At 43.8% G+C, this 72,089-nt stretch overlaps 1 protein-coding gene across 1 annotated transcript; it reads left to right on the forward strand.

The window, feature by feature from the left end:
• Positions 1 to 24,962: 24,962 nt before the first annotated feature.
• Positions 24,963 to 26,519, forward strand: KCNA6 (potassium voltage-gated channel subfamily A member 6; the record flags this gene model as incomplete). The annotated part of the gene is made up of 1 exon (XM_082309695.1): positions 24,963 to 26,519. The coding sequence occupies one exon, from the start codon at positions 24,963 to 24,965 to the stop codon at positions 26,517 to 26,519; it is 1,557 nt and encodes a 518-aa protein (XP_082165821.1).
• Positions 26,520 to 72,089: the final 45,570 nt, after the last annotated feature.

Below are 72,089 nucleotides of genomic sequence, written 5' to 3' on the forward strand. Positions count from 1 at the left end.
AAGAGAGGTATCAGCCAACTGGATTGAGTCCAACAGAGAACAACTAAAATGGTCAGGGGCTGGAGCACATGATGTACCAGGAGAGAGTGAGGGTGCTGGGCTTGTTCAGTCTGAAGCAGAGAAGTTTTGGGGGAGATGTAATTGCAGTTCTCCTCTACCAAATGGAAAGGGAGGAGAGTTATAGCAAAGATGGAGCCAGGTTCTGCAAAGGTGCACAATGAAACAAAAAGAAGCAATGGACACAAGCTACATCAAAGGAAATTCTCACCAGACAGAAGGACCCTCCTTCCACCTATACCCCTACCCCAGGAGTAGTGCAGCACTGGAACAGGTGCCCAGAGATTCTGTGGGATCTCCATACTTGGAGATATTAAAAATTCAAGTGGACATGGGCCTGAGCAACCTGCTCTGGCTTTGATCCTGCTGTTAGCAGTGGCTTGGAAGAGAGACTTCTAGAGGTCCTTTCCAACCTAAATTTTTCTAGCATATCTGAGTACTTAGGGAGTTACTAAGACCTTGGAAGAGGATGGTGTCTTACAGAAACAGCTTGGAGTATTAACAGACATGGAATCACAACGTCCCAGCAGAGCTCTGGCAGAGGCTGCGACTCGGTCTCCTAGGGCATGAGCAAACAGTTGTTAGGACACTGCCATGCAGCAAAATATATTGCCCTTTGAGCTCGCCATAACAGCATACCATTACAAAATGACTGTGTGGTTCCTAATCGCTCACATTGCACGATTTGATCAGCCATGTGAAGTCCTATGTGTAAGGCAGGCTACCTTCTACAGGATGGACGATGGAGCAGACAGAACAGAAAATAGAAGATATTGAACTATAGATAGAAAACTAGAACCAGGAATGCTTTTGTAATTAATGAGGCATTATTCATGTGACTACATGAAGGGCAAGGATGTGTAGGTACGGATATGTGAGAATGGGACTTCATGCCCCCATTAGAAGTCACCAGTAAAATGCATCACATGAGATCTCCTGCAACTGTACAAGCCTATTCCCCTTTCCTATACAGTCTGTACCTGTCAGTGATCTCCAGGACTGTGACAATGTCAGCCAGACCATCTCTGGTTAGATACAATCATCACACTAAAAAAATATTGAGAAAGGGCAAAGGCATCCATGTGAGGAACAGGATATAAATGCAGATTTTTCTTTTGCAGTAATACTACTAAATCATGTCTTCCCAGCCTGAAAACTCAGTTGTTTGCACATGAAATTGGAGAGAAGAGGGTATTTACTCTACCTGATCCCTTTGGTTCCCTACTTAAAAAATGAAGAGCTTTGATCTGAAATTAATGAAAAAAAAGCGTAATCTGTTTTATACAGATGTACCCAAGAGACTTTTCAAATAGCACTTTTTTTTACTTGTATTTTTTTTTCATTGGAGGCAAGGAAACTTAGCAAAAAAGATATTTTTCAGGCTGATGTGCACAGCAATTTTTCCATCTAACTCTTAACAGACTACATGAGGAGATATCAGTCCCTTGGCTCCAGAGTTTACTCTTGTCCATGCAGATTTGATTCCCCATCTTACCGCTGGAAAATACATGTGTTGGAGAAAAGGACTTTTCTGATTAGCCTGGTAAGTGTTGCAGATTTTCAAAGGTCCATTTTCTGAATGCACTTCTATATGACCAGTGAGTTACAAGAGTTATGTTGAGGGGCTTTTGAAAAATCATACAAGTGATGGCTGGAGGGTGCCTCTGGAAATCTTTAGTCCGTCCTCCTGCAAGGGCAAACTGCCAGCCAACACCAGGTCACATCAGTCATGCCTTTGCCTGTCTGAATCTTGAAGACCCCCGAAGATGGAATTTCAGTGACACAGGAGCCCTTGAAAATGATACCCCGTTATCTGTGTTAACTCACTATCCCACAAGAGGTACCATGAAGCAGCTTTGCAGGAATCCATGACTAAAGAAGAGAATGTGCCCATAGCTGCAGAAATAAAGATTAAGTGGTTTGTTGATTTTAAAATGAATTAGCATTATTATACTTTAATGGTTTAAGCCAGATCTATATTTGGCACCTATACTTCTAGAAAAAATTAAAAGGCTTTTGTTCCGCTGATCCTTAGGATAATCAGACCTCAAATTTGAGATCAGGATATACAGAATGGGTTAGGGGAGTTAATTGTTGTTTAGAAACTGAGTGGCTCAGATTTTTTTCTGTCTTTTCAAAGCCTTAAAACCTAACTGTTTTGCCTGAAAGTATGAATATTCCACTACAGATGCATTGTTTCAAGAAAAAGCCTCATGGCCTTGGTCTCCTGTTGTGTCTTCTGTGTTTCCAGGTGATGGTTTGGGGAAGCCTCGGAAGCCGGGGAGCCATATACTGTTCTTTATTAGTTTCCGTATGTTTGCACAAAACACAAAACAATTCAGTGCTGCACAGGCCTCTAAGCAGCTACCACTTTATGGCATGATTCAGGGCCATAGCTTCGAATCACAGAATCATTTGGGTTGGGAGGGATTTCTGCATGTCAGAAGTCCAACCTGCTGCTCAAAGCAGGAGCGACTCTGAAGGCAGACCAGGTTGCGCAGAACTCCTGTCAAGTTGGGTCTTGAAAACCTTTAAGGACATAGACTGAACAACATCTCTGGGCAACCTGTTCCTGTGCTTTGTTATATTGCTGTGCATTTTTTCCCACCCTTACATCTAGTAAGAACTTCTTTTGCTTTAATTTATGACATTATCTATTGTTCTGTAGCTGGGCACCTAAGACCCTGGCTCCTTATTCTCAGTAACAGCCTGTCAGGAATTGGAAGGTGGCTTTAAGGTATCTCCAAAGCTTTATCTTCTTCAGTATAATCAAGCTCCATTCCCTCAGCCTCTCCTCACAGGACAAATTCTCTGTCCCCTGGAAAATCTCGGTGTCCCACCACTGACCTCATTCCAGTTTGTCAGTATCTTTCTTGCACTGAAGGATCCAAACCTAGAAACAGTATTCCAGATGAGGTCTCATGAGCACTTAGTAAATGAGATAATGATTTTCTACTATCTACTGGCTATGCTCCTGTTAATAGAGTGTAGCATGCTGTTAGCCTTCGCCATGGTCATGATGCACTGCTGATTCCTGCTTAGTCCATTGCTCACTAGGACCTCCAGTTCATTTTCAAAGCCAGTCAAACCTTAGCAAGTAGTTAGTTCAGCTCAGGTGCAAGACTTTTTTCATTTGTTTGCTTTCTTGAGATTCCTGTAGGCCCTTCCTCCAGCCTGCCTATGTCTCTTTGAATAGCGGCTGTGCCCTTGAGTATAACAAGTGTATCCCTGGTTTGGTATAATTTGCAAACTATATGAGGGGGCACTCTATCTCCTCTTGTGCATATTTGATGAAGATGACATTGAACATGACAGGACAGGGATATTGACTAGAATAGGTTCCTGCAACACTCCACTTGTAACCAGCCTCCAGGTAGAGCCCTTTTGATCCCAACAATACGGCCAGTTTTTCAGCTAGCTAATGGTCCACCCATGTAGACTGTAACTTCCCAACTTGGATACAAGGATGTTGTGGAAGAACACATTGAAAGCTTTGCTAAAGTCAAGATAATCAACATCCATGGCCTTCCCCTCACTGTGTATATAGTCTTTTCATAATAGAACATAATCAGATTGTTCAGGTTTGATTTATCCTTGGTAAATCCATGCTGACTGTTCCCAGTCACCACCTTCTCCTTCAAAAGCCCAGAAATGGATTCCTGCTCCTTGATTTTCCCAGGGACTGGAATGAGACTGACTGACCTGTAGTGCACTCTATAGTCCTTCTCATCCTTTTTGAAGGTAAGTAAGTGCAATATTTGCCTTTCTCCAGTCACCACAAAACCTCCCAAACTGCCTTTCAGACATGATGAGACTGGCCCCACTATGACATCATCCAGCTTTCTCAGCACCTTCAGATCCACCCAGTCTGGTCCCATGGACTTGCATAGGTCAAGATTTCTCGAGAGATCCATAACTTGTGTCTCCCTGACCAGTCTCTCCAGGCACAGAGGCCTGGAAGACCTTGTTGGTGAAGACCAAGACAAAAAAAGCATACTGTATCTCAGCAGCTGTGAAGCTTGGCATGGAGGGACCAGGCATTGTAAAGATGATAGGCAGAGCAAAGAAGAGCAATTTTCTGGACAGGGACTTAATTTCATTCCTTGTAGCTGGACTGAAGCTAATCACGTTCCAGCTCCGGACATAGGCAGCGATACTTACTTACCAAAAAAAAGCCAAAGAGTAACATCCTTACATGAACAGCAGCTCCATAACCTCAGGTCCAGGCAGTAGGAAGGCTGAGTGTGTGAGGCACACAAGCACATTTGCATGCACATACACACAATAGATATATACATATACACGTCTGGCCACACAGATCAACACATGTGGAAAACACAGCATTCATGCACCCACAGCATTCACAGCACCCACAGCTTCATCCTGCTCTCCCCATTCCCTGTTCATGATGAAAGACCATTAATGGATAATATCTGTGCATGTAAATATGTATATGTATATATATATATATATACACAATATAGATCACTCCAGTAGCAGGTCTTAGACACCCAGTCTATCCAGGAGCTGGATCCTGCACCACCAAGTCTTCCCAGTTGCTGGCACCTGGGAATACGAACCCCTGAGGCTTGCAGCCCCACTCCAGTCCTGTACAATCCCAAAATACTCTTCACAGCATCCCATAAAAAGTCCCATACTCCCCAGAGCCAGTAACTTCCCTCCATCCATAAGATGACCTAGAGATTGTCTTCAGTTGACTCATGTGGTGGGTTTCACCTCCCAAAATATGGGGCTGGTCGCTCCCCAGTGGCAGCCCTGGAGGGAGCTGGGTCAGGGTGCTCCAGTGGTTGTGCTCAGGTTACTGGGTTTTCCCCACCTGTTGTTGTTCCTCTGTGCTCTTTTGTGTTTGTGGAGATTATCCTTTAATCACATAACCTAAGAAAAAGTTAATATGGTGTTATAGTATAGACAAACAGCAGAAACAGATCCACTGTGTGGTTTGGTTTGGTTTGTTTTTTTCAAAACGGAGTAAACTTGACCATTCATTCATATATAACATTTCTGCCAAGGAGCCCGCAGATCTGTGTGGATTAAGTTTCCTTCCGCACCTTGCCCATCACCTCTGTGTGAGTCTTTGAGATATCATTTGCACTGGATGTGGTCAGAAGGTGCAGCTAGGTAAAATCAAACCATCGGGACAACATCCAGTATAGCGGAGGTCTCAGGAGGCTCCTGTTAGGACATAAGTGAAGAGTTGTGAAGCTTCTGGTGAGAAGCAGATATGGAAAGCAATGAAAGAAAGTGCTCCATGCACTGTGCATTTTGGTGCGTTCCCCATGAGCAAAGTCAGTCTCATAAGAATTGACCATGTGCAACATCACTCTATGCTGATACAGGTAAGTGCACTCACCTGTGCAAGCCTGTAAGGTGACACACTACACATGAAGACCACTTATGTGGAAGACTTGGGCATGGCATTGAATTAAGGAGTATCTCCAAATACTCAAAAGCTCTTTGTGGGTCTAGTCAGGGAATTTCAGAGAGGGTAGCTCCTCACAGAGATGTCAGACCTGTCCCATTTCCAGTTCTGAAGAGCAGCCCCACCTGGGGAGTTTCAGATTCATTACACAAGAGAAATACATGTTGCGGACTTCAATCTCTTGCTTCTGTGAGTCTGGCATAATACCTGTTACCAAAAATACAGTCTGTGTAGTAGGATGACTTTGTCAACAGTGCAGTAAAGCAATGCACTTTCTGGCCAATTGATTAAAAAAAAAATATTTGCAGGTATTGCTGCGTGATGAACATTAATCTATTTTTAAAAGATTCCCTGAAATAGCTGTTTATGCTTTAGGTGTTTTTTATGATTCATCTAAAAGGATGGATAATCACAGCTAAACCATTTTGACTGGATTTCCTGTAGGCCTATGTTCAAATATATGAGCACAGAATCTGATTCATATTTCTGTGACATCCTGTCTGGGTCATCTTTTCATTTTTGTGTCTTCCACATGACACCCAGGAGTCCTGTTCTGTTTCCATGGAGAAAACACAGAAGTTTTGCTTTGAACTTCAGTGAAGCCAAAAAATTGGGTTCCTTACGTTTTTGTCCTACTCCTACTGCTTGTTTTGTTAGTTAGGCAAAACAGCAAGGAACTGCTGCTTAGAAATCTACAGCTGTGTTTTGTCAGGTAGAAAAAAAATCTGGATATTGCTGGGTATGTCTTATCATCATGGTAAGTGTTAAACAGTGCAAGTAATTTACATTAATAATGGAATTGAATGAGCTTTCCTGTCAATTCAGCTGAGAACATTATGTGTAAAGCCCAGATTTCCCCCCACCACCACTACAAAAGAACGTTCCTTCCCTTCTCAGACTTGGTCAAGACAATTACTTTAGGAATAGAGATGAATTATATAAGGCTGTACCCTGGCCATCTGACAATCTTATATCTTCCCAGTAGACACAGTACTAACTTTATCCCAGCACAGCGCTAGGGCTAATATGAGTCATCTGATAACCTCCTCATTGTGCATTGACCTCAACCTTGGACCAAAATAAACATAAATTAAATTACAAACCTATACTTGGTACTCTCACACTCTCTTTTGTGTCTCTGAAGCTCTGAGAAGTGTGCCAGACTTGGAGGCTTTGCTTTCTTTCCATCCGGCTGTTGTGAAATGGGAGCTGAGTCTCAGAATATATTGTTGCCTTTGTCCTTTAAAAAGCCTGAGGGCCTGATCCTGTTTTCAGTGGGTTCAGCACTTATGCTGCTCTGTTCCTTTCAGGTGAATTACTTCTGAGTGATGCTGGTGTAAGTGTGAGCCGGTGTCCTCTGTCATATGGGAAAACCATTGCACCTTTCTCTGGAGGCAAGTCCTTGCTTCTAATATCTAGTTTCTTGACTTTCCATCTGATTGCATTAATGGATGGGAAAGATATCTGTAGTTTTACAGTATTTTACTGTTCTCCCTGCCTGAAAGATACGTGCAAGTTGGGGATCTCCATGAGGAGAATAGGGCATCTGGGGAGGGGGACCAGGATTGGGGATAGGCTATTGGGGATAAGGTCTTCTCTGAAACAAATCCACTTTGAAGACAAAAATTTCTATCTGCCTCCACACCTCTAGCTAGAGGTCCCTTAGCTGAATGCTGCATCCAAGAATGGCCAGCTGAGATGTGCTCTATGTGACAAGAGAGTGATGGTACATTGCCACACATGGATATGGGTTTATTAGAGCATTGCACTGAGACAAAGATAACCTCAGCTCTGGGGCTCACTCTGCCACTGATGTGCCTTGTGTCTTTGGGCCCTCAGCTTGCTGGGTCTTTTCCCCATCTAAAAAAAGGGCTCATCACTAAAGCTGGCCTGTTCCAAAGCCGTATGCTTTTTAGGGAAACATCTGGGGTTTGGTAGTTTGTCTGGAGAAGATTCCAATGGGGCTAACTTACAGAGAGTGCTGAGTATCCCTGCATGAAAAATATGACTGCTCATCTTCTAAAGCCTTGAATTAAAGCTCACTGGTCTGTTTTCTGTGAGTAAATTATAGAACAAATCTACCTCAGACTCTGGAGCCATCCAGTCCTGACTTCTCTTGAAATAAATGTTTGAAACTTCACAGTTAAAGGCAGATGTGAAGTCATGTTATTCTACAGACTGTCTCTGAACTGCTTGCTTTAAGATAAGCCTTGCACCCTTCACTGTTCTTGCTATGTGTTGGTCATGTTCTCTCCAATGTCTGAAACCACTAAAGCAGGAAAGTAATCAACGAAGAGAGAATAGTGAATGCAACACTTTTTAATGTGCATTTTCAGATACATTGTGCAAAAACTCTCTAAATGATTCAAAAACATTTTCATGCATAAATTTACAAAGATACATATTTCTACAACCAGTGAATAATTCTGTAAATAAGCACAGCCCTGCCACCAGACGTGTGCATGTAAAGATGCACACATACACATAAAGATTTGTACAAATCCTACAGTTATTTGGCTATAGTAACTACCCACGTATCTGGACAGAATAAAGGTGAATCTGACAGCAATTCCAAAGGAGAGTCAAGAAGTTTGGGTGGAAGACGTTACTGAAACATGGAATAACTATTTCTAAAAAGACCCCTAAAAATAGGGACTTGCAGACAGTTCCAGCAAACTTTCAATACTGAATCTGACTTGACTGAATATACAGAGAGAGAAAAGATGGTTATGTTCTGAGAAAGAGCCTACTGACTTAATTTGTACCCGAACTACCCCGGAATGAAAGGATTCTTTCATCTGAAGCATTCAGGCTCAATACACCTTTTGTTTTACATAAAGCCTGAGGTATTCACCTCCTTTATAACTTGATCAGAAGATCTTTGTACTTGGCAGAATGTTCCCTTTAATGACAGTCAGGTTGGGATGATTTGTGCATCTCATTTTTTTAAAAAAGGACTAATGATTCAGAAGTGCATTCATTTTGAATTTCTAAAGTCAGGCACCTTGAAGAGTGTGATCCTGACAAGTGGTAAGAACCTGTTTTGAAAATCAGACTTCCTTTTTTCAACATGTACCAAGAATACACAAATGCAGAAGTTCCTTGTGGAGTGTTCAGTCTTCTCTGGAAGCAACATTCTTTGTGTCTGTGGGGTAAGAATTTGAACTTGAGACCACGTGTAGTGCCTCTGTAATAAGCACAGAAGAAAAAAAGTAAATCTCTGCTTTTTTTTTTCCTTCCTCTCCCCCCTCCCCCCCCCCCCCCTCGCCCCGTGGAGACACTGGTGTGCTTCCGAAGAAATCAATGAGGTGCTCTGGCAATGTGTAGTGCTTGGAAGTCCTTATGGAATTCCGTAGTGTGGTTCTGCTTTTGCAGTTAATGGCCATCACTTGGGAACAGCAGAGAAAGAAATGCATTTCATGACAATCCCTACTTTTTGTTCCTCACCCATTTATCTGATATTGGTCTGTGCCACTGATTTTAAGTGCAGTACACCCACAGCTATGATTTTGGAGCACACAAATGCTGACCCTCAGAAGTGTTTACGTTTTCAGTAACCTTACCATGAATTCTACCTGTTATAACACCTTTGAAAAGAACAGCTGCTGTAGCTGGGCTCTGGAGAAAGCACCCTGCCAGGCTTTAAATAACTGTCTAGTTTATATTTTTAATTTAAATCTGTGTCTGCTAGAAGTTCCTAGTCCATTCATTCTCACTTCTGATCTAGGATCAAATTCTGCACACAGGTATCATCTGGGGACTGAGCAGTCTTCCCCAGTGCTCTGTGGGTCTCTTGGACCTCAGTTACACTAATGTTGACTTGCAGTAATCCTGATGGCTGCAGTCAAATTTCTGCATGTTTACCCAGGGATAATCAATAACACTTTGGGTTCAGAAACTGAGTAATTCTTTACTGGAGCCTCCTTCACTTGTCTTTCTGTGAATTAAAAAATGGGGATCAGACATCCCTTCTTTCAAACAATGAAGATGGTAATCCTTCTTTATTTAGGAGGATTTGGGAATTACATTTTAACCAGGGCTGACTGGGAATCTTCTGTGAGAACAATTTTCTGATAGAAAATGTGTGTTGTCAGACACTGAGATTTTATGGGGAGAAAGCCTTTTATTTTCCCTTCTCTCCCCTGGGATGACTGGAGGGAGGGATCCTTGGTTGTCTGTTCACAAAGTTCCAGCTTCAGAGGAACCCTGAAACTTGGGAGTAATTCTCAAGTGGGGATGTACAGCAACCACCTCCTTGCCTGCCCCACTCAGCAGCATCTCTGGCAGCCAGGCACTGGAAAAGGAGAGAAACAGAAAGACACAGGACTTTGTTGCTCAGCCTTATAATTCCTATAAAGAACTACTGTCAAATCCTTTTTCTCCTTAGAAGCAGACAGGGAAAATGAAGGAAGAAATAAATGCATAGATAAAGCACTGAACCCCTTAATGGCATGCATCTCATAAGTCAGAATTTCCACTAGTGTATTTCTGATGCAGAGAACTAAGAAGGAGTGGAAGACAGGCACATGGTGTTCCTTCAGGTTATTGTTTGTTTGGGTGTAAGAGGTCAAGTGAATTTATCTGACACGAGGCAGGAGTAGTCTGTACAGCTTGCTATTGCTTTGTTGCTACAGTCTTCTGCCTCAGCTAGATCCATCTGCAATTTTCCACATAACTCAGAAATAAACAGCAGATGAGACATCTCCTCACAGCATTATATAGCATGGTCATGGATATCCCTGAATCTATTGGTGTAAGCTTGATAGGCTTACACGTAATTGAAGGAACACTGGAAGCAAATCCATTTAATGGGTTTTCAGTAGCACTGATGTCCTAACAATACAGGCAGAGGAATGAATCTCAGGTCAGTGTTGCCCATAGAAGATGTCAAGGAGACTGAAGGAGGAGCAGTCCTGTTTCAGAACATGTACTTGCATTACCTTGCAGAAACAACTGCCAAGGAGGCCCACTGGAGTGGAAAGCAGTCTGATTCTTACAGTGTTCACGTGGGATATGGGTACGCCTGCTTAGTAGAGAGCACTGGTTGGCTGCAGAAAAACAAATCTGTGCAAAAGCCCTCCTCAGAAGGTTTAGGAAATATTTTTCTTGTTTAACCTTCCTTGTACATTGTTTGGGGAGAATACACTGAGCATTTTACTGGGCTACAATGGTCCCTACAGCCTGGGCATCAGGTGTTGCAAATACCTCAGCATTTGCAGAATTACCTCAGTGATTACAGAATTATTGGTCCATTTGGGCTCACAAAAATAGATTGGATCCTTAAGGCTCTGCTCCAATAGCTGGCTCTGATGACAGCTCAAAATGCCTTACAAAATGAAATACAGTTAATGCTATTTCTGTCCTGAGCTAATCTATGAAGGTTTTTTTTTTTTATTATTCTTAAATATTAATAGCAATGTCTCTACAAAAGATCTAAAGTCCAGAATTCCACATTTACCAATCATTTAGTCAAACCATTCCTCACATTAGGTGCTATTTATGCTAAAAAGGCTAAAGGAGCACTTCTCAACTGGGTAAAAAACTGCAGGAATAGAATCACTATCGTTATATGAAACAGTTCCCTTGGGAAAAATCCTAGAGAATCTGCTCCTGAGAACCTACTGGAAATGAGAGGGGTTTTGTTTGTTTTTAAAAGCCTGGAATACTTCATTTATTTTTAGATGTCTGGCAATTAATCTGGCTGCTTTAGAGATGCTTAAGCTCTTCATATAATCAAGTGAGGTTGCTTATTTTTCATCCAACGTCAAGATGTCAACAATAGTTTTGATTACATAGACCTGTCAGTTTGGTTATGTTTGCTTAATTGACAGTGTTAGTCTAATGAAGTCTTGTTTGCAAATACTTAGTTCTTAGGATTTTGCTGGCCTATTGCACAGACAGGATATAACAGAAAAGGGTTAGGAATATATTTTTGTAAAGAAAGCCTCCTTCCTAAAAATGAGGGGCTACTCAATCCACAGTTCTAGAAAGGGTCAGTATATGATGATGCGTACAACCAGAAACTGAAATTTCTGTTTTTTCAGGGCTGTGAAACTGAAACATGAGAGTAGCTTAATCATGAAGGTTCAAAACCACTTTCCATGACAAATTTAAGGTTCCTCTTAATTTTTTAACAAATAATTTACAGATTTTCCCACAGGGACTAATTGACTCCAGTGAGAGCAAAATCAGAAAGAAATTCCATTCTGAACTGCAGCAACTAGAGTTTGAAACCTTGCTGAAAATCTATGGGAGAGGTATTATGCATTTTTCATAGAAAGCAATAAAATATTAATTCCTTTTAGTGACTTAGATGAGCATTATAAAAAAAGTATCAGAACTGGGGCAAAAGAACTGCATTATTTAACCACAGCCTCTTCATTACATGTTATTAAAAAGATGTTCGATATTTTGAGAGGAAAAAGACTTTTATAGTTCTGGTTATTAGAGTAAAAAATTAAAATCTAGTCAGTCTTGGGAGATAGAACAGAGGCTGTAAGAAGATGTTACCCTTCCTTTCTTTCCCCTGTCTTCTAAAGAAGCAAGCATCAACATTATAATTAAGGAATTTTGTTTGACACCTTTATGGGCACATCCCCTGTGCTGGAACAGCATTTTACAAGGCTGTTTATGAGAAAAACCCTTGGCAAAGTTAGATCCTAGCTCCATGAACACTGACATGCTGGGCTCCCTCTGAGTGATCCCAAAGAGGTTAGCAGGATTCCACCAGCTGAGGAAAGTTGCTCCCGTGCCTGTCCTTACAACAGTACCTAAGTTACTATATAAGGCTTCTCATGAGTACAAGATGGTGTAATATTTGTTCGTTACAATCATAATCCATTGGGTGTTGACATCTTCACAGCAAGCCTTGACCCAGCAAGGATATACAAGGTTAACTGTATGTATATCTCATTAAACTCAGAAGGGTGACTCAGGAAGGTCCCTGTTTTATTTTGCAGGCGGCTTTTGCCTGTTCAAGGGTTTTTAAAAAAGGAGTGGTGCTGCTGTTATTCTTCCTCACAAGAGCTGAGGCTTGGTTTGGCAGCCATTAGGAAACTTGGATATAAGTGGATAAGACAGCTCTAATAGGAGAGATGTCATGGAAAGAGTGTGATTCATTGCTTTGAGCTGTGCACAGAGCTCAAATTCTTGGTTTAATTTGGTGTTAGGTGCCAAACTACATATCTATAGTTTGACACCAGGACTAGGAGAGATTGCTTTTTTCCTTTGCTCTTGCTGATCCTGAAACTCTTCCTCCTCTTTTGAAGAGCCTTTCCTGAATGTCTCAGGTTGATCACATTCCAGTTAGATATCAGTGCTGTAGACATGATTTTCAAGGAGCAGCTGGAGCTTGGAGAATATACCCTTTCCTTGGAACTCCTTACTGTCTAGGAAGATTTATAACAAAGTTATCCCAGATCTGCTTCCCAGATTAACACACAAGGCTTTAAACCGCATCTAATGCTTAAAGTTGTGACTCTGTGAAGCTCCAAATCTTGAAAAATCCTAAAATTGGATGATTCGTATCAGACAGATCTGCAGTATAGCTCTCTATTTCCATTGCTATTTAACACATTTTTCAGGATTCATGAAGTTGTAACACAGTGGTGGTATATACAATGAGGAAAGGGTAATGGCTGTTGTTTCTTACGTAATGTACATTTAAGCATGAGGGAACACTGTATTGCTGACAAAACAAGGTAAGCAACATCCACTGCTTTCTCTTCCTCCAGTGAAATAGTCTTTTCATCATAAAAGGGAATAAAGTTGGTCAGACATGATTTGCCATTGATAAATTCATGCTGGCTTCTCCCAGTCACCTTCTCATCCTTCATGTGGCTGGAAATGGCTTCAAGCAGGATTTGCTCTGTAACCTTTACAGGCATGGCAGTGAGGCTGACTGGCCTGCAGCTACCTGAATCCCCCTTCTTGAAAATGAGGTTTTTATTTGCCTTTCAGACAACAGGAACCTCTCCCTGGTCACCATGAACTTTGAAGATGATAGAAGCTGTCCTTTGAATGACATTGGCAGGCTCCATCAGCACCACAAAAAGCTTCCTGACTGATCCCATACAGTTGTGTATGTCCAGTTGGTTTAAGTGTTACCTAACTCCATCTTCCTCTGTTGTGGATAATGCTTCACTCTCACAGACTCTGCTATTAGGTTCAGGGTCCTCAGAGGCCTGAGGTCCAACTTTGCTGGTTACAACTAATAAAAAAAACAAAAAAAAAACAATGAATACCTCAGTCTTTTTCTTGTCCTTTGTCTCTACCTTCCCTGCCTCACTGAGCAATGGGATCATTTATCTATTAGCCTTCGTTTTTCTGCCTATTTTCTTACGGACCCCATTCCCATTGGCCTGAAATCTGGTTCAGACTGAAAGCTTGTGGTTCTCCAGTGCTTTCCAGAAAGCCCAGGAGTGAAGGGGGATGTTTTTGCATGGGTAATTCCTACCAGGCATTTCACCCTCACCTTATCAGTGGTCCTTATGGTTTTTATTCAGCTTCTCTGCAATGCCCCACTGATTTTCAGCAGTTTTCTTCCAGGGGAAGAGATGAATAATGTTACAAGGCTGATGCTTACATCTGTTTCTTATTGCTTCATATTTGAAGATCACCTTATTGTTCCAGTGATCAAGAAGAGGGGAAGTTATTTCTGTTCTTTATAGCAATTAAGATGGGAGGACTGCGTGAATGGATTTAGCCTGTGTACTGTTTTTTGTACATCAGGTTCCTCTGTTGGGTTTTAATTGAGTTTAGTGTCTGTTTGGTCTATATTCAGTGAAAACAGTCCCAAAATACTGTCACTAAGCACAATGATCATACTACTGTTATCTTAAAAGAGTCTAGTAAAGCCCTCTCCACTCCAGCTAGAGGGTTTCTTGTTGATCTTAAGACTGTTCAAATAACTTTTTTTTTTCATGTTGATTGTCTACCTTGGGGCTAATTTGCTTGTTTGTTTTTATTTGGAAAGCTTCTGCTAAAACAAAGAAAGGGGAAAAAAATATTTGGCTGCCTCTGAAACAAAGTTGGTGGAAAATGTTTTGCTTTGCCTGTCAAAAATTATTACACTCATTTTGCTGCAAAGCTCTACTACATTTTGAGCAGAGATGGAAAATTTGGCAGGGAAGCTGTTCTGATGTCATGATGTGCCTTTTGCCATCCTTGAAAAAATTTGCTCAATACATTCGTTTAACATGTATTTCCTTAGAGACTTGTCAGAGCTTTACTACCAAAATCCCTGAGGATTTCTTTGCACCAAGAAGACCAGGTGTTTCCATGTCAGTGGGAGGGGCTGTACTGGCTAACCAAGACCTTGCTGCTCCTGTCCATGCAGGATGGATAGGATAACAGGTGGCAGACCTGAGAGCTGTTCCTCCAGTGCTCTCTGTGCCCACAGGCAGGACACTGGGGAAGTGGGAAGGCGCATGTGTCAGGTGTAGAAGTATACAGAGTGGGATGATGGGAGACGCAGCCTGAGATGAAAGAAGGAACACAGTGCTGCCAGCTTTGGCTTCATGGGTAGCAACATGACCCTTTTTTTGCCAGATGAGCACTAGAAGCGTTTCTGTTCCAGGGGTGAACAGAAATCCCTGTGAAGGGCAGTTAGAAGTTACAGAAAGGCCAATTTCTTTCCCTCCTCTTCACAGGTGGGATTGGGATGGACAGGGAGAGCAAGCAGAAAGACCTGTGTGGCTCCAGGGAGCAGTATTGCCTTCTGCTTTCCCTCTTGTGTGCAACTGGTCAGTCTACTGCCTACACTCACCCTAACAATGCCCAGTGAGAAAAATGGACAGACGACCTTTATAGAGACCCTCCACTCAAAGGGGGTACAGTGAAGATGCCTTACAGGTCAGGGCAAATGTGGGGCTGAGGGACACAGTATTTACATGCACAGAGATTATTGGTCAACAGGATGAGGACAGACAGATGTGCTATTTGAGGGACAAATGAGTTATATGGAACCATGGTGGGGGGGAAGATCTTTGTGCAGATAAGATATTCTTCACAGCACTATGTATATGTATATGTATATGTATATGTATATGTATATGTATATGTATATGTATATGTATATGTATATGTATATGTATATGTATATGTATATGTATATGTATATGTATATGTATATGTATGGGGGGGGAACACAGGATGGGGACTTACCTTCGTGACAGTGAGTTCCCTTCACATTAGAACTACACAAATCTCACTAAAATTTTTCCTTATCATACTCTCTCAGTTGTGACATGCAGTGGTGGCATAAAATAAAGGAGGTGACATGTTACAATACAGGCAACATCTAACAACCTGTTATAACTTGTAACAAGTAACACATTTAAATGTAACAAGTTTTCACAGGTCTTTGTGTGGGATTGTTTCTGGATTTAGGTTTTTTTTTTAATAATGTTTAAACAGGCTGCATGTGCATGTGTCTGTAGAGATGACCTCAGTGGAAGTTTCACTGGCTGACCCCAAACTCTCAGGGATGGGTGTTAAGGGATGCTATAAGTGCCTGCCACCTCCAGCAGCTCCAGGACTCAGTGATTTCTCCTGCACAGATGCTGGAGCCCAGCCCCATGAGCCCAGAGACCCAGGGATCTCCGTCCCGGGCCAGTGGACGTGGCTGCTGCTTTTTCATTTGCAGGCTGAAGCAGTAGCGAGGCTGAGTGTGTATCCCAGAGACATGCACACTGACATGGTTGGCTATGCAGACTGCCACAGGCAAGGTGCTGCCTTCAGCAACACCCACTATAACTCTATCAGGACTCACAGAAAACAACTATCGGCAAGTAAGTCCCCTTCCTCCTCTTCTCTGGCTGCTCAGGATTGAAGTTCACTAGTGAAGGCACATATGGCGGTCTCTAGGTTCACAAGCACACGCAATTCACACTCACGGATCCCTGGAGTACCAGACCCATGGGTCCCCTACTCACCAGCTAGGCACGCAGCCTGTGACCCGCGGTCCCGCTCCAGCTGCCAGCGCTGAGCCCCTCACTCGCCCCAGTCCCCCCAGCAGCTACGCCCGGGACACACACACTGGTCCCAACCCAGGGGTTGGGCCAAGCCCCTTGCCTGCCCCAGAGCCTGGCGCCACTGCCCGGGGTCCTGCACCCCCTCTGACTCCGGGGCCACCACCACATCCACTCTCAGGGTGCCCTCGGTTGCTGGCACCTCGTCCTTACAGCACTGACACACACGAGGCAGGGAGTGAGATTGCAGGGAGAGACAGTGAAGGAAGGGTTTAATGAGAAGCCAGGACAGACTGCAGTAATCAGACGCTGGGCTGGGTCAGACAAGTGCTTACATGCCATCAGCAACTGCTCACACATGACCCACACATTTTTATACCCTCTCCTCTCTGTTCACTCCCCTTCCCCTAAACTTTCCTCAACAAGTTTTGCACAGTCCCACAGGGCCCCCTCAAATCCCAAATCTTCCTGTTCCTCTTGTTTCCCCCTTCTTATCAGTTACAAAGCCCAGGCTGGCCTTCTCCAAAGCTGTGCCTGGAGTTTCTTAATGGCCCATCAATTAGTGGCTGAAGACTTTTGGTCTTAGTCATTGCCTCCATTATCCCTTATCTATCAGATTTGTGTCTCTGTGTGTCTTTCTCTCTTCCCCTTTACCATCTTTGCATTGAAAGGGGCCTTGATTGATTACCTTAATGAAGCAGATGCTTCTTCCACATACCCTTACACTGGGTACATGGCACTGAGGTGGATCATTAACAGGACGACTTAGGAGAAAGTTACAGGATCCCTTACAAGGTAATATGTCACTTATTTCTTTTCCAACATACAGCTACATAGTCTCACTTTGTTAATATTAGTTTGATAATGAATAACTGATAGCGTTGTTGTTTTGTATGATACTGCTCTCTCAAACCTCCATTGCATTATATGCATGCACACACTAGTCTACCATAAAATTTTCTGTTGCAACCACCACCATCTAAAGAGCATTAGAGGTGCCACTGGCAGCATGTGCAATCTGATTTTAGCCAGGACTCCTAGCAAGGGCTTCTCTACCTAGGCTAAAATCACTTTCCTCATTATGCATTTGGAAGAACTGGGAGAGCCATAAATATCCCTTGAACACCAATGCAGGAGATGTGCAAGAAATCAGGCAAGGAAGGGAAGAGGCCGGCACAGCTGAGTCATGACCTGTTGGTCAAACTAAAGGGCAAGAAGAGAATGCACAGGCAGTGGAAGAAGGGACCGGTATCTTGGGAAGAGTACAGGGACACTGCCTGGTTGTGTAAGGATGGGATCAGGAAGGCCAAGGCTCGGCTGGAGCTGAACCTGGCGAGGGATGCGAAGAATGATAAGAAGGGCTTCTAGCAGCACGTCAACCAGAAGAGGAAGGTTAAAGAAAGTGTACCCCCTCTGATAAGCAGTAGTGGCGGGCTGATAACAACAGACGAGGAGAAGGCTGAGGTACTCAACAACTTTTTTGCCTCAGTCTTCACTGGCAATCCCTCTCCTCACACCTCCCGAGTCAATGGGCCATTTGATGGGGATCAGGGGGCAAAGGTCCTCCCACTGTAAGTGAAGATTAGGTTCGTGACCACCTGAGGAACCTGAACATATATAAGTCTATGGGTCCTGATGAGATGCATCCCAGAGTCCTGAGGGAATTGGTTGATGTAGTTGCCAAGCCACTCTCCATGATATTTGAAAAGTCATGGCAGTCAGGTGAAGTCCCTGGGGACTGGAAAAAGGGAAATATTGCACCCATTTTTAAAAAGGGTAAAAAGGAGGACCCTGGGAACTAGCGACCTGTCAGCCTCACCTCTGTGCCTGGAAAGATCATGGAACAGATCCTCCTAGAAGCTATGCTAAGGCACATGGAGGACAGGGAGGTGATTCGGGACAGCCAGCACAGCTTCACCAAGGGCAAGTCCTGCCTAGTGGCCTTCTATGATGGAGTAACTACATCAGTGGACAAGGGAAGAGCTACGGATGTCATCTATCTGGACTTCTGTAAGGCCTTTGACACAGTCCCCCACAACATCCTTCTCTCTAAATTGGAAGGATATGGATTTGATGGGCAGACTGTTCAGTGGATAAGGAATTGGCTGGCTGGTTGCATCCAGAGGGATGCGGGTCAATGGCTCAATGTCCAGATGGAGATCAGTGACGAGTGGTGTCCCTCAGGGGTCCGTACTGGGGCCAGTGCTGTTCAATAGCTTCATCAATGACATAGCGGGATCGAGTGCACCATCAGCAAGTTTGCAGATGACACCAAGCTGAGTGGTGCAGTCGACACGCCTGAGGGATGGGATGCCATCCAGAGGGACCTGGACAGGCTGGAGAGTTGGGCCTGTGTGAACGTCATGAGGTTCAACAAGGACAAGTGCAGGGTCCCACACCAGGGTTGGGGCAATCCCTGGTATCAGTACAGGCTGGGGGATGAAGGGATTGAGAGCAGCCCTGAGGAATGGACTTGGAGGGTACTGATATATGAAAAGCTGGACATGAGCCAGCAATGTGCATACTATTGTTATCTGCTGTCCCACTCATTCATTTGCTCACACAGCATAGGGTTGTGTTGTGAGCCTAAAAATTGTGACCATCTGGCAGGCCAGCATGTTTTTAATCCTGTGATAAATAGAGCCCTGGAGTCCCTGGAATACTTCTAGGGGGTCTCTCTCTCTGGAAGGCACCTGAGAAAAAACAGGTTTACATAGAAAATACTTAAGGGATTTGGAAATAGAGGTTTAAAAGATGTTTAAAAGTTACTCATCTGTAGGATAAAAGTTGGGGGATTTTATTTTCAATTTTAGTTTTTTGAAAGCCCAAGACAAACACAGTATTAAAGGCACTTCAGGTTTACAGAGGTAAGCACTTGAAAGCTACGAAATGCTTGCATGAAAATTTCTGGTAGAACCTGATTTCTCTTCCCCTTCTCCCTTTATTCCGGTATTGTGACACCATTTTTAGTTACACAGTGGTATATTTTTTCCAGTACAAGAACCTGTCCTCATTCAATGTGCACAAAAGATAGCGCTCCAGGAATAGTCCTGGGTGATGTAGTGAATGAGACTGTCATCATCATGGAAGTGTAATTCTTCCTCCATCAGTTAACGGTAGCACAAACATCATATTCAAAGCATAGTGTAGAGAAAGCCTGTGTAGTATTTTGTAAATATGAGATCATTGGAAACTATACACTGGTTTGTTATGAAATTACAGCTGTAATATTAATGGTACAGGGAGACAGTTCATTCAAGCGTGGATGTGTGAACGCATGTTTTTGTGCACACATGTGAATGCATTGTGCTATGGCTGATGTTGTATCTCTATAATAACATCTCCACTGAGTTTGCTAGCTTTTCTTCAAATATGTAACTAATGGGGAAAGGAGGGGACTTTATATGGAAGAATGAAAGGCGATAGAAGCTCAGAGAACTGGGATGGATTCTTTCCTATCAGAGAATAGTCAGGGTTGCTTCTATCTTGGGAAAACTGAGAAGTCTTATCACTGCCCATTGTGGAAATGGTGGAAACTGCAGCACGTTGGATACACGAAGAGGGTATTGTTAGACGCCTGACCCCTACTCACCCTGCTGCCATCTGATGCTTTGAGATCTGAAGTTACACAAATTGAGAATTCCTCATATATTTTCTTCTCTTACAGTTTAATGAGAATACAAAAGTCAATGTTTCATTTCCCGTATTCAGTGAAGTCACTCATCTTTCATAGCATAAGTGCTGGAGCGTGTCCAAAGAAGGGCAACGAAGCTGGTGAAGGGTCTAGAGCACAAGTCTTATGAGGGGCAGCTGAGGGAGCTGGGGTTGGTTAGCCTGGAGAAAAGGAGGCTGAGGGGCGACCTTATCGCTCTCTACAACTACCTGAAAGGAGGTTGTAGCAAGGAGGGGGTCAGTCTCTTCTTCCAAGTGACAAGCAATAGGACAAGAGGAAACGGCCTTAAGTTGCACCAGGGGAGGTTTAGGTTGGGTATTAGGAAAAATTTCTTCACTGAAAGGGTAGTCAGGCACTGGAACAGGCTGCCCAGGGAAGTGGTTGAGTCCCCATCCCTGGAGGTATTTAAAGGACGGACAGACGTGGTGCTCGAGGACATGGTATAGTGATGGACTTGGCAGTGCTAGGTTAATGGTTGGACTCAATGATCTTAAAGGTCTTTCCCAACCTAAATGATTTGATGGTTCTGTGATTCTATGTGTGTCTAGCATTCTGCCAGATGAAGAGAGTAATGTTTCAGACCTATGCATTCACGCGGATTACGATAAAGAGGCTGAAGGCAGTAAAGAATTTGGCCATTAACATTTGATACCATATCAGTTGGCTGCTCTGATGCCTGGAAGGCTGTTAATAAACAGGTAGGTTTGTTCCTAGTTTCTGGTAAGAGAACAAAATAGGAGAACTTCTGTTTCTGAGTGGTATGGCTAACAGCTTCAGGGCATAAACTAATTCTGCTTCCCTCTCCTGTTTAGCACTTTCATTTATAGATTTATGACTCTGAGTAAGTAGGGAGGTATGAAGTTGGCTGTAATTGGTACTGTGCATAAATGTAAATGACCATTTCAAATGTGGATGCTCTGCCAGATATTACGTTTTTTTTTTTTTTAAATTTCCATAGCTATTGTTCTTTTTAGACCATTGGGATTTGTTTTACTTGTGGAATATTTTGGCTCCTGGGAGATGAATTCTACCTCAGGGTCTCAAGGCTGTGGGAGGTTATGTTGTACCTCCTAGGCTGCATGTTAAGGTGTTGATACACGATTTCAGAGGTCCATAGTTCACTAAACTTACTGCAGGTATGAAGGATTGTTTGTTTTTCTTCTGGTCTCTTAATTTGATATGGGTGAGTATTACAAGAAGTCACATGAGCAAAGCATCTCTAGCTGTTCTCCTGGTTGCCCAGTGTCTCCTTCTAGTGAGTCAGGAAGTCAGCCACCATCTTCAGTGCTTACCAGGCAGGGTCCAGTCCCAATAGGATTTTTGCAAAAGGGATATAGAAAGTATACTGACTTTGATACTGGGGGCCACTGACCTGCAAGTAAGTGAAGAAACTAGTAGGGTCAGAGGGAGGAGATGCTCAATAACTGGGAAAAGTACCTGAATGTGGGAAGCAGGAGATAGGGGTAGCACAGAAGCCATGGAGGAGAGAATTGGAAAGTTCAGGAGAAGATGGAATGACCGGAAAACCCAGAAAGGCAGGAAGTGGATAAGAAGTTCTGCATGTGCTGGATGCAAATCTAGATACCCACTTGGGGTATCTCAGTTTTGGAGTGCTTACCTTGAGTTTGGCTTTCCTGAGAAAATGCTACATACACAGTGCTGAGCACATCAAATCCAGTGAAAGGGAGCTAAAGGGAATCCAAAGGATGGCAGAGTTACCCCAAATGCTGACCCACATTCAGGGGTGCATAAGACATACAAGGAACTGTTCGGTTTGTTGAAGCTGCACCGCTGTGCTGCAGATTGACAGGTGCCTGTCAGGGCCAAGCTCTGGGAGATGATGTCCCTCCAGCTTCTGGAGTAGGATGAGAGCCCAGAATCAGGTGTCCTGTTGTGCTAGAGTCAACAACAATTTTTCCCATGGATCTGTGAAAGGTTTTTTGTTCACCTTGGCATTAGTGACTGATATAGCCTGGGGGAGGATGTGGTCATCCTAAACTCTTGAACCATAGCAACATGCCATATCTGAGCTTGGAGATGTGAACACAGCCACCATCTCAAAGAGAAGCTTAGTGGCACCTTTAGGTGGCACTGGTCTTGTGGTGTTGGCTTCAGACCTAACAGCCAAATCACTCTGCAGGGAGTGTTACGGTACTGCTGTGTGACTTTCTGGGCTGCTGCTTCGGGGTTCACCTCTTGCCCCTCCCTGATGTCTCTGGATCTCCCTTGCCATTCCTCTCCAGTTTTGCAAACTGTGTACCATCGCAAGATGCTGGCCCAGCAAGATCCGCACGGAGGCTGAATGGTGGCAGCTGGCATTGCCTCTTAATATAGAAGTGAGGGGTGTGGCTGCACATGGCAGCGTGGTGCAGATCAGTTTGGGAACAGGCTGTGTGCTAAAAAGAGTTCAGTTGCACGTTGCAAAGGCTTATGGGGCTGATACTGCATCTGAGGTGCAGCGTAAGTACACAGGGGGAAATACAGTGACTTCCTAAGGGCTTTCAGGAGCAAGCACAGGAGATATATAGCAGCCTGGGTGCCCACTCAGAGATGGTGGACTGTGGTAGGAAGTGAGCAGAGGGGGTAGACATGGCCGGAATGGGACTGCAGCTCACGTGGAGGCACCTCAGCTATCTGCAACACTGCTAGCTCAGGTAACGTGAAGACCAGAGCTGTGGCAGCATGAAATGTCTGCGTGGGCTGGAAAATTGTCCTGCAAATCGTTGCGGAGCTCCACGCTGTCTCTGCTATGCTTGAAGCTTACTTGTTTAAACCCTGTACAGGATGAGCTCAATCACAGCAGTGATGGCAATGTAGACATGCCCTGTATCCTCTTATAAACCTCAGGAGCTTTTCCATCCCTCCCAAAAGCTGTTTTTAAAGGATTTCTCAATAGTTAACCACGTGAATGAATAATTCATTGTAATAACTGAAAAAGGAATACCAGCAAGAAGCATTTTACTATTACAAAAGTAAACATTGATTCATTTTTTTAAAAGAAAAGGCACATTGTCCAGCAAAGTATTTTTCATCTGGTTGCCATACCGTAATTATGTATAATATGAAAGCAAAATACACTTCCTTGTGCGACAGCCATCTTCATATAAATGAAAAAATATGCTTCCTTTTGCAACAGCCATCTTCAATGCTAATGAGCGAGAAAGGAAAAAGGATTAAGCGACATTTAAATCATATTCACCTCCTTCCTGAGGACAGAGCCAAACAAGGCAGCCATAGTCAGCCAGTCAAAATGTCCAGAGCTTGAAGTAACTGAATATTGCCAGCTAGTTAGAGAGGAATTGGGAGGAGGGGTAAAAAGGGGAATGTTTTCTTCTAGATCTGTGCTGCTAAGAGATAGTGTAAGCTAAGCATATGGCTCACCGCCAGCAAAGGCATCAGATACTATGATGATAAAAGCCTGCTCAATAATATTTAGCACCGACAAAGGGCTTTCAAGGGAAAGACAGACTTTTGTCCTGGGAAGGATGGAAGCAGCCGCACCTGTTAGCCCCATTTTCGGAGGGAGAAAGTACACTGTCATGAGTTTCTCTATGCTTTCAGATGCCAAGCGTGACATGGATGGAGCAAGCCACAGGTTTCTAAAGGCAAAAGAGCTGGAAGTCTGATTGCCTGCAAAATGCAGTTTTGGCTCCCGGGGAGACTAAGGGCTGACTGTGCGGTGGTAAGCAAAAACATGAGCAAGCTCACTTGTTTGGTACCTGGGAGAAGGGGGCAAACTCTATTCACCCCAAATGAGAGAGAAACTGTATTTACCTGTGTCTTGCCCCAGTCGCACTGTTCACTATGTGACAGGTTGTCTCCATCTGTGGATGGTCCGATGCCAGTGCCGCGCGTGCATCATGGCAATGACATTTATAAATGGAGGTCCGCGAGCCACAGGCATGGAGTGCCTCCCTCAAGGTCAACTACAGCCTGCGGCAGGGACAGGAACAACACCGAGGTCTCTCGGGTCCCACGGCTGAGCTCTGAGCAGTGACCGGAGCCGGTGGTGTTTGACAGTCCCCGTCAGGGTTTTGAGTGAAGGGCCAGGGGCAGGGGCAGGTTTTCATGGAGGAGGGGTGGGGGAAAAGAAGGGCGGGGGCGGTGTCACCCCTGGGCAAGCTGCTGCGAAGCGCCTGGCCGGAGAGCTGCAGCCCGCAGCTTGGGGGTACTCCCCCCACCCCCCCCCCCCAAAAGACGGACGCCCCTGGGCTGGGGCTGCTGCGGCGGGGGGCGAGGACCAGCCTCCGCGCACGTCCACGGGTGCGTGTGTGTCTCGCTGCGTGGGTGCGTGCATCTGTCCGTATCTGAGCGCGTCCGTGCCAGCGCTGCCTGTATCTGCGGGTGTCTGTCTGTCTGTCTGTATCCGTGCCTGCCTCTTCTCACGGGCGCGGGTCTCCGGGCGCGTCTGTGCGTGTCTGCGCGTACCTCTGCCCCTCTCGCTCCGTGCAGCCGTGGGTGTGCGTGCTCGTACACCTCCCTCTCCTCCTCCTCTCTCTCCCCCTCCCGCGCGTGTCTGTCTGTGTGTGCGCGGCGGGGAGGGCAGAGCCGGGCGCGCCGTGCGGCAGCGCGGTGCCCCAGCGCGGGGCAGAGCCCGCCGAAGCCGGACCCGGGACCGGAGCCGGGGCCGGGGCCGGGGCCCCCGGAGGAGCTGCGACGCGCCGGGAGCCCCCGCGGAGCCGCCGGGGGAGCGCGGCCGCAGCGAGGCGCAACAGGCGGGGCGGCGGCGGGCGGATGGCGGCAGGCGGCGGCGGGGCCGGGCGCTGAAGGCGAGGGGCGAGGCGGTGGCGGCGGCGGCGGGTCCCGGGGCAGAGCGGGCGGGATGCGGGCGGAGGAGCCCCTGGCGCTGGCGGCCCCGCGGGCGGGCGGCGGCGAGGCGGAGGCGGAGGCGGCGGGCGAGGAGCGGAGCGGCGGCAGCTGCTGCAGCAGCGAGCGGCTGGTGATCAACATCTCCGGGCTGCGGTTCGAGACGCAGCTGCGGACCCTCTCCATCTTCCCCGACACGCTGCTGGGCGACCCCAGCCGCCGGGTGCGCTACTTCGATCCGCTCCGCAACGAGTACTTCTTCGACCGCAACCGGCCCAGCTTCGACGCCATCCTCTACTACTACCAGTCCGGGGGGCGGCTCCGCCGGCCGGTCCATGTGCCCCTCGACATCTTTCTGGAGGAGATCCGCTTCTACCAGCTGGGCCAAGAGGCCATCGAGACCTTCCGGGAGGATGAGGGCTTCATTCAAGAGGAGGAGAAGCCCCTGCCCCAGCACCACTTCCAGCGCCAGGTCTGGCTGCTCTTTGAGTATCCTGAGAGCTCTGGGCCAGCCCGGGCCATTGCCATCGTCTCTGTGCTGGTCATCCTCATCTCCATCGTCATCTTCTGCCTGGAGACCCTCCCTGAGTTTCGCCAGGAGCCCAAGGGTGCCCAGCCTAGTTTTGGGGAGGCGTTGCCGCCTGGCGACGAAGCCTTGCTGCCGCCACCGCCGCCGCCGAGCGGGACTCCACCACCCCTGCGCTCTGCCACGGGCGCTGGCCCCTTCTTCACCGACCCCTTCTTCCTCATCGAGACCCTGTGCATCATCTGGTTCTCCTTTGAGCTCCTTGTCCGCTTCTTCGCCTGCCCCAGCAAGCCCGAGTTCTCCCGCAACATCATGAACATCATCGACATTGTGGCCATCATCCCCTACTTCATCACTCTGGGCACCGAGCTGGCCCAGCAACAGCAGCAGAAGCAGCAGCCTGGTAGCAGCAGCAACAACGGGGGCCAGCAGCAAGCCATGTCCCTGGCCATCCTCAGAGTTATTCGCCTGGTCAGAGTCTTCAGGATCTTCAAGCTCTCCAGGCACTCCAAAGGGCTGCAGATCTTGGGGAAGACTCTCCAGGCCAGCATGAGGGAGCTGGGCCTCCTCATCTTCTTCCTCTTCATCGGGGTCATCCTCTTCTCCAGTGCTGTCTACTTTGCAGAGACTGATGACCCTGACTCCCTGTTCACCAGCATCCCTGATGCTTTTTGGTGGGCAGTAGTGTCCATGACCACCGTGGGCTATGGGGACATGTATCCCATGACAATTGGTGGCAAGATTGTGGGCTCCTTGTGTGCCATTGCAGGTGTGCTCACCATTGCCCTCCCTGTCCCTGTCATCGTGTCCAACTTCAACTACTTCTACCACCGAGAGACTGATCATGAAGAGCAGTGCCAGTACACCCATGTCACCTGTGGCCAGCAGCAGTCACCCTTCTCTGAGCCCAAGAAGGGGGACAGTAATCAGTCTCTCAGTAAATCTGAATTCCTGGAAGCAGAAGACCTGGAGTCCATGAAATATTCCAACTTCATTCCTCCCAACAACCAGAGTTATAAAGAGAAGAAAATGCTGACAGAGGTGTGATCGGTTTTGTTATCCTGGGTCCAGACATGGAGCTGCAAGCTGCTGCACAGCCGTCTTCCCACTAGCAGCTGGATCTATTCAGCATTTACATGCCAGACTGTGAATTGTGATACCGTAAACAGAATGATTGTGATAATGGGCTCTTCTGTCCTGATCTGCTGTTTCTCATTGCCGTGTGCAGCCAGAAATGTACTTGCTTTATTCCGTGGCGTGCTAGCTGTCATCCCCCACTCCCTTGTGAATTTCTTTCTATGTTTTTGAAGACTGCTTTAATCCAATATTTACTCTGAAACCTAGCCTTTCTACTCCACTAGCAGAGAAGCACTTGCCACTACTTCAGCTGAAGGATTCAGCAGGGAGTAAACAGTTAAAGGGGTTACAAACATCTGGCTCAAGCTGTGCCCTTAGTCCCTGTGCCAGCGCAGTGCCCTTGGCTGTGGAATCAGTCACGCCTGCCATGCCATTGCCTTTGAATAATGGAAACGCTGTAGCCAGCATCACAGTGAGCTCTGCAGCTGTAGGGGAAAGTCAGCAAGTGGATGCCTGCCTTCTTTGCAACCCTTGGCATGCTAAAGATCCTTTTGGTTTATGTTTCAAAAAAGGTGCATAGATCTAAAAGCTCTCTGCTACTTGTGACCATATACCATTTATCAAAAACAGGCTTAAAGAAATCAACAGGCTTGGTGAATATTCTCTGTGTTTTGAGCTTATTTCAGTCTTATTTATTCCAGTGCCCTGATGTTAATTGGCTTTTATAGTACCAACTTAATCTTCATGGTGGTAAGTGCCTTCTGATACAAGGCACATTTGAGTAAATTCATTTGTTATCTCCACAGTTTGTCTCCACGCAATAGTGTTTAATGAGATGTGCTTTATGCTTCAGATATCCAGTTCTGTATTCAGGCATGTGAGAGCAATTGACTCCACTGCATTTTTATTGAAGCGTTTGTATAGCTGAGGGAAGTTTGCATGTTGGTATTTTGTTGACGTTGCCGAAAAACCCTGACCACAGACAGCTACACCTGTGCTGTCTGAAGATTGCACTGATTTAGCGGGTCACAGGCATAAATTGCCCCAGGGTAAGTGTGTCAACATTTGAGATTGAGATTGGCAAGGATACAAACTTCCCTAAGCCATCTGCACAAACCCAACAGCATACCCCAGACCTTTCAAATGAGGGGAGAAACAGCTAGCCTTGAAGAGATGCTTTTGCTGTATTACTGATCTAGCCAGTTCTTGGTATTTCATGGAGAGGAGGCACAGCAATGTCTTTTGCATGCACTAGGCTTTGTGAGAGCAACTGATTCTAGCAATGCAAAATGCATAGCTTGGCCTGCAGTGCTGGGGTTGCCAAGGGACCAGAGATTTGCATCTTAAGATGCACATTTTGCTTCCCAGATATTTTAATTTTTTTAATCAGCTCTGCCTTACACCTAACTTTAAAATGTTTCAAATGCTGCCAGTGGGTGAGAAGGGGAAACAGATGCTTTAAGATTCTATTGGCAAATTTTCTTGCAATGAAAAGTCTTTCTTGTTTTAAATCTAAGTGTATATTCTGCATTCACATGTGTGCATGTGTATGAAAGCAAGGCAGCCATTAATGCCTTGCATCATACTGTATGATATGCATATTGGAATGTACTACATATTGCATGTGACACATGTAAGACATAAACCAGACATAATATCAAGATGCAAAATATGTAGAATACATTTTATGTATATGTATATATTATGCTTTTCAACCATAAGGCTAAGAATGCTAAAGGCATATACTTTAATATAGTCAGAATTGACTATAGAACTAGTTGTGAGATGGGATCTGTTTGCATCTTCGTTACCCTGCTTGTTTTTCATTGTCTTGAGATCTGACTCCATGCCTGGAGTGCTTTTATTGTGGCCTCTCTTCATCTGGGCCCTGATCATATGGTAGAAGTTGTTTGTGTAAATCCTAACTAACTGCTGCATTTCTCCAGAGTCCCATTGCCTTCTCAAAGGTTTTTAATGTACAGGGATCTCCCTTGGGGTCAGCGCACAACCATTATATTAAAACCTCTGTTCTCTCTCACTGAAGTCAGTAGCAAAATGCCACTTGTCTCGGTTACTGCAGGTCAGTCTGGGAGACACAAGTGTGACGTGGTGAGGGCTCTATAGCTGAGAGGAGTTTGCGTGAATACTTAGGTGCCTAATTCCTCTTTGGTTCATCGGGACTGAGGCAAATGTCTGTGAAGGTCTGGGCCTTGGGAGCCATTCTGCATCCCTTGGAGCATGTAACCAGCTGGTGGGTAAGTAATCCTGGTGAATAAGTGGGACTGAGGAAGGATCAGCATGGTGGCATCTCTGTTGATTTTGTGTAAAAAGTTGTCTTGGTCATTGAGTTAATTCAGTAAAAAGCTGTTGTTCTTAGTTGTGTTTCAGGGTCACTATAAAGAAAACTTTACCGTGAGTGCAAGAGAGTGACTTTTCTTCAAATTTTATGTTGCTCTAGCAGATGCACTAGAAACTAGCAAAAGAACCTGCTGTTTAAGAGGGATGTTTCAAGGCTGCTGCTGTCTCCTCGCAGAATGTCCATGTTTGGGGTTATTTTATGCCTGAGTGTATCAGCTGATAAAAGTTTCCCCAAAGTAAGATATAAAAAACTCAGGTTAAGCACAGGAGGACGCATGAGACACACTGAGCCTACGTCAGAAAATTCCTGTGCTTGTTTCTTCCCTGGGGCCTGACCTTGTTGCCCCTGCCAGGCAGGAGCCTTCCCTGCTCAGAACAGGTTGTTCTCCCGACCAGCATGACAGACGGCTGGACATGGAGACTCTGGCAAAAAAAAGATGTGAGGCAAATTACTGGTAGCATAATCCCAATGTGTCTTACAGAGATGCTCTTGTAAAGAGATTTCCTGCTCTCAAGTGAAATTCAGTAGTGAGTTTTTAGCTGGAGTGTTGTCTGCACAGAGGCACGGGCTCGCACATGCATACACAAAACACCGGTGTGAAGGAACTTTGTTGCAAACAGACAGCTTTGTACAGTTTTTTGCAATCCTCATTTTTCAGTTCTGAAAACCAAGTGCAAATGAAAATGTGTAAAACAGGAGTGGTGTTTGCTCCCTGAGTTTTCTGTGTTTGAGCTAAGAGAAATAGAAAAAGCCAACAGAAGCGTGGAAACTGTAAACTAGGGACTTTTCATTTGGACATGTAAATCCTTCTCTAAGAATCTTCTGAAAAGCAAGGCAGTGAAGTCCCAGAGTCATCAATAATACTATATCTTATAGAACTTCTGGAATTTGACATTTTTATTAAGGAGCCTTTGGATTTTTTTTCAAGTAACTGAAGCGACATAGTGGCACTCATGTCATTGACTTTACAAAGGACTCGTGTTGCCAAATCACAGAGATGCTTTCAAAAATCTTACCTCAAGTTCTCAGCTTTTAGCACTCACTCCTGGACGTTTGAAATACAAATCTGTCTGTCTGTCTAGCTATTTCCTTCTGAAGGCAGAGCGCATCCTTGTGAAGCAAAGTAGGCACCTCCAGGGACTTGTTTCCATAACAACCTCCCAGACTGTTTCTCTCTACCCTGTCACTGACTACAAGCAACAGCACTCATTGAATATTTTCAGTTCTGCGATATTAGTACCTTACCTTTACAGCTGTTTTCTTTGGTTACTGAAGATGATGCCATCACCTTATATCATGTACAACTGTCCCGTCCAACTCCAGACAGACAGTTATCAGCATTTGAAAGCAGAGAGTGCAAACCAGGAGATGGGAAGGGATTTTATCTGTATATCCTTGCACATAGAGATGTGGGGAGTGTGTGAAGGACAATCTGAGCACTCACAGTCAAGGAGCTGAGGGGCAGCTGGCCTGTGAATCCATCATCTGGGTGTGCGGTGACAAGGAATATGAGCTAAAGCATCATATTAAAAAACCAGAAACTCCTCTTTCAATAATCTCACTAGGAAATAGTTTTGCGGTGGAAGAGACTATTGCTCCTTCCTGAACCCTTGGCTGTTCTGTGACAATCAGTTCCCCAAATAATTTTCCCACAGGATGTTTTGCACCAAATCAGGACAGGGCAGAAATCATCTTGTTGGAGGTGGTGAAGGAAGGAAATGAAGAATTTTACTGAGGACACCTTTTTTTTATCTGCAACTCATCAACCACATAAAAGACTGTAAGCACGAAAGGCATGAAGAGCTGTTTTGTGGTATTTCAAAGTCTACGTTACTGGTGGATTCCTGCACCATTCCTCCAAGATAAAATTCCTATTCTGCTCCTGTTTAGAAATTTGGGATTTTTGAGCAATTTTCTGGCTTGGCCCTCTTCCTTTTGATCCAGCTTTCATTGATATAAATTCACTGCTACAGCAGCTGTGGGGGTGAGGGTGACTGGACTTGGTGTTCTCTCCTAGGCCCTCTCATTCAGTGTACAGAGATCCCTATGGACATAAAGAAGAATGAGTACAAAGGAAATTCAGGGCAGCAAGAAACAGGGTAAGGACTGAAGTGTCTTCCATACTGTGATGGAAAGAACAGCATCATCCCTAAAAGCAAAGGAACAAACAGCTCCAGCGTCTGCTGCTATAAAAGTAGGTAAGGTTTCTTTTTGTTCTGCAAAATTAACGACTAAGAGTTTCTTGCAATTAATGAGGAAGGATTTCCTAATTAAGATTTGCAGCCTAAAGGGAGAATCTGGTTCTAGGTGAAGAAAGATAGATAATTATAAACTACAAAAATATAATATGAGCCAGATCATAACCATCTGCTGATTCAAGTTGGCAAAACTCCATTTAGTACAACTACCTTGGTTTATATTGGGCTCCAACTTCAGTCTTCTGCATCAAGTCAAAACATATGTAGTATTTGCTAAAATGCTTATTTTTGTTTGTTCTTCTCTTGAGGTCCTGTTTACATCAGGGAAAGATCTGCAGATTACAGCAGGAGTTAACCACAGTTTTCCCAAAAGCTCTCATCTGACTTGAGTCCAAGTAAGTCTACCAAACAGCAAAGTTAAGCTTCTCTAAGTTTATATTGACAAAAATAAGAGCAGCAGCGTTTTATTTATTTTTTTTTTCTCAATGGTGGAAATGTGCAGATGAATTCACAGAGAAGTTTAAGACTAAATGAGATTCTGCCCTCAGCTGCAGACCTGTAAGCACAAGATAGCTCTATTTACATTGCTGTAACCGAAAGCACAGTCTGAGCTCTTCATCTTTGCTCTTTGGAGCTCATGCTTTAGACAAATCCTATTCTGAAGACATTTGTAGCCATATTATCAGCAGGCTCACAGTTGAATCTCTGACTTGCAGTCATCTGCTTTACACATTAAGGAGGGGAGCAGGTGCTTGCAGGATGAAAAGACTTAATCCTCTGAAAAAATGAACAATTGCCAGTGAACGCTGAGTGTCCTTAGCTGCCACCAAAGACAGCTGCTGATGAAATTGCCTGTTAATTACAAGAAGGAGCTCTTCTTATGCAGGGTCAGGTCCTAAATAAGGCAAGACTCTTGTCAGGGAGATAAACCCAGATGAATGTTTTTTGGGGAAAGCAGACAGGGACTGCAGTAAGATTGATTTCCAGTGTAGCTTATGTTGTGAGTACATGTCAATTCTATATGCCTTGCCTAATTGGCTGGGTTTTCACTTGCTCCAGGGAAGTCTGTCTGGAGCTTGTTGGCTGGCACAAGAGCTTGAATATTAATGCATAGTTTTATGCTTTGGGAAACACATAACTGTGATCAGTGTGGGTTTTACATTGCTAAAGCATAAACATTCATTGATAAACATTCACTGCAGGAAATATCCACATTGTGTGTAGTGCAAATTAAGAGGGGCTGAAGCAATAGATTGAACTTTCCTGTGTACGAGTTTTTCTTAGTGAAAGAAAGGAAAGGATTTACAGGAGGGAAAGTGCTCATCGACTTCCATGTTGCCTATTCATTAGAGACAAGACTCATGGGAAACCTTTGTCTTCATACAAAATACCATTGAAAGTTCACTAAGTCCTTCTTTGGCTTCACTTTCACTAAATGGATATAGAATCATAGAATCATAGAATCATTTAGGTTGGAAAAGACCTTTAAGATCATTGAGTCCACCCATAAACCTAACACTGCCAAGTCCACCACTAAACCATGTCCCTAAGTGCCACTAAATGCCACATCTACTTGTAATATATAAAGGTATTTTCTCAGTGGTGTAAAGTTTTGGAAGACCCTTAGTCAAAAAGTGCTATAAATCACAAATTTACCGATTTCATTACCAAATTTACCAATTAAATTACCAAATTTAGTTGGTATTGCAAGCAGTGTTGTTTAAAGAAAATTGGGGTCTCAATTCTGCTCTCTACCTAAGGTTAGACAAATGTATCCTTAAGGATATGAATGGTGTGACTCCTAATTTAAGTAACTGTGAGAGAAGAATCAGTCCCAAAGAAGAAGGCTGTAAAGACAGATGTCTAGAATAGATCTCTTTAGGTGTTGTAGATACACATTGGTCCATTCACCTAAAAGGTTGTACACAGTTTTACACCAACAGAAGAGTCAGCTTTTAGAGTACATATTGGTTTATTCTCTTATATTCTCTGGAGAGAAATTAAATGGTATTTTACAAGAAAACTGGAACATTACTGTCTCCTCTTGCTGCTTGTTGATGCATCTGTTGTTTTCAATTAGCTTGATGGCATCCATTTTCAGGAAGCAGATGCTGCCCTCTTTTACACTGGTGCAATTCTGGAATAACTCCACTGACGTCAGTGAAGTGACTCCAAATTTATCCCTGGTGAAAGCAGAATTGGACCACAACCTTCTTGTTTCCTTATCTGCTACAGTGCTCTCAGGAAGGTGCACCATTACCACACCATAAGGGGAAGGCGAGTGCCTGTTTGCTGTGCCATGCTCAACTCTTTTGTGTCCTTGACATCACACCCATGTGCCTGGCTGAAGCAGAAGTCAGGCTGGTGTGGGGCATGCATGGTCACCAGATTCCCCATGCTGAATGGAGCAGATGCTGGTCCTGGACTCTTGACCACTTTCCCATTCCAGTTTCCATCAGCTTCCTCTTATTTGGATATGTTTTCCAAGGAGACAGAGTTTTTTAAGCTAAAGAAATGTCATTTCAAGTCTTAAGTAATATAATAAAAGAAGGGTAGCAGAGGTAGACAGGGGGACAAACTCCTCCCCTCCTACAGTTTTTTGCTGTTATGGCTATGTGAAAATAGTTGCAGTCCTGGCAGGTTGGCTATAGATCTGCTGGCTCCAGTCTCCATTTTCAGGGAATACCAAGTTTAAACAAGTTGGGCTACTTCTTTCCTGTTCTAACTCTGCTGATCTCAGTGATGCTGTCCCTGAAACTAGACAAAAAACTTCACATAAAAGCCATAAGCGTGCTGTATGGAAAAGTACCACTTGAGACAGGGCAGACGAGGGTGAATGGAAGAAATAGAGTCAGTAAAGAACAGAGTAAATAAGCAGTGTGAGACAGGAGGGAGGTTCTTAAAGGAGTTCCCCAAAGATTAGTCCTGGGATTGTTTAGAATATTAGCAGTAGAGCTGAGACTATGAAATTTAGCAATGAATCAATCTAAGCATCATCATCAAGACTGTGGATTAGGACACAGGACTATATGACTGAATAATTGACTTAAAGAAATGGAAAAACATTAAATAACACAGAAATTAAAGTTGTGATTGGGATTTATCAGTTGGGGAAGACAGACAAAAAGAAAGATTGAGGGTGCTAAGATCAGCCAGAGAACCAATGATGTCACTTACTGAGCCACCAGAGTAATGCAGCCGTAAAAATTGCAGGCGCAAGTCTTTGAAAGTCTCAGAATGAGCACATTCAGTACCACCTGGGAAATGTTAATTCCATAAGGCCTCATCTGGAATGCTGTGTGCATTTTTGGTGGCCTAAATTTGGTCAGGAAGGATTCACGGAAGAACAGCAAGAATGATCAGGTGAATGGAAACTGCTTTGCAAGAGGAAGCTGAAAAAGCCTGACTTTTCTAGGCCAGCAAAAGATTGACAAGACATATAGTTACAAAAAGACTGGGGGCAGAGTAGCCAAAAGAGGTAAGAGCTATTTAAGCTAAAAGGCAATGTTGGTGTTTGAACAATAGAGCATAAACTGCCTATTTACCCTGGAAAGAAGAAGGTGATTTCTAATATAACAGACAAAGAAGGAGAAATGAAAGCTCATTCCAGGTTGAATAGGAGAAATGAAGGCAAAAAACAAGTTTTTTTTTTCAGATGGACTTTGTTAAATTTATGAAATGGATACTATGGAAGTAGTTACGTGCAATGGAAATAGCCTGGGTTCAGTGACTTTTTCTACTGGAATCCTCTCCTACACCTGGAATGTATTTGAGATGCGAATAGATGAGAAATTGTAAGATCTTCCCTCATTTCTTGTGTCCTCCAGCTCATTTGCCATACTGCACCCATTTAGCTACAAAATACCAAATCCTGGTGATTTTATTATTTAGTACTTGGGGTGTGTGGGTAGGAGAGAGAACTAGGGGAGGAGCTGTGAGTCTTGGAAGATGTTTTTTCTCTGTGGGACTGGGGGAAGAGAAAGAAGTCCTAGGAGTGGGGTAGAATGGGGCAGGGGATACCAGATCACTCTAGGAGCTAGTCTGGAGACAGAGAGGAAGTCCATGCCCTTTAAAAAAACAGTCTCTGTTCACTGCTTTTCCCCTCAACCTGGAACCTCTGCTGACCTTCTCTGGTCCTTTCTCCCTGTCCAGAGCTCTCCAGCTCTAGGCTGACCTTCCTCCTTCCTGGGGTCTCTGGTAATTCCTCACTGCTGTGAGCTCCCTGAAATCATTGGAACAGTGCATTGCACCTGATTTTGAGAAAAGCCTTGAGCCAGTTCTGCTGCAGCTCAACCAGGGCATCTGATTTGGATGCAGAAATCAACAGTGATGCATGAAGTTAAACAGCTTTTGTTGAACAGAAGTTCAGAGCAGTTGATAACAATGGCCACTCTGGCCTGAAGAGGTTAACAGAATAATTTCCTATTCCAGGCACTGTTCTGTCAGAGACAGAATAAAGCTTCATGTTTCCTCTCTTACCTCTTTCAGTTCATTTCATCCTGTGGGAAAGTGACAAAATATTTCCTTGAGCTCAGCAGATAGAATAGACATTGACCAAGGTGGGAGCTTCACCCATTCATCCAGCTCCATGTCCAAGAAGATCTAGTCCTTATACTTTGTCCTTGAGCCTTCTGGCATGTTGCTGCACTTTGTTCACTTCTGTGAGGAAACCACCATCTTGTGATTTATGTCTATATTTTGGCTAGCAAGTTCTGCACTTTAACTTTGAAGTAGCTCTGCTTTTTCTCCTTTAAGTAGAAAAAAAGGAAAAGCAAAGAAAAGAAATTTTACGAATAACCATGTACATTATGAAAGCATGTGAATATGGACACCACTTGAGCTTTATCAATGACATTAGCAGGATGGTGCACACAAATCCGGTTGTCCATAAGTTGTCTTAAGGGCTTGTCCCAAGTGCTTAGCATAATTTCTTGAGTTATGGCAGTTAGAAAATTAGAAAGTAATTATTTTATAACAATTACAGAGCAAGCCAATGAGTTTCATTTGAACCATGAACACAGTGTGGCATCTGATTCTGAGCTCAGTTCACTTTGACATTGATGGAAAAGGCCACCATCAGTGTATGTTTATGTGCTTCTTAATTTACTGTTGTTATATCACGTGCACTGCTATTGTGTATAGGAGCCTTAGTCTTGAGACCTGCAACATATTAATGGTAAAGATCCTACCACAGCAATCACTGCACAAACACAGAGCAAAAAAGCTTGTCAAAGAGCTTATACAGTTAAAATTGTGTATACCTCTTGAAGAACTTTCTAATGGTGAGAGAGCATTATTATGTTTTGATTTTATAGTAGGAATAGAATGAGGCCCAGTTAGCTGTGGAGAGTGGAGGGAAAGCAAGAGTCTAAATGAGTGGAACCCATGACTCCTTCTTTAGTGCTACAGAGCAAATCTTCATATTCTTGGTCCTGGCAACCACGTCTTTTAGCAAGGAGATGTTGACTTTGAAAGGGAGTACAGTTAAAGAGCACAGGAGTCAAGTAAAGTACATGATATTGATTCATGAGGATATGTAAGGAGCATGGAAAATGCATTTATTGTGAATCTTCAAGCCAGTCTGATTTATTTATGCATAAATAGTATTTAGCCATACTTTTTTTTTTTTTTTTCCTTTGCATTGCAAACAGCTCAAGAATACTCTTGTATTCTTGTGGTGTGTGAAACACTAATGTGCTCTTAACTTGTGACCAACTTCTGACCCTATTTGCCCTTTCCGTGCTTCAGTTTTAAACCTTCCTCAGTCAAGACCTGCATTCTCATAATGGGTTTACATTTTCAAGGGTAGCACTGTCATTAAGCAGTAAGGAGCTCTATGCACAAGCTCCCTTGTCGGTGATGGAGGAACAGACCTGCTTTGTGTTTGAATCCCACTTCATCATCAGTACATAAAATAGAAAGGTGCAGAGTAGATATTTACCTGTTGGTCCCGTTTGGTGTCAAATGGCCAAATTTTGAACATCTAGTTTATCATGGTAATTTTTCTTCAGATAAGTACAACAAATACATTGTATATTTCTTAAGCTCTGAGTTATGCTCATATTTTAATGTATCAGAAATAGTATTGTCAGGTACATTCCTTTTAATTCTGTAGACTATAGGCTTTCATGCTTACGAAATAATACCCACAAAGCAATTGATCTTTGTAGTCTGACCTTGGAGATGACACAGTGACTTTCAGGAACATTTTGGGGGGTATTCACTATTGCTTATCCATTAGTCTGTTATTTGATGATCTATTACAGTTTTCTAAAGTGGATTGCGAACATTTCTATAGGACATATTTCCATCAAAAGATGCCTCTTCCTCAAAATCAGCAATATTTGTGATAGGAGTTTCATTTCGGCTCATTTTGGTATTCTTTAGAAAATGCATGTTTGGAAAGGTTTGTAATGTGCGTGATCATTGTCTTATGTTCTGAATGTTTTTGCTTTTAATTTTTTTTTTAAGGAAATGTATAAACAAGGTAAAACACAAAATTTTGCATTTATATATTTTTTTACTTTGATCTGTAATGAAAGATATAACATGGATTTGTTTGGTTTTTGTTTTGTTTTGTTTTGTTTTGTTTTGTTTTTTAAGGCAGGGGATTGTCCTTGGTTTAGGAGAGTTTATTTTTAAAAACCTTTTTTCCAAAAGTGATGTAGTCGTAGCCATTGGTTGTTCCTGATTACTCGCAGTGTGGCTCCAGTGTCAGCTCCAATACTTCCTTGAATTCAGTTAGGTGATACTCAGATGCTCCAAAAGAGATGAAATGACAGACCGAATGGTATGGATCCTACAGCATGTATTAGTAGTGACAGAAGGGATGTTCCAGTGCTTTGGCTGTTGCTGAGGCAAGCCAGTTGTTCTTTTCAGCAACTGGAAAACCTGCACAGGTAAAAAAGTTGTTTAATGAGTCCAGACTGCTCTTACAATGCAGTCTGACTTGCTGGAACATGTCATTATGAATTCTGAGCTCCCCGTGTTTCCACTCAGCAGGTAATCTTTAAGGATCTTTTTGCTCATAGATTATGTAATAGGAAAAAAAAGAAAAAAACACAAAACCAAACAAAAAATGATTACCGATAATTTTCTGGGTGTATTGGGAAGAAGAGTGGAAGTAGAAAGTGCTATCTGCAGTCTGCTGTAGCTCACCTCCTTATTTACCTTTTTCTTTGGCTCTTTAAAAAAAAACTGTGCAGGTTTGTGAACTGCCATTAACACTTAGCTAAGTGGATTTCAGAGAAGCTGACTAGTGAGCTCTTCTTTGCATAGTAACCATTAATCAACATTTCCATAGAAAATGTCTGAATACATATTGATCAAGCCAGCTGCAGCTGTGATATAGCTGTGATGGGTTTTGGAGACTGATGCAGCTTTCCTCTCCATCCTCCATCCTCCATCCTCCAATCACATAACCTACGTAGCAGAAAAACCACCCTCTGGTACTTCTGGCCCTGGCATTTCTGCTTACTAGTAAGTTGCATCAAAAGGTTGTGTAAAGTTTTTCATTAGTTAAGAGACCACTTAATAAGGAAGGTCTTGTAACTAAATATTGGACTTGGAGTCAAGGGGACAGTCCCCAGTACTGCCACATGGCCTTTGGATGTCCCACATATCTCAGTGCCTTGGCAATAAAATAGGACGGTATTACGCCATTTAGTTGCTTCTTTTCCCTAAACCATTTAGACAGGGAGATCTTTTGGAGTATGCCCCATCTCTTACCTAATACCTATATAATGTCAGGCACAGTTGGGGGACCCCTACTCCCTAAGGACACTGTGTTGTATTACTGTCATAACAGTAGTAACTAACATATGGACAGTGAGGATCAAACAAACACAGAAAAGCATTTGGCCCTGTGCATGAGACTCATGGAATATTCAAATGCTAACAAGTCCTTCTGTTACCTCACTCTGTGTTGGCTTTGGGCCAATGCTTTGGCCATGCAGATCTGATCTCTGTTTTTCAGGCTCAGACACAAAATATTCAGTGCAACCCCCCTTATTCGTGACTCTCTGTTCCCTTGCAGGCTGCCTCATAATTAAAGGCGTGCAAAATATTTCTATCTGACAAAGCTGCAAGGTAAATTGAAAGCCCGTTGAATGTGCCATGGAGATAAGAGGCTGACATCAACTTTTCACAGCTAGTCCAAAAGAAGTAAATTTATGCAGGTTTTCCTTTTTTTGCCCTTTGAATTGCTATCAGGGACCAAGGTATTAAAGCTGCAGAAGAAAATATGCTGGAGATGGGAGGAGTTCACCATCTCTCTCATAGATTTGTATTAGCTCTCCAAGCACGAAAGTGATTTGGATGCTAGCAGCTCCCTGATACAGAGTCAAATCTGCGCTTTGAATCTGGCAAGATCATCTTTTTACAGATTTTCACTGGCATTGTTAAGAACTAATCCTCCTAAATGCTTTGCTAGTTTTTGTTCCTTTATGGTCTTTCAGAGGAATGCGAGGATACATAGAATGGCAATTATGGCTCCTCATGGTTTATATTTAGTCATATATTGGTGATTCAGAAGCATATGAAAAGGCCCAGATGAATCCTCTGGCATATTCTTTCCTGTCCTATAGCGTATTTAGGTGCCTGATTCAGTTACATTTTTGGAGAGGGCCCATTGTCCTGTCTTTGTGTCCACCGTGATTCATGAAGAGTTTTCTTGATGGCCGAAATATTTTAACAACCCTACTGATGCAGCAAGTTGGTTTCAGGCAAGTGGAGCCAAATTCTCAGCTGATATTCATACATCAGCACATTTTTCTTCTGATGCCAACTAGGCAGGGTGGTACAGGGTGTTTTAGAAGTCTTTAGTTTTTCAGCTGGTCAGTTTTCTGTATGGTTAGGAAATGAGACCTGTTATCCTGAAAATTCAGTGTCTTGAATCATAACTAAAGTTCCCATCTGTACGTTTTTGAGTATGCACCGACTGTCAGATCTGCCACAAGGCCTTAACAGTCTGTGGATGAACTGAGGCTCACAGGCATATTCTGGGTCTGGACCTGCTATGGATTTGACATTTCTTTTTTCCCCAACTGTAGAAGGGAAATATTGTCTTTCTTTCCTCAGCATACACTTGGGTGTTTATCAGTGATAAGGATCTATAGGAACAATCAATGTGTTCACTGGTAAGCTCATTTTTCTCCAGATAATGCAAATGACCCTTTTACCTATAGGAATCACAAGCAAATGGTGTGAGGCAGGGCTGTGAGGCTGGACTTAGGTTTGCAGCTGGGGCAGCTGCTTACTGTGAGACCTTCAGTCAGCTTCTCTGTAAGCCTGTTTCTGATTTCACATGGTTGTAAGTTCCATAAAGGGCATCATTATTTTCACAACTGGAAACAGGGTAAATGGGATGTTGACCCTCTTTACTTGCTTCAGTGGCATTGCCTCTGTTTAGTATTTCCCTGTGCCCCTACACCCCTTTTCATGCTTTCCATCAATAATCATAAACCTGACTACTGGGTCTTCAGGCAACTATAGTGGGAGTATAAATACTTAACTAATCAGCCAGGCACTCAGGAGATACTATAAATCTCACTGCCAGAAGTTTGGTAGCATTTGAAAAAATGGCTCTTAAAGTCTAGCCACACCATGGCCACAGTGGTCACTGGGAATTTTTTCTGGTGATTATAGTGAAACAGAGTTGGACCAATAGCAAGCACGTTTAAAAATCCTGCCTCTTGCTCTAAGCCGGATTACTACTTGACAGTGAAAGAGCAACAGGAGTGAAGGATCCTTTGAACCCAGATCACACACTTCTTAGGGACTGGCGAGCTCTAAATGAACTTGCTGCTTGTATTTACATTACACTTCTTGATTACACTCCTTGTCTCCAGGTGACTGTTGCTCTGGTGATCCCTTGAGCATATGGCTTTTATGACCTGCACCGTGCCACCTCCACTCACACCTCCACATGTGGACTCCCTGACAGCAATGCCTTCCCTCACGGTCCTTTCTTTTAACTCCATGACTTCATCAAAGCGTGGCAACTTTCCTATAAATCAATGTGGTTGCTTTCAGTTTATTAATGTTTTACCGTGCCAGCCTCATGTGTCTCAGCTGCAAAGGCAAAATTAAATATTGCTGCATATGTGGGACCAGAGTTAAGCCTTGGGGAGGAACAGAGAGAGGGAAAGGAGAGCTGAGCCAGAGGGGCCCTAGAGACCCTTGGGAGGAGGGGAGAGGTAAGGAGTGGAGATGACTATTACCACTGCCATGACCATGGCAGCAGTTTCCTCATCCCCAAGCCCCTTTCCACACTTCTCATCAGCAGCTGCAATGCTGGCTTCCCAGGGCTCGGGTATAAGCAAGGCAGACAGCAGGACCATGGCTGTTTTGCTGTCCCCAGCAGCCCGTTGTGCTTAGCAACTGTTGTCTTTGCCTCTGCTATAGATCCAGCTCTAATATTTTGTTGTGATTTTGTGTGCTGGTTCCCTGGGTATATCCGTACTGCAAAAAAGCATTTAAAACAGCAATGAAGATAAAACAGATAAGGCTTGAACAAGGGCTAGCAACTGAAGTTAAAGCTGATATGGAAGGTTAAACTCAAGTTGACTAAAACTCAAGTTACTTCATCTTCTCGGCTACTTTAAGCTGAAATAATTGACCTTGGTGATCCTTTTCAAAAATTTTAATAAGGACAAGCATATCGTGTTGAATTTTAATTTAAAGTCATTGACTCTGCAGTTCTCCCAGAATATTTTTTTTTTTTTTGGAGGGATGCTTTGTGAGTCTAGGGAAAAATCTAAGCCCTGTGTCATAGGATCCTCAAACACTGATGAGAAGGCTTTGAAACTAGATGTACAGTCCAAATTCGAATGTCTATGGTTTGTCTCCATTTTTGACCCATAAATGGGAGAGGATCGTGAAACTGTGTGGATGCTGTATCAATTGAGCTGGAGCATATGTGCCAAGTGTGTCCATGCATGTGCATGTAAAGACTTGAGCTCTCTCCAGTCCATGCTGGATAGCTGTAGGCTGCACAAACTCCTAGCTTTTGCAGTGATCTTAAATAGAATGCAAGCAATGTGGTAATTAGCAACTGTTAGCTGAATTTGGTTTTGTACAGTACTTTGAAGATATAAAGTGTGTTATAAGCAACAGCTGCTATTAATTAGTTTCAGGCTTACCAAATACAACTTCTCGGCAGCAAAAAGAAGCAGTTGTTCTGGAGGTTGCTGTGTAGGTACTAGGCTAACCCTTTTTGGGGTTAAGCTTACTGTTGTTTATTCAAGCAAAATGCCCACAGAAAGCAGATGGTGATCTTTCTGAGCAAAGACACAGAGGATCAGCTGGTGTGCCGGCATGGGAGAATCAGTAGAATTATGCTGAATTCTGGAAAGCCTGAAAATTCAAAGGAAAAACCTGTGATGTGAAAAAGTCTGTCTTACACTGACTGTTGCTGTCAGGAAATGCCACCAAAAGGCAGTGGCAAGTTTGTGGGGTGGCACAGTGCCATCCTGTGGGCCACGGAGGTATGTGACAAGGCAACACTTGGATGTGTGACCTGCACTGCGATAGGGTGTTGGCAGCTTGTGGCAGAGGTGAGTTTGGCCATGAAGTCTCCATTTGCATGAGGAGAGTTGCCTGCCTTGGCTTTTAAAGTATTTAAGCGGTTTCCTTTGCTACTGGAGGGCTATCTAGATAGCCGGTGCTGGGATGTGCCATGAACCCTCCACAACATTCATGAAGCTCTACACCCTGACTGTGCAGAAGCAGGACTCACAGGCCAGAAACCTCCCCTGATAACAGAGATGCAGTTATTTTTTTTTTTAAGCTGAGCATGGACTGGCTCTTTAAAGACAGGAGAGAGAAGGCAACTTCTTTTTGTGCAGTGAGCAGGACCCACACTGCTAGAAGAGCTCCCTGGCCACCAGGCAACAGAGGAGGCTGGTTTAGGGGTGTAGAAGGATGTTCTCCTTGCTGCTGAAGCTTCATGGGACATAGGATTAATGATGCAGAGGAAGAATTATGGCTCCAGAGCACTCCTTGGAGCAGGGAATGAGACCTACTGCTCCTTGCTCATTCCTTCTTTCCTGGGTGAGTTTTTCCACCAGCAACCTGGTGGGTCTGCCTTGTTTTGTCATTCTGCCAGTGGATCTTGAAATTGTAACACTTTGCAAAGACCATGTGAACAGACGCTCTGGGAGCACCTGATGGCCAAATGGCTAATGCCTGGAGCTTTGGGGCTCTCTTTGGAGGCAGCTGCAATAGAGGAGAGCACAGAAACAAGGTGTCTGGTATCCTGGATGAGTGCCCTCACCCTTGAGCTGTTTTATAAGAGGAAGCAATTACCCTCTCTGGTTCTTCCCGTTCTGGTGTGATGTGAGAGAAAGCAGCGGTGGTCAGCAAGCTAGGTGTGGAGCACAGCCTGTCAGCATGCTCAGAGCTGGACCTCTTGCTTAAGGCTTTAAGCAATACATGTAGTGAGGTATGGGCTGGAGGTATGTGCTGGGGAGGCCTGAAACATAAGACAGCCTGAGTGGCGCTGTCATTTGCCATAGGCATGTGGAGAAATTCAGTGTTTTCTATGGTTTGTGTGTCTCCAGAGTTTGGTGGCATCTGAGGACAAGCACTTAGTCTTGCTACATTGGATTTAGGCACGTAGAAGGGAATGGAGGTAGGACTTGGCCACATGGGCCATTTTCTGGAGCAAGTCAATATAGTCTTTGCACAATGTCATAAAGGACATTAAATCCAACAACGTCCTTTTAACTGTTAATGTCAGAATTAAACAGAATATTTGCTTGAAAGTTGAGATTCCTCAAGGGAGTTCCAGATGGCTCCTAGGGAGAGAAGTGTGAGCTGCATACTCACACTGCATACCCCACTGTGTGGGGTTAAAGTGGGGATTTCATTTGAGGAAGGATGATGGAGTATTGGGAATTTCCCTGAATATTTTGATTCACTCAGTCAAGCTAAAACTACCACTCTCACGTGAGGCAGTGCTGCACCTTTCCACTTGAACTGTAACATCAACTGATTTTATATGTCAACTGCATCAGTTTTCCTTTGCTGTAGCAGGACCTGGGAGGAGTTCATAGCTTTATCCTCTCATTAGAAACAGAGTTGCTTGCTTCACAATTCTGTTGCTCGTTTTTGCTTCTCTGTTTTAAGATGGGTACTATAAATACATTGGATCTGGTCTGTTGAATCACCTCTCCCTTATACTTGCACAGTATAATAGCCTGGCTGCCTCATGTGTCTCTGTCATAACGGGAGCGAGTAAAATTTGCTTCAGTGGAGTTACATCCACTTGAAGTAACTTTCCCTACATTTTTGCTATCCGCAGTGTTTTCAACTATGACAGAGACACTCAAAGCCTTAAATTATTCTCAGTTAACTTGTCAGTAGTTGTTCCTATGCGTAGGTCTCCCTCTTGCTTACACATATAGTTTGAATGGGATTGCATCTATCATCACTGACAAGGATTCAAGGATCTTGCATGGTAGCAAGAGGCAGCAGGTTTTTTTAAATATGACAATTATTGCATCTTTTTAAATCATAAATGTAGGAGGTGTCTGAAATGGGGTTGAAAAATTGCAGTTTAAATCCCATTCCAGAGCATAGTCTATTTTTTCATGTCGCTGGTTTCAGAAAGCCTCAATGAGGAGTTAGGAGCTATTTACTATGAACTTAGGCATCAGTATCAGACTCTCAAAATTAAGGACAATAAGGGATAGAGAAATGGGTCCCCAAAATTAATCCTTTGCATCCCTCTACAGATCTATGAGGCCAACCTTTTAAAAAATGGCAGCAGCGTAGTAGGTTTCATTTCTGTATGCTAGTACAAGACCTGCATTCTGCTTTCTGAAATTCAGTCTCTTTGGAGTGCCAAGCTGAGCATCCAACATCACTGGCCACTTTGGAAATTCTTCGTTTAGTTTTATACTTTATATTAAAATATTATTTAAAAGTAAGTAAGCAATAAGTGAGTAACGAGTAAGTCATAGACTGGCAAGGAGTACTTTAGTGTTTCGTTTATTTTATGCTTCAACAATTGCCTTACTTCATGTCAGTTCCTCTTAGATACTTTATTACTTTTACATTTGTAGAATTATAGGCATAGAAAAATCCTCTTTGGTCCCTCTGCATTCTTTTGGTCCAGTCAAATCTTTCCTATCACTTTCTCTGCATGAGTGATAGTAATCATTATTTAAATGGTGCTTTCAAACACCATTATAAACTTGGATCTGGCCCCTGGTTTCATGTCAGTCCTTCACTGCTGTATTATACTACCTAATCCCTTGTTTATTTGAAAGATTTAAAATGACAGTTTTGCTGTCCTGTGGCCATACTGTTTGGGTTTTTCATAATATTTTTGATGTTGAATGACTATGCGGTAATCAGTTATACTTTCTGAGCTGTTTTCAGACATCTGCTTAGTGCTGTAGTGTTTGATCCCTGCAGTTGCTTTGTTTATAGAACATTTAATGAAAGGTGGTCCAGAAAAAATTAAATTTGGGCTTTTGAATTTGCAAATACTTCAAGAAAATTTTTCTTGCTAAACTCCAAAACCTGTTTATGTCATGTCTCTTTTTACTTACTGGCACCATTTCTATTGCTATGGATTTTAAGTTTTGCATAATCCTTACTTTGGACAGGCAGATGACATTACATACCTTAACCATGCAATACTTCCAGTGCAAGAGGTGTCTTGTTTGCTGCTAAGGAGCCTTACTAAATAAATTTACAAACCATAAAGGAGCAGGGATTTTCTCCCTGTAGATCAGGAAACGAGTTATAAGGAAGTATATTTTACAATTTCTAAGCATTTGTTGGATTATTAATGTACACGATGGATAAAAGGAAATCCTACATATCAAATATTGAATATGTAAACTCTCATCCTCTACTCTTTTCCAGTGGAACACCTTTACTGACTTTGGGGAAGATCCACATCAGATACTTCAGTATAAAACTAAGAGTAGAATCAGACCAACAAACCCCACTGTGATTGTTCATGGTGCAGGAAAATCCAGTGATTTGTCATAGGTTCAATTAATGCAGCAGACATCTGTCTCTGCCTGTGAATTGTTTGATGGGGTCTCTGACTTATCAAACTCCAAGCAATCACTAGTATCTAGTTATTGTTGCTCTGAATTTTTGGAAAACTATGAGCTAGCCTTCGTACCTCTACCAGCTTGGTCACCCTCTCTAATCCCTGCATTGAAAACTTCCCTCTCCAACATATAAATCTGCAGGAAAAAGCTTACATGAAAGAAGATTCAGTGAGGGAATCTTGCTTTTAAGATCAGCACAGTTTTAGCCTGCAAATCAGAGATTTCTCACAATTTTGGTGAACTCAAAGCAACATTTTGTTGGTAGAGCTGGCTTTTTCTTAGAAAACTTTTTGAAGAGTGAATGCATTTTACAAATTCTTACTTGTAATATTTTACACATCTATATATATCTATAGTCATTGCTTAAATATGTAGCTTCTGTGAGAGTGTGAATGTTTTTATATATATTTATATTTATATAAACATGCATGTTTATGTATTTTATGTACCACTGCCATTTTCTCCTTCTCTGAATCTAGATAGAGCTCTTGACAAATCTTGTTCACTTTGTAGGCTTCTCCAGTCTTGGATGTTTCTCCCACTTCTTTCTTTCTTCTCCTGTGGTCTTTGGCAATCTTTCAACCAACCTTCTGGCCCAGGGCTTTCTCACTGGTACACTCTTTTTATAGCCTGTTCTTGCTCTTCTTTTTCTGGCTACTCAAGTCATTGTCAAGCGGTGGCAGGAGTTGCGGGACCACGAGGACTAGAAAGTGTATGGTCTTCATGGTGGAATAAGTTGCTTTCACATTCCCATACTGAGTGGGGAATGGAATTGTCTTGGTAAAAAATACTGTGTAAAAATATAAATGGCGTGAATTCCTTGCAATGTGAGGCTTGAGCTTCTCATAGCGTTTAGGCAGGCACATGCTTAACTTCTTTAAGCTCATGACTAGCCCTGTCAACTACTCACACAATTAAATTAAGTAAGTCTGGACCTCAGAGTTTTGTTTAGGACTCAGGAGTACTCAAATGAGTAATTTAATATCGCATCCTAACCATGTGTCATAGGAACACATAAAGCATCCTGTGTAAAGAAAAATGTAATAGGTAACTTTTAGGGGTGTGTTAGACTGGCAGAATTGAGGCTTTTCACTGTTGACATGCAGAGAGAAAAGAAATGTAAGTATTGCTTGCTTTATGAGAAACTGTTATGTGACTTTTCAGATTGTAACAGACGTTGACCAATTTAGGAAGGCCCAAGTGCCACAATTATTCCAGTCACTTTTGTCTTTCCTTTCTCTCTCTGTTCTTGTGGAGGCCTGCAGATATTTTTAATAACTTATGAATAGCCCTTTAGGTTTCACATGTCACCAGCACAGATGGATCTCTGCAGCTAGAATGGACTGCATCAAGGTGTGATAATGGAGAAGTCTCTAAATGAAGAAAAGTCATTGCAGACCGAACACGTTTTCCATTCATTGTCTCAATAAATCATTCTGGAGCCGATTGATTAAAAAAAAATTTAAAAAAATCCTTCTCTTGCTCTGATAGACTTTCCTGACCCTGGCATGGAGGAAGAGGCTTATGTGCCAAATTATTAATATAGATCTGTCTTAAAAGGACTTAAAATTAGACACCAAGAAAACAGCTATGAGGATGTAACAAAGTCCCAGTTACAGTAAAGGTCAGACCTTGGGTCTCCATCCTTGGAGCAGCACAGCACTGCAATGCATCCTACCAAACTTTGCAACCTTCTAATATGCATATTTAATCTCATGCAAGAAGAGATGTGTATAATTCCCAGCAGCTGTAAGGAAAAATCTCCCATAAATCGAATCCCACTAGGTGTCAAGGTAAGCAAACAAAAGTAGCCTTTTCCATTGTAGCTGCAGTTATTTTGACAAGGTATCTGAAATTCAGTCCCTTCAAACATTCTCATTAAGAGATTAACCCTTAGGTTGACATGTCTTAACTGTGATCCATGAAAAATAACACATTTGTCTTGGGCATTTTTTTTAACATGTAACACTTCTTTTTTCTTGCTAGGCTGGATTCTGGATGGTGCAAGGCTGTCATGTCAGGATGCTGCAAAAGAGACTGTTGCATCTTCTTACTGTAGAGTTGGTGAAGTTTCCCTATGTGCAGGGAATACAACATTTATGGACAGGAAATTGGTTTCCTTGCTTTGTGGTTTTCTTGTTGCTGTTGTTTTTAAAGGGGTTAACACTCTTAGTTCCAGGAAGCTGAAACTAGATGTGAACAGGGATTGGAAGGAGGAGGCAGGGAGAATCCCATACAAGATTCAAATGTGTAATTTCTGGGAAAACTAAATAAAGCAGGATTCATTTTCCAGTGGCAAAATTTATGAGCTGTTCATCAAAAGCCCCAGACAAGCACTGAGTCCTGTAAGAAGCTGGAAATGGACACAGGGCACCTCCAAAAGACTCCATTATTGAAACTTCTTGTAAACCTTTTTTCAAGTGAAGGATCCAGTCCTGGCAAATGTGTAAGGTCAGCCCTTAGAAGAGCAAATAGCTTTCTCTAGAGAATTGAACAAGTGGGCAAAGTCTGTCCATTTGTCTGCCTGTCTTTTGTCCCTGGATTACTGTGCTTTTTAAAACTGTGTTTTCATAACTCAGATAAACAGTAGATGTTTCACGTAGCTCTACAAGTAGTAACCATCCTGTTCATGCATAATATCTGATATCTAAGGGATGGGCCCAAACTAGAGGTATTTCTCATTTACCTATGAAATGTCTTGCTTTAGTGTATGCATAGTCAATTCTTGTTGTGAACATATGAGTCCATTGCCTGCTCTAAAGGAGGTAGTGACTTAGTTTCAGTGGCTGTAGAGAGTTTCACTGATATAACACTGTTCGTAGTCTTTCATGTGATTTAGAAGGCACAATAGCCAGATAGTTCTGAAAATGTAATATAATTGTATGCAGCATTCCCAGAAAATGCTCTGAAGTCTTCTCCCATTGCACCATTGTGATAAAAACCTCTGTTGCTTTTCAAGCTCCACAAGTCTATGCTGTGCCGTACTGAAACTGATAGAAAACCCAAACAGCACTGAAAAGTGGAGGGCAGAGAGGGATGCTTTGGCCTGGAATCCCCTCCCTTTGGCAGCAGCGAAGGTCAGCCATGCAGTCAAAACTCCATAACCAAAGGTGGACCTACTCTGTCCATGTTGCCAGCTGTCTGCATAGGAGAGTAGGAAGGTGGGGAGAGAACTGATTCTGGGAGGGGAGAGACTGAGAGGAAGAGTGGAGCAAAGGGTACTCTAAGCATGATGACTGGGATTTTCAGAGGGTACATCTGATGGATGCTGGGCATACAACTTCCCTAGGACTCTTTATCAATAGCACCCTGTACATCTTTATGAGTGAGTTTTAGCCTGTCTGGCAGTCCTCACAGTCGATGCACGAGGGAAAAGAGGGAGAAGGCAGCTCACTCTAATTTGGCAGCTCTTGGCACCTGTAACAGGCAAGGACCTGTAATACCTCCTCGTGGCTGCTGGCTGAGGGTCTGATCCTCTGATGAGCTGTGACTTCCTGACTACCCGGGACTCAAACAGGCTTATGGGACTGGGCTTAAAGAAACCCTGAGGTGCCAGATCCAAAGATGCTTTTTGAACAGGTCTGCTCAGTAGTCCTGAGCATGGATGTAAGCCCACAGTTCTTAGGAGGCAACATTGACTCTATGTTCATATCATCTGGGCACAAACAATACAGAGACCTACTCTACATTGTAGTGCAGGCCAGCTTGCGGGACTTCTCTGAGTCACTGCCTGTCCTGATCTGTGTGGCAAAGCCATGTAGCTGACCATGGACCCTTCTTGCAAGGGCAGTTGTCTTCAGAGTCAACCTAAGTGCAGGCTGCCTTTAGAAAGGTGTGAATATGCTGCAGAAGTCTATGGGTACCCTTCAGATACATGGCGTGCAGGCCAGAGACTTCAGACCATGCTGTGTGCCAGCACAAACAGCAGCAATGTTAGTTACAGGATGGCTTTGCTTTTGCTGTGAAACCTTGCTCCGATGCGTTCTTTCAAGGAGGACAGTTGGGATTTGCAGGCCAGATCATGTGGTGAGATAAATAATTCCAGCTCCCTTATTGGAGCTAGGCTGATTTATACAAGTCTGGTCCAACATTTTTGATAAATTGTGGATGGTGCGGTTTTTTTGTTTGTTTGTTGCACTGAAAACTTGAAGCCTTTTAAATAAAGTATGTGAGGTAAACAGAGTTTTTAGATGGAGCATTGAAAATGCAGTGCTTCAGGCTGTTTTCTGGGTTCAGACTTTGAGAATACAAGTTCCATGTAGAGAATCCCACATGCGGTGGGAGAAGAGCTTGAAAGTTGACCAAGGAAATGGGACTCAACTGAGCTTTGAACAGCAATTGTTGTACTTATTGGTGATGCCATAATACATGCTTGAATCAAACCCAGCATTGCACAGGCCAGAACCTGATGAAACCATGTAACTAGGTATTTGTGATTGTTCCTACCAGTGTGATCCACTGTTAAATAGGCTGGGCATATGAATAAAATCAATATTTTTTAAAGTGTGGTGTGGTTTTTATGTCAAAAAGACTGGTTGCATTCTTGGACTTCATTATGTTCTTATGAAATATTTGATGTGAAATTAATACAGCTGTGCAGCTTTCTTAGGACACTTCACAGCCACTTGCAGAAGTGCATCTTCTCCTCCTCAGAGGTAATTACTGCTGTGCTGCACTGAACACCTGCCACAGGGAAAGATGGGAAGGCCACTTGGGACATCTTCCTCCTAGTCCTGCAAGGGTGGTCCGTCTGTTCTGTGACAGAGCAACCAAGGCTGCTCAAGCTTACACCAAATTGAACTGATCTCATGGCTAGAGATAAGTATAGTGCTGGTGAGGGGTGTGTGTGTCTCATCACACCTGCTGCTGCTGCCTCTGTCCCTCCCGTTCTCACTTCATGACCCTACAGATACCAGAGGATGGATGCTTTTAAAGGACTTCCTCCTTTTCTGTACAATGCCTGGCTCCATTCCAGCCCTTGCCCAAGAAAAGATGTTTTTGAAGGTATCTCTGAGGTGCTTTTGCATCTTCCAGATTCTGGGTCTTGTTGGAAACCTAGGCAAAATCGAGCTGACTCAGGCACTTCTCTAAGTGTTGCCACCTCACAGGAGAGCTAGCTTGCTCCATCAAGCTCACCACATCTGGGAATGCTCAATGGTAATCTCCAAATTACTCCTCACATCTTTTGCTTGCTCCTTGGCTTGGCAGCCACAAAGGTAAGTCCGTGTATGTGGAATTTATCCACTAGGGAGGCATTCTGTCTGCCTTACTGAAAGAGGTCAAGGAGACAACAGTCAAGGAAAATGGTAGACCCTATTCCCCTCACTAGATGCAGTCATCTGTATCTTGTGGAATGAAGCGAGGGCAATGGTTCACACACAGCATTTGTTTTCTTCTAGCTTGACACTGTGACAGCACTGTTACTAGAGAGTATATGTTCTCATCTGCTCCCTGTCACTCATCCAAAGTCCTGACTGTCTCTAATCACAGCCTCACACACCATTATATAAGGTCTTTGGCTATCTTTCTAGTTGCTTGAGCCCTGGACTCTCTCACTTTCAAATTTGAGTTCACACCCATCTTTTGTTCATTTTACAAAGCCTTCATTCTCACAGCTGCCTTATTTCAAACCAGTCTCAGCCTGACCCCACTTGCCTACTTGCTTCATCTCTTTCCTTTCTTCTTTCAGTCCAGATGATTCTTGACTCCTCTTTTGGAGAAAGCAGGAAAGTTACTGTCCCCAAAACCTCCACATTAAAGTGAATGGCACAAATGCCATTGAGGAACCAAAATGTGTCTTGGTTCCCATCATTATGGACACCATCACTGCAAGCCCTGCATCAGCAGTGGTCAAAACCTGCAGCAACATGTAGAAATGAAACTGCTCGCAACTGCCAAAGCATTTTACAGGTGAATGCATTATGTCCAGATATGTTATAGGCAATAGTACGAGATAAATCATCTGTTCAGCCAAAAAAATCAATTATAATTAATCAGGTTTGGGTTACAATTTAAATCTAGTCATGTTCAATGATGCAAACACCCTTATCTCCCCATCAGCACCGCCTCTCCCCCTTTTCCGTTTATGAAGTAAAATTCAAAATGCTCCTAGGAAAAAAAAAAAAAACCCAGACATGTATTTCCTATGAAAATGCTCATTTTATCCAGCAGGAAACAAAGATCTGAAGTACTGCCAAGGGAGGAGTGGTCATCTCATATTTCTCAGGCTGCGTGTAGATAGTCACTCATCAGAACTGTAAATGGATGATGAAGATAAAAGCATTTCTAGTCAGGCTGTAAGCTTAGTCCTGACCTCCACTTTTGTAAATACAGAATAAAAATGTCACCCCACAGAAACACACAATTTTACACAGAATCATACTGTACTGATGTGTGGTGATGCTGTATTATCAACGGTCACAATTTCCTGCATGCTTCACATTCATGCCTGTGTAACCCTTAGCCATTTTATCCCTGCATGCTGGCACCATCCCTAATTCTACATCCTTATCTATTAGGACAAGCTGTCTTCTTTTAACAGGACAGTGTGACATGCAGCCTGGCTCATGGACACAATCTCATCTTTCGTAATTTGATGAGGGAAGCAGTCAGAAATCGAGGATAGTGGTCTAGTTGCACAAAAAGAAGGGAAGGGAAGGACACATTTTCACTTTCAGTGATGCTGAGGGGAAAACACATTATTATGTGGCTTCCTTCTGAAATCTGGGATTCAGAGAGTCATGGTAAAAGACAATAGCTAATCCAGGACTGGGTCTGTGAGCCCCAGAAACCTGTCTTCCTACATTTCCGCAAACATGATGGTAAGTTCTGTGACACCCTATTAGTCTGACTTACTGCAGTGTAACTGCTGTATGACAGATAAGCCAAAGAGTTTTTTGATCCAGTCAGGTTTAGGGTAAGTTTGGGAGGTTGTTTTTGGAGGAAGGTTTGAGGAAGGCATAAGTTATGCAAGGCTAACTGATCAGTTGAGCTACATCTGCCATAAAGGCCCATAGAGCCTATGGAGTATGCGATCATAACAGCATTCATGAGTAATATAGGTATAAAAGAAACAGCAGGAAGAAGAAGCAGCAGTGAGGAGTATAAATTTATTAATTTTGAGTACAGCATTTATATTTGCTATTGTAATTGGCCTATTATAATGATTTTCCTACAAGTGAATTAGTGATCCCAGTAGAGGATACAATTTGGAGAGTCATTGAATTAGATGAAATAAAATCAAAGACAGACTAGCATCTCTCCTATTAAATAACTGTGGCAGAAATTTTGTTGCAGACATACAGAATGAATCCTGACAAATCACCAGAACTGAGTGGTATTCACTCATGACTTTCAAGAGAAAGAGTGGAATTACTTACGGCACTGTATAATTCACTTAAACTTCCATTGGTGCCTGAAGTCTGGAGAGTAGCAAGCATGGTGCCATTCTTTAAAACAGTTTCCACAAGGGTATCTAAGGAACTGTGGTCTGGTAAATTTGACATTTGTACTAGGCAAATTAATAGACAATATAACAAAGAATTGAATCAATGAATGCCTGATAAATGTGAAAAATTTCCTTGGGAAAAGTCAACACAGTTTCTGTTAAAGGTTTTGCCTTCGAAAACTAATTTCTTTGAAGGGATAAAAAAGCACAATGATAATGGTGAGTCTATTTGGTTAGGTTAGATTTCCAGAAGGCTTTAGAGGGAACTGTACAGCCATGAGATGAAAGTGAAGATCCTGGTGTGGTTAAAAACGGGAAACATGGTAGAGTCTTTGGCCAACTGATAGAATGGATAGAAGTCACCGTTGGATGGGGTCTGTCCTGAGACTTGTGCTATTCTGTGTAGGTAAATGTAAAGTGATGGGTATGGGGAAAAACAATCCTAGCTTCACAGTGATAGGCACTGAGTTGGCCCTTGCTGATCAGGAATGAGACTATGGGGTTATGATAGATATCTCCATCAAAAATCACCTCAGTGCTCAGTAGCAGTCTAAATAGCAAATCAAATGTAAGGCTCTGCTAGGAGCTTGAGTACTATCTGCAGTCCTGGTACCCCATTGTCAGACTATAACTGGAAAATATTTGGAGAAGGCAAAGAGGATCATTAACGTAAGCAACAGCTCTGTTTGAGGAGTGACTGAGTGCGCTGGCACTCTTCCACCTGGAAAAGAGACTATGGGTGGTGGGGAAAGTGTGACAGAGGTCTAATTATGAATGGCATGGAGAGCTTGAGTAGGGATTAAGAGTTACCTGTTTCTTCTGGGGTAACCAGACTTGGAGTAATATCAAATGAGACTGTTGAGATTCAGGTTCAAAGCACAATGAAGGAGGTGGTCCTTCATGCAAAGAGAAGCAGAACTGAAGAGCTCATTGACAAAGGATGGTGAGGAGGCAAGAAATTTACATGGAAATAAGGGGGGACCTGAAAAGCACTAGTAAAAGAGATTGATTGCAGATTACTAAATAAACAAAACACATTAGGTTCAGTAGACCCCGAGAGCTAGAAACAGTTAAAAGATGGATAAGTGTCATATATGTTTGTTCTGTTCTTATTTTTCTTTAGGTGTCTTCTTGCAGAAGATTGGCAGAAACAGAAGACCTATATCTAGACCAAAATCATATCAGCTTCAATAGTAAATGATATTAAATGCGGTTATATAGCTTTGACCCTTTGAAGAGATCTAGGTCTGGCTTTTCCCAAGCTCTGATGGAGTTAGATAACTGTTTTCCAATCTTTTTTGATTTGCAGATCTTCTAAATATTGTTGGTGGAGATGAGAATAGCAGTACAGTGAATACCAACTTACTGACAACTGGCTATTTTTTTGCATAGTGACCTTTATGGAATCCTTAAAACTTGTCCACAGACCCTTAAAGAGTCTTGAACAATAGCTTGATGGACACTAGTGCACTGTGTAGAGTTCATCCTTACTTTTCAAATTTATTGTCGGCAGCAGACATCCACTCCTGGGAAACTAGCAACTCAGTAGACACAACAGTGAGAGCCTGAAGTTCATGAAGAAGGGAGATGAGAAGTGCTCACCAGAGAAAGATGTGAGCTCTACATCTATTTGTCTTTGTGACTTGGCCAAATTTGTCTTCATTAATTACCGTGTCCAAAGAATTGAACTGAAGTGATGATGTTCTTGGTGACACCATCAGGTAACACAAGGTCTGTTAGTACACTCTTGCTCTTTTAAAAGGGAAGAAATCACATTCCATCCCCGAGACCAATCTAACTGGTGTGTTTGCCTCTGAATGGAGCAGACAATCTGCCCGTGTATTGATTTTGTGCACATTAATAGCTCCTAATAGCCCAGGCCATTTCCTGAGTAGCAATTTGCATACTCATAGGGGAATAATATCCTTCTTTATTAATAGAAAAATTCACCCTTTACAGTATGTTTTGATGCTGACCAGAAAATGACCACTTCAAGTCACTTTGTAATAGTCAGATACATCATGTAACCATGATCTCTATGACGCTTGCAGTCAACAAGCCTGGAGTGGACTGTGAGCCCAGCCTGGTGTCCCTAGGGTCAGCAAGTTCAGCCAGTCCTGTGGGAGAAGCAAACGCTCAGGTAAGACTTGTTCTGCTCTGATCACTTGATCTTTCTCTCTTGGCATGCAGTTGTTTGGGTGAAGAACAGCAGGACCCCTTCCCAAGTGGTTTGTAGGAAGCAGCTTGGGGGTAGTGAGAATCCAAGCCTAAGTGCTCAGTAGAGCAAAATATGCCTTTACATTTGTACCTGAATGTTTTTTGGGAGCTAGAGGTGTCTGTGGAGGCTCAGTGTGTACGCATCTTTGTCAAGCAGGGGCTGAAGGTAGCACAGGGACATCCCTGGGTCAGGAGAGGTTTAGTGATCATCTGAGGAAGGTGTTAAGGAGATACTGTGTTTCAGGAAGTCACCTCCTTTCCTAAACTGCTTCACTATATAGGGATGTGTAGTTGTAGCTTCTTCCAATTCAACCAGGTAATGGTTACCTCCCGCAGCTGCTCACTTTCTGTCTTCTGATTACTCTGTACACCCAATATAGTCCTGTTGCTTTATATGTCCATATGGGAATCAAAACTGAGCATCACATAAGGAGGGAAGAAAGCATCTAGGACTTTTGTCCACACCACACACTCCTGATGGTGACCAAGCTGGGAGCACTGCAATTCCAAATTAGAGGCACCACCAAGTGGCAGAGGTGCAAATACACTGCAGTGTCTTTAGTGTGGGGCCCAACTCTGCTGCCCTGTGAGGACCTGCTTGCTACTGTGTAGTCCTACTATGATTCAGCCTCTGTACCTCCCTCTGGAGTTGCTTGTGGTATGGTGCCTGGTCTCCTCACTGTGACAGTGGGAAGGAGAAGGGGTCACAGGCTTACCTTTCCTGCTAGCTTATAGCCTTGCGCAACAGCAGCCGGAAGAAAGGAGTGAGAATATGTGAGAGAAACAGCTCTGCAGACACCAAGGTCAGTGAAGAAGGAGGAGGAGGAGGAGGTGCTCCAGGCGCCTGAGCAGAGATTCCCTTGCAGCCTGTGGTGAAGACCATGGTGAGGCAGGCTGTCCCCCTGCAGCCCATGGAGGTTAACGGTGGAGCAGATCTCCACCTGCAGCCCATGGAGGACCCCATGCCAGAGCAGGGGGATGCCCGAAGGAGGCTGTGACCCTGTGGGAAGCCCATGCTGGAGCAGGCTCCTGGCAGCACCTGTGGCCCTGTGGAGAGAGGAGCCCATGCTGGAGCAGGTTTGCTGGCAGGACTTGTGACCCCGTGAGGGACCCATGCTGGAGCAGTCTGTTCCTGAAGGACTGCACCCCGTGGAAGGGACCCGCGCTGGAGCAGTTCCTGAAGAACTGTAGCCCATGGGAAAGACTCAAATTGGAGAAGTTCATGGAGAACTGTCTCCTGTGGGAGGGACCCCACACTGGAGCAGTTCCTGAAGAACTGTAGCCCATGGGAAAGACTCAAATTGGAGAAGTTCATGGAGAACTGTCTCCTGTGGGAGGGACCCCACACTGGAGCAGGGGAAGAGTGTGAGGAGGAAGGAGTGGCAGAGACAATGTGTGATGAACTGACCACAACCCCCATTCCCCATCCCCCTGCGCTGCTCAAGGGGAGGTGGGAGAGAAAATTGGGAGTAAAGTTGAGCCAAGGAAGAAGTGAGGGGTGGGGAGGAAGGTGTTTTTAAGATTTGGTTTTATTTCTCATTATCCTACTCTGATTTGTTTTTTAATAAATTAAATTAATTTCCTCGAGGTGAGTCTGTTTTGCCTGTGATGGTAATTGGTGAGTGATCTCTCCCTGTCCTTATCTCAACCCATGAACCTTTTGTCATATTTTTCTCCCCTCCCTGTCCAGCTGAGGAGGTGGAGTGATAGAGCAGCTTGGTGGGCACCTGGTGTCCAGCCAGGGTCAACCCACCACACATCTGCAGCATTAAATATTTCCCAGGCAAGTCCCAGCTTTTGAGAGAGTGTTCTTCATATTTCTGAGTGAGCTGCAGGAAGGACCAGTTCCAGAGCTGCTATTTTGCATTGCTTATCTGCTGTTCTTCTGAGTCTCCCTGAAGTCAGAAGCCTGTAGAAGTTTGCAAGGGAGTGGATAGCTTGCCTTACATCTGCTGTACCATGCTGTTGTTGGGACATCAGAGGAGTCCATGAAAGTTCTTGGCAAAAGCGGCTGCAGTGAGGTGAGCACCATAGGTGCATACCTGACACTGAGGAACCTTCCCCAGAGGCTAGCGGTTGTGCTGGCAGCACCCTTCATCGGTACCACTGATTTGACTTGTGTTTGGAGAATAGATTGGCACAATTCTGATTGATACCAGAAACTTATGCTCAAGTTTTTAGTAAATCTGCAATTCTGACACCCCTCCCTCCCCCGCTTGCCTGCTCCACTGTAGTATCCAAATTTTGGAGCCTACTCTCTTAACTCTACTAAATCGCTTTGTCCATCCCTTCCTCTCTAGGTACCCTGTAGGGAGTAAGCTCACCCACATCAGCTGTTGTGTAGTGCTTCATTTTTCTCTCGTGTATAACCCTTATGTTACATTATACCCCTTGAGCTCTCTCCCTTCTAAATGGCCCCTGATTCTCCCATCCTTTCCATCTCACACCCCTGTTTCCCTTTCTCTCTGCCCTGGCTTGGCTGGGATGAACACCACAGCGCTCCAGGAGAGGGCGCAGGATGCATTCGGAGATGAGCTGGAGAAAGTTTGAATGCCTGATTTTCTTTTCCTCTGCAGTGCGATTTCAGGTGTGTACTTATGCCTACAGACTCTGCCTCTAGGACACTCTCTAGAGTTTTCTCTCTCCCTTTTTTAGCACAGTCTAAGTAGCCGTTTGCTTTTTTTTGCTGCTGTTCATGAATTAGGCAGTGTCTACGGAGCTGCCCATGTATCTGTCTTCACACAGCTGTTTTAAAACACCCCAAGTGGGACTAGTAAGTTGACATGACAGTGTTGGTGACTTTAGGTTTGGGCTGTATTCATTTCTCCTTTACTAACTACATTTCAGTGGTAAAAGGTAGGTCCTTTGCCTCACTAGTGTGGGGTGTCAAGCCATCACTGATGGAAGTGTGGGGTGTCTGCCTGCTGATGTTATCCTTTCAGGGTAACTTGGGGATTTAGAGGACACGAAAGGTGAAAGGGTGACAGTGGGAGAAGAGCTAATTGCATTACAAGGCTGCTTTGCCAGTAGGTTGAGCTTCCAATGTTCCCTTCCCTTTTCTAATTACATTACATTACATTACATGACCATAGCAATCCTTTCTGGCTTTAAAATTGATGGCAGATGTATTGCCCAGATAATGAGTCTCATAAAAAATTATATGAAATCTCCCCTTGAATTTGATAGCAGGGGTACTGTTCCAATTTAAAGGTTATAGGATGAGGCAAAGAAGGTTAAAAAAAGTTATCCTTTTCCACTCAGCCCCTGGAACTTGGGTAATTATAGAGCTCACCTTGCCAACACTAAAGTATATGCTTTTGGATGACTGAAAGAAAGCTCTCTATGGACAAGGAAATGCAGGAGTGTTCCCCATGTGTGAAGTGGACAGAGCTGGGGCCGCACTGCAGAGGGCCTGTGGAACTGTGCCACCAGGATTTGTCACCAAGTTCTTTCCCATGGCAGAGTGGTGGCATTTAAAGTTTCTCTGAAAAAAAAAAAAATCCTTATTTCAAACGACACATATTTTATCATATTACACTTTAGAATTTTTAAATTATTATTACTATTAATCATGGTGGAATGTATTAACATGAAATAACTACAGTACTATAATACTGTCAATTCTTTTTCATTATTAAAAATGATGTCATCTTATAGACAGATCTGTAGCCTAGAGATTTTGCAGCAGGTGCTCTTCTGCTTCTCTGACATTGAAGTCTTTACTTCTCTTAACTGTGGAGGACGGCTCCATGGACCAAAGCCCTGCTCTGACATCAGCCACTGTGGCGAACCTACATCTTTTCTCTAGGGCAGTGGCAGCAGATACCTTTGTTATGGTATTTGAAAAGTCTTCGGTCCCATGGTCACATAGCTGTTTGAAGACAAACATTCTTGCTAAAAGCCACAAACACAAATGTGGCCCAGGCTCATATTCAGCAAGAGAGCACGGAATAACCAGACCCTTTGTATCTTAACGTATCTGGTGTCAAGAGAGATTCTTTTTCTTTTCCTGCAGTTGTCACAAATGAAGCTAGTCAGAATTTGGTACTGTGGCCGATGGCTGGGGATGGGACCACAGCAAAGCGGGTAATGAATAGTCAGGGAAGGATGTGTGTTAACATGGGAAGGATGTAAGCTATTACAGAGATCCAGGTTTTAGTGACTGAAATTCTATTTAGTGCCACTAGGGGATACCCAAACTGTTGCCAGCTTGTAAGAAACAGCTCCTTAACCTCAGCTTCCTTGGAAATCAATTGCTAGGAGAAGGAAATGTATTTGGAGGGAATAGAGGGAACAGATATTTAGGCACATCTAAAATCTTTCCTTCAGGTTGCAGTAGGAGTTCAGTGAATAGAATCACGTGCACACATATTGAAGCAGTGAGTGACAGCAAACTGAGCTGGTGAGCTCCCTGTATCTAAAACCTATAGTTTTCTCAGTGTCAGAAAGTGTCTGGTTCCTGTGAGATAGGGCCGATGTCTCATTGACGGAGCAGCCACATCCTTTTGTGAGAGGCTGGAAAAGATAAGGTGGTATGGGAGAGAGGACGTACCTAGAGGCTTAGAGAAGGGGCTGGTGGGACATGTCTAGATTTTCTGCTGGCTGGATAGCTGGGATCTGGTGCAAGCCATATAAGTGGACTTGATTCCAGTTAACATTGCTCAGAAAGAGCAGAACAAGCCCACAAAACTCACTGAAGAACTCACTTCTGAAGTGTGCTGGGGATGTCTAATAGCAATGGTGGCCTCATGCGGTGATCCAGGTATTATTTTACTCCTCTAGAAAAAGCAAACTATTTCAGACAGGGAAGGGTCTAATGATGTGATGAAGTTCTCAAGGAACTAACAAGAAATCACTACCATTTTACTCCAAAAATCATGCCAAGTAGGGATCAAAGCATTTTCTTACCTTGGCAAAACTAGGCTACACCAAATGCACCAGCAGCGCTGCTGCTGAATCTCACAGCCTCACCACAAATCCTTGTATTGGGGTGGATGCAGGAAACAAATTCCTCTCTGACCTCTAGTAACATTCCCTGCTGGGTAGTGTCTCAGTTCTACCAGGATGACTGTAATGAGGCTGGTTGTCCTGTTATTGTCTGAACTGCATCTTTTGGGGATGATTAAGCTGACAAAGGCTGTTAATCTGGCAATTAGAGCAACACAAAGTTCTTTGCTACTAGTAAAAGAATTTTTGTAAGGGCACATGAAACATATCCTCTTAAGACCCATGGAAGAGCTTTGTCTCGGTAAAGTTACTCTCCAGTGGTCTCATCCAACACATGCAGGACTTATGCCCAGGATTCATTCTGGGGCTGGCTTTTCAGTCCATGTCTTCCCTTTAAAGACTGCAGTGATGTAAATGGGATATGCGCCAGAAAAAAAGTCTCCAAACAATTTCCTCTAGAGACTGGACATAACTTCTTTCACAGGTGCTGGTCAGGGATGCAGCTGGAGGATTCCATGCCGAAAGGCTGTGCACTGGGATGGATAATAAGGTAACGTGACCTCCCTTCCCAACCAAGGTCAGGCAGATGCTCCTTTTCCCTTGGTCCTGCTGACATGGATTTCCTGAGTGATTGCTTATCTGTTTCTCAGTGTCGTCGTACCTGCCCACCTGAATATCATCTGTATGCTGCTGGCATGAGGACTTGTTTCTGCTCTTCCAAGGGCTGTATATCAATGTTGAATAATGCAGCCAGAAGTCTCAGAGCTCGTGTACTGCAAGTCATTAAACTGGACTGACTTTGGCTCCATGCATGGTGAACAAGCTGTTCTTTTTAAAACAGTGATTTATTGTCTTGGATTGCAGTAAATACTGCCCTATAGAACAGGAGTAACTCCAGTTTCCAGTGAGACAGTTTGTTTTAAGGTATTTGAAGACACTTTAATTGCTCTCTTGGTTAAATTATGTTCATTTCTCCTCCCTGCCTTCTTGATCTCAAAGCCAGATATAACACACCTGAACATTTTTTCTAGTCAATTGTGGTGCTTTTTCACCCACAGGAAGTTTCTCCAGCTATGCCTTTGTAATCTTCAAAATTTCTTCCATCTTTTCCTCTTCTTCCCCACCTGTTTGTTCCCCTTTTGTCTTAAAAACTGTGCCAAATGCTTCCTTGAGTTCTTCCAAATGCAGACTCCCCTTTCATTCTGCTGATTGCTTGTGGCAGAGCAAAAGATAATTTTTTTTTTCCTTGTCCAAGGGCCTTTGTGTTAAGTTAGCCCTCCCACAATAGAAGGGATAACTGTAATGCCATTTGTGGCTATGGCTGTTGGGGGGGAAAACCCCTTTCTTTTGCTCACTTCTAGAGTCCTTAGGGCTGTGGACTTTTGCAGAGCACCTAACATTACCACTTGGGTTTTGCAGCATCAGGAAAATATCTGAGGACTGAGATATCTGTGGTGGGGAAGAAGCAAAGAATGGACAAGTGACTCTTCTTACTAACGTTCTTATGGTTTGGGTTTTCATCTGCAAAAAGCCATACCAGGCTTCATAACTCAGGAAAACTGCATTTCTATAGGTTTTTCCATTATTTTCCATTGTTTTCCCCTTGGTTACATGCTATTTTTAAGTATAGTGAGGTTTCTGGGAAATAATTCAGCTCACATGTTTTATGTTTCATTTTTGCATCTATGCATTCAGCTTGATTTTGAAGATCCATGAGAGAAGGCTGAAAGGACTGTGGCATTCAAGGGTGCCAGTCCACTGAGCTTGCTGGGAATATCTTCCCTGTGGCTGGAAGCTCTGCAGAATGGAGTGCTCCTTCGCTATCGGCACCTATTAGTAGGCAGGGAAATGGTGGGCTGGAGCTCTGCAGGGAATCACAGGTGCCTGTGGACCTGCTGGAGAAGGATCATTCTGCTGCAAGGTGAAACAAGTGACCAGTGAAATGCTTAACTTTTCAGCTTTAAGAGTTTGGGATATTTATGTTGAAATGAAGGCATTAAGTTGGAGGCAATAAGTCTCAAGAGGAGAGGCATTCAGTGTGCCCAGAGGAGGTGAAGTCACTCTGTCCTCGCCCACAGTCTGCAGGGTTAGGTAGTACAGATGAAGAAAAGAACTGTTTCCCCTGGCAGCGCTTGATCTGTGCTTGGTGAAGCTTCCTGTTCCTCTGTAGTGTTTTTCCTAGGAGCAATGAGAGCTGGGACAGGGTTGAGGTTTACAGAATCAAAGAATCATAGAATCATTTAGGTTGGAAAAGACCTTTAAGGTCATCAAGTCCAAGCATTAACCCAGCACTGCCAAGTCCACCACTAAACCATGTCCCTAAGCACTACATCTACCCATCTTTTAAATATATCCAGGGTAGCCCTGCAGAGGAGCAGCCTGCGAGGGAGGACTCTGCCATGACATCCTTCAGCTGGAGCACCCCAGAGCAGCCTGGATCTGCTGCTCAACATCTGCCCACCCTGTGAGGAGGGCACTGATGATCACAGGAGGTTGGGTGACTGTGTGGCACTGCTCTTCCATGGCTCCAGAAGTAACTTGATTTTCTTGCATTTCTGGGCAAAAAAATCAAAACTAGGAGAATCAAAGTTCAAGGAAGGAAACTCTAGACAAGCAAACCTGCTTTCTTTTGTATCGGACAGCATCTGGCAAGGAGGGTCACAGGAATAAGATAATCCCATAAAGGAACTGCTGTCACACCTTCAGGAGCCACCATTAGGAGACCCTGTGACCTGGCGTGGTACACATGCAAGCCTCAGCTTCTGCTGAGTCCACCCCTTGGTAAATATCGCACTGTATTTGAGAAAGGACAAGTACATTTAGGTAAGTGCGTGCTCAGGTAAACAAAACATCTACAGTGAGCAGTTGTTTGTAAAGCAGCTGTCAAAAGCACAGGCACAACCTCATTTGGCTGAATTTTGTGGCTACCTTAAAGCAAGATAATTCCCTGGAGGCTCATAGCTATTCTCTGTGGTGACAGAGTGGCTTTCCTGGGTGTCTGACCTCTCCTGTACCAGTGGCTTGCCTTTCTATTGCACTCCTGCCAAGAAGTCAAGCTAGGTTTTTCCCTCCCTGCAACTCTCTGAGAGATGGATCAGGTTATTTCTAACAAGTGACCATGGCCATTTTAAATGGCTTCCCTTTTCCATTGGTTTCTTCTCAACTAGTGATGAGGATGAAATATGGCCATCTATGGGAAAATCACAAATTTGACAGATGTGCCAGGATTTTATCCTGTGAGAGTCCACAGTCCACACGTCTGTCTGCTCCCTGCCTCGGTATATCCCACTGACTTCAGCTGTCGAGCTGTTCCATAGTTTGTTGGCTGGTGCCAAGGTAAAGCAGGTCAGCTAACTTGGAGACCATCTCTAGTTAGCCTCCAGCAAGGTTACCAGTGTGGTTTTGGCCACTGGAGGGCTCCAGTTTTATTTCACAAATATGACAGAATTGATACTAAAAATTACCATTGTAGTGGGCAAAAAGGGTGATCTAAAATCCTGCAGAAGCCTCACACTTCATCCTAATGCTTGGGCATGCAAATTGAAAATGGGATGTCCTGCTTCCTGCGTCACGAACAATCAAGAATCTGGGACACTTGCTTGAAATTATTTAGGTTATTACAATGATTTTCTCAGCCTCCTGAGGTCTGTCTCTGTGCCAGTGCAGCAAGGATGTGCTCATAAAATCCCTTTTTGTGTGAAGGAGCATTGGCACTGGAGAACAGAAGCAGGGGTGTGTGTAGAGGGAGAGGACTGTGGGAGCAGCAAAGACAGATCTATGCCACTTCTGTGAGATGCTTTTATCAAGGGCTGGGCAGGGGTAGGAAGGGAGGGAATCCCCAGATTGCACCTGCTTGAATTTGTTAAAATTCTGCCTTTTTCTCTCTTCTTCCCTCATTGAGGGACCAGTGAAGCACAGGAGGGAATCAGAGGAAGCTTTTATTCATTGAAGAGTACTGCAATGAATTGTTTGTGTGTCCTTGAAGGAACCCCACATTCTGTAGCTGACCCTGAGCTTTAGCATCAGGAAAGCTTTTTTTTTTTTTTTTTTCTTCTTTTTTTTTCCCTCCCTCAGCTCTAGTCCTATTTTTAGAGCTTGCCATTTTCTCAGGGGCTTCACAGTCTATTTTTAAAGACTTCACAGGCTGCCAAACCATTGTTATTTTCTCTAGGGTGGTGTCAACATAGTGCCTATAGTAAATGTGTCCAGCATTTGCAGTAGGTATTGTTTTAAAGCAGAAAAACATTACTGTTGAATGTGAAAAATGCTTTTGGAGATACAGCCCCACTGTGAAATGCTTTATTTCGACAGAGCATCCTTTTGCTTGCCTCATGACTTTCCCCTTTTCTGAAACACTGTTGGTCTAACCATCGAATTGCTTACTGCTGCATGAACCTGATCTGTACATTATTAGATCATCTAGAGTGACTGCAAATCAGGTTTGGTCCAAGTCTTGCAGCATGTTTAATGTTTTTATAAAGCTCTTTTTCTTGCCTTTTATATTGGGAATGAGTTAAACAGCCCAGCTCTGAAAGCAATGTAAGGAAGAGTTTGAAGGGCTTAAAATATGAACAGTACCAAATATTAGTAATAATCATCATGGTATCATCAATTCCGGTGGCATTTCTCAAATGAATCCAGGATAATCACAGCTTCTTTTTACCTGTGGGGAGGAAAAAAAAAGGAAAAAGTCAGGAACAGTTATGTAAAGATGTGGGAGCAGATGTACTGCTGGTGTAAGTTGGCACTGCTCCACTGATGCCAGTCAAACTAGTTGATGTGGGGGAACATTTGTCTGCAAGGGAAGCTAGTCTCAGATTTACCAGTGAGCTATGATGGCTTCATAAGCTACCAGACATCAGCTTAACACAGTATCTGTCCATGTTATGCTCTGATCCCCTCACAAATGTGAGGGACAATGTCTATATTAAATTGCTTTCATGGATGCTTAAGCCAATGTCTCTTCTATACTGCCTGCTGCAGACAACACTGCCCAAGAGGACAATTCCTGCTCTTCAACCCATGTGCAGTCATTCCTTGAGCTGCAAAAGCTCAGCTGTGCCTTTGAGCACTGAGTTTACAGGCCATGGACATGTGCAGGGCACCTCCTTGGTCAGCTTCTTGTGTGAGTGCCATGGGAGGACTGAGGAAATGTCTCCATAAGAGGTGATGAGCCACCCTTCTCCAGAATCACAAGGGCATTTAGAAACATAAACTCCCTTGTTTCAGTAAAATTTGAGATCATAAATACTTTTGCACATTTGAACCCTGGTATGCACTATGGGTGCTGGGCAAGGAAATAATGCACAGTGCACAAGAATGTCTGTTATTTGTACAGTCCTTGCTCTGAGTCCTTTCTCTGAACCAGAAAACATCCAGGAGCTTCACAAGCTGGTGGTATTCATTTCAATTATAAACCTCCAAGAGATTTATCTTCCATGAATTCATCCAGCTGCCTGCTGAACTTTTGTAAACAATTACCATCCACAACATCCTGCAGCAAGGAGTCCCACAACTCAGCTCTCCCACCTGGAGAGTCACCTCCTCTTGTTTGAACCTGCTCCTTTATTTGTTGCTTCCTCACTCATAACTTGACTTCACTGGATTGCCTGAGGGCTCTAAATTGCCTAGCATTCAGTTTCGGTTCACGAAAGGCCCATCTCAAATTTACCAGGAGACCTGTGAACTTCTGTGAACCTAACACGAGACTTGCGTTTGTAACCAAACCAGAGGAATTTTGTGTAGGTTTGCATTTCATTGCAGATGCCTTACACTCTTCCTATAATGCCACTGGGCAAAGAACGATCATTTGGAAGCCCCCAAGAAAACTGCCTGACTTCAAGTTATTTTGGCACCAGCCCTCTGCATCATACCCCAAACTCTGAGAAGCCACCAATTCTGGTTCATGCTCTTGGCAGCTGAGCCGGTTGGCTGGTTCTGAAGGTACCACTGCCAAAGCAGATGGCTGTAAGGTTAGCAAGGAATTTATGCAGAGCTATGCATAAACCAGGCTGTCTTTCCTCAGAGTGAATGGCAGTCAAGAGCACGCTTACATACCCACCCACATCTGCACACTAACATCCCAGCGCTACGTGGTGACCGAGGAGCGGAGGAGACAGCCTGTCTGTCACACACCAACTCTTCTGTGCTGCTTTACCCCACAGTCTGTGCCAGCTCAGCAGGGCTGTTGGCTCTGTCTGCACTGCTGAACAGCGGAGGTGATTCATGAATAGATGAACCTGCTCTCTTCATAGGAGAATAGGTCTGAAATGGTGCAGAGCCTCCATCTTGGGCATATCCAATACCCTCCATGACCTGTGCCCAGCCAGCAGTCCTAGGTCGCTGTTGTACTTCCACTGCAAACTGGGTATCAGCAGTTTGAAGCACTGCTTTTCTGAAGTAGTGGTTTGTAGGAGGCTCAAAGTCTGATGGGATTCCGTTGGGATAGGAGGAATAGGAATAATTCACACTCTGTTTTCCTGGGAAACAATACTATGATGTTAGACCTTGGTGTTGCAGTAAAGATGGTTGAACAGAGAGAAAGCTGTAAATCCTCAAGAAATTTCTTCTAAAGGGTCTGTTTGTAAGAGCTAAGCAACTCCACCATGTGCTGAAGCAGATGTGAAGGACCCTTGGTCAGAGCCTGTGACAACTCAGCAAAGATGTCAGTAGGTAATGGGATTTGAGCTGCCAGCTCCTTGACTTCTTTCTCTGCCCCTAGAGTAACTGCATTAATTTTTATCTTTGAACATTCCTGCTACATGAAAAAAACCAAAACACCAATGGTACCAGCTCTGAGTCATGCCAGCATATTTGTATGCTGGTGTATTTAGGAGTAAAGCTGTTGGAGTTCAATAAGTATAAAGCAGCACTTTATAAGTGAAGTAGTGGTAGTAGTAGGCTATTTAGATAAGGGAAAGGGACATGTGGTATGCTGTCAGTAAGTACTTGGCACCTTGCAGTATTGGCCCCAAATGAGGTTGGCCCAGGCTGTTTTTAAGCTACTGGATTTCCTGCAACTTAAATTCCTTTCCTCAGACTTGGAGGACATATCAGTGTTATATGCCTGATGGGAGGCAGATTTAGATAATGAAATGTACTTTGCTGTGGATCTGTTCTTATAACTACGGCATTTGAAGACCGTATCTGCTAAGTGATATGACTCATATATCACCTGTTTGTCCTTTTCACCTCAGGCTGTGGTTGCACAATTAATGACAGCTGATACAGGATCAGTGCAGTATTGGATCATCCAGCAGGACCAGCTGGGTCTGAAACAAGGTATGGATGTTTATCGTGTTTCTGCTGAACTACTGATAGCACACATGGTAGCTGCTTACAGTAGTTACAGGAAGAAGGATAGCACCTGCTCTGACATAAGGCTTGATGGGATGGAGTTAATCTCATACTCTTTGGGGTGCATTTGAATAGGCATAGTGAATTTATATGTTTTTTCTATGTGGTTGTGCCATTTTTGCTTTAGCACCAGGAGTCTTAGAAACAAATTTGCAGTGTCACTACAGAGGGTATAGACTCTTCCTATGTACTATTCTTCTGCCTGTAGTATAGTGGGTGTGTATCAGAGATACATTTGAAGCTTGGGTGGAAACCTGTGAGGTATCCCTTGATCTGTAATGCCCTGGAGATTTACAGTCTCTTGCTGGACCATGGGGGTTGGATTTAGGGCCATCCTTAAGAGACAGTACTGGCATAGCTGTTGCTCCCTAGCTCCCTAATTGCTTTATTCCACAAAGAAATGATCCCTGTGACCAGACCAGCACTCTGCCCGTTCAGTCCTGGTTTCCAGTCTCTCTTTGGCAGACATCTTCACATAACCCAGAAACTCACTTGCTCCCCTGAAGTACAGGAAAGAAGCCTTTTATTCAGTGTCTAACCAAGCTCTTTGTTCAGATCTGCCTGCAAACAACCTCTGCTTGTCAGAGTGCAGTTTCTGGGTTACTGCTCTGCAGAGCCCTTGCTGGTGTTTCAGGGGAATTGGTTAGCTTCTAGGTAATGGGTTACCTCTTTGCTTCCAGCTGCTAGAGAGCATGGAAAGAAGCTAAAAATACATTTCAGCTGACACATAATGTCACTTCTCCACGTGAGGGGTTTGTGCAGTTGCCACAGGGATGTTAAGCAATTGCACAGGGGAGGACACATAACCCTGATTTTTGTGAATAGAGGGGGAGTTGCCCATGAGAAAAATCCCTCTATGAAAAGGCTGTGGAGCGCGGTGCTTTGATGCCTGTGTTGAAAAAGTGTGCAGCTAAATACTCACAGATTTAGACCAACCAATCGTGTGTGAATGCTATTTTTGGAAAGCACAGCACAGAAATATGGCACATGCATCACATGTGAATTGGGAAAGTGCAATCTATTTTTGGAGCCTGTTTGCATATGTGCTGAGTCAAGGTTTGCACACAGAGCAAGCCTGTACCTAACATCTCTTAAATCTGCTTTAGCAAGGTTGTTAGCTTGCAAGCAATTTGTAGGTCCCACAAAATCCTTTCTCCCTCTGATTTTACTAGCATCTCAGCATTGCAGGGAGATTAATCAGAAAAGCCAAAAACTTAATTGAGAAAGGGAGCCATAAGAAAAGGGAAAACAATTTAGAGTTGAAGGGAGATGGATTGTGCAAAAGTAATAGCTAGGTAAGTGCAGAAAGGCCAGAAGAGCATTAAAAAGTATGGAAAGGCAGGAATGGCTCTGAAAGAAGGTGGGAAATTTACACCTTATTCTAGCTTTTCTAAAGCAAACCTATATATAGGGAGCAGCCCCTAGAGAAAGCAGGAGTCAGAGAAAGGCGCTGGAACAGCACTGCATGAATTACAGCCAATCCTGGCTTTGTGGGCATGGAATAAAAGCCCCTAGGTTACTATGACTGTCAGGATGCACAGCAAAGGGATGCTAGCTGAAGATAAAAGACTGGCTGGCTGGTGCTGGTCTCTGTGGATGGACTCTGTTCTGCAGGACACAACCTTTTGCAGACTGCCTTCCAGAGCAGTGCTACTGTCCTCACAAATGATGGAAGCTAAAATAGAGGTCCCTATATGGTTAGAGGTTTTGCCTAGCAAGGGATGCTTCTTTATCAACTTCTTCCAGGAGGCAAAGACCTCAGATACTGGAGAGAATTAGGCTGCTGCAGGCTGCTGTGGTCATCAGGGGGGACTTTAGGTCCTTGTCTTCTCCTGCCCTGCCATGCCATTGACACCACTGTACTCCAGTGCTACAGTTTACCTTCTGCAGGTGGGAAGCAGCAGCACAAATCTGCAGAGGGAGTTGGGGTGGTGCTGACGGGGAGGCTCTGCCCACTTGGATCTGGTGCTGGAGAACCTTCTTGGTCCTGTGTCCATGGAAATGGGGTTGCAGGCATGGAGAACATGGTGCTAGCACATCAGCAGCCACACGAGCTGGACAGGGGGGCTGGAACGTGGCTGGGCAGAGGCTAGTGCGGGACTATTCTTTAAAAGGAGTTAGTCATAGCCCACAAACCACAGGCTGCGTTATTACTGTCACTGACAGCTGGATAAAGCATGACAGGGAGGCCCAGTGAACACAGCATGCTGGGGCTGCCTGCCCAGTTGTCCTGCCTTACAGCAAGGGCAGCACACAGGTGAGCAGAAGATGAACTGGGACGTGGCACAACCTGACCTGGACTCTTTCTCTTTACATGCCCATTCCTACTTTCCAGCAAGTCTCCTGACTTGCAGGGTAGCTGTGGTATGAAACCACAAAGCAACCCTACAGAGAGCTGCTCTGCTCTGGGGAGGTGCACACAATGCACCTGCAGCTCTATGGAGCAGTTCCCACAGTTCAGGAAAAGGCAGGCTGGCTTGTTTGGAAGGACAAAGATGGATATCTGTTCAAATGAAAATCAGAAGGTGAGTGGAGCCAGGCAATACTCACAGCTTCCACTTATACAGCTCTGGGGGGAAGAGAAGGTGTTTTTATACTAAACAAGATGGGAAGGACAGCAAGAGCAATCTGAGGATTGGCTTGTTGGTGGAGGTCCAGATGAGGTCCAGAGCAGAAACATCCTGTATCCTTCACATCAAAACCAGCCACATCAAAAACAGCAGAGTTTGTTGGGATGTTTTAAAGCCCTTGTCCTGGTGAGGTTGGCTGTAGAGATTGACCCGAGTGCCATCTAGTGATCTAAAAGCGTAAATAAGTGGTATTCCAGCCAAATGACCATGCCACACTGCAGCAGATACTCTGTACAGTTCAGTCAGGAAAAGCAGAGAAGCAGCTCATGTTGATGAGGTAGATCTCCATTAAGTAGATAGCAGTTTCCTGAAGGTCAAGTCTAGTGATGTGCAGAAAAATGGTTTGACATCAGACATGTGAACAGCTCAGCTGAGTTCAGCTGAGCCCCACGAAATCTGCACCGCTGCAGAATGTGCAGAGTTCTTGTGTTCCCAAAATGTGGGCAGCAAATGTAAACTTTTCTGTTCCAGTCTACACGAAAGGTGACAAACTCTATCCATGAACAACAAGCATTGGGTTTTATACATTCCGCCAAAAGTCTTCTGAGGTTGCAGGTGTAGAATGATTTGTGTTTCCCTCTGACAATACTAGATCACCATAGAGGCTGCCTTTCAGAGGTTAGCAGTGCTTTCTGAAGCCCATCAGTGGCAGTGCTGGTTCAGCTCTTGCATAGCTGCTTAGCACAGGCACAGTGTATTGTCTGTAGGACTGTGGGTAGACATCTCAGCAGCAAGGGGAAAGACATTAACCCCGTTTTCCTGCTCCCCTGACAGGAATGGCACTGCCACCATGCATCCTCTTACAGGCTGCTGGGGAGGCATGAGGAGCTCCAGCAGTGTAAGGTGGAAGAGCCTTTGAGCATGGGCTATAGACAAAAAGGGAGCAGCAGTACCCTGACACAGTTAGCATCCCTCTTGCACTGATAATAGCATGTCATGCAGCAGGATACAGTGAAGAGGTGGGATTCATGCTGATCTCTGTAGGGGGGCACTGTTGTCTCAATTTGTTTATTCAGTTGCTAGAGTCATAGATGTTAACATAGAGACAGATGTCTCTAAGAACGCTAAGAACTGACACATACCTATAAACAGGGTAAGACACAGCATGAAGCATGCCTGGCAGACTGCCTCCCATGCATGCACTCCTGGTGTCTTTAATCCTGATGGAGCTAGTCCCTTCTGGGCCCTTCTCTGCCTGGGTACATGTGGTTAGGAAGAGTCTGTTAAAATGACATATATTCCATTTTCCTTCTTGTAATCAGAGAAAATAAAAAGTGAAATCCACTACATCAAAGAAAAAAAATTTAGGTTT

The sequence above is a fragment of the Platalea leucorodia genome, assembly GCF_965183815.1.
Source record: "Platalea leucorodia genome assembly, chromosome: 4".
In the NCBI taxonomy this organism is placed as follows: Eukaryota; Metazoa; Chordata; class Aves; order Pelecaniformes; family Threskiornithidae; genus Platalea; species Platalea leucorodia.